This window comes from Pezoporus occidentalis, unplaced genomic scaffold, assembly GCF_034315485.1.
Source record: "Pezoporus occidentalis ecotype Australia unplaced genomic scaffold, CSIRO_AGI_Poc_V1 ctg45, whole genome shotgun sequence".
Lineage (NCBI taxonomy): Eukaryota > Metazoa > Chordata > Aves > Psittaciformes > Psittacidae > Pezoporus > Pezoporus occidentalis.
In genome coordinates this window covers 4,267,407-4,339,495 of record NW_026915780.1, presented here as the reverse complement: position 1 = coordinate 4,339,495, position 72,089 = coordinate 4,267,407, and the positions used below count along the sequence as shown (strand labels likewise).

The 72,089-nt window shown below is 42.0% G+C and overlaps 1 protein-coding gene across 4 annotated transcripts; it reads right to left on the bottom strand.

Moving 5' to 3' along the window:
• Positions 1-21,392: 21,392 nt before the first annotated feature.
• Positions 21,393-69,731, bottom strand: CHST15 (carbohydrate sulfotransferase 15). Of its 4 annotated transcripts, none has more exons than XM_062635207.1 (9): positions 66,125-66,236; positions 59,174-59,350; positions 40,502-41,593; positions 39,409-39,748; positions 35,253-35,399; positions 30,513-30,669; positions 26,389-26,545; positions 23,281-23,428; positions 21,393-22,018 (listed from the first exon to the last, which is right to left on the bottom strand). In XM_062635207.1, exons 3-9 carry the CDS (start codon positions 41,087-41,089, stop codon positions 21,828-21,830), a joined length of 1,728 nt encoding a protein of 575 aa, XP_062491191.1. In that variant the 5' UTR covers positions 41,090-41,593; positions 59,174-59,350; positions 66,125-66,236; the 3' UTR covers positions 21,393-21,827. The 4 variants fall into 4 exon arrangements, with proteins under 4 accessions (XP_062491191.1, XP_062491190.1, XP_062491192.1 ...); XM_062635206.1 differs by lacking the exon at positions 59,174-59,350 and adding an exon at positions 50,233-50,301; XM_062635208.1 differs by lacking the exons at positions 59,174-59,350; positions 66,125-66,236 and adding an exon at positions 69,712-69,731.
• Positions 69,732-72,089: the final 2,358 nt, after the last annotated feature.

Below are 72,089 nucleotides of genomic sequence, written 5' to 3'. Positions count from 1 at the left end.
AGTATTTTTCATTGGGAAAGAGAGATCAATTCAGATTTTAGATCTGAGTTTTTGTTTGAAATATATATATATCAATCACTTATTGCTCAAGTATTACCATGGAAATCAATGGAATTGGCCCTATATTCAACAGGAACGCAACTCCTCTTTCTGTGCTTGTTTTCAGATGTAAAATGCCAGCTCTGCAAAGAGAACAGGTCTACAGAAAAGGGTCTTGACAAAGAGTTCAGCCACGAATCAGGTTGAACCAAGAAACAGGAGATTTCGGGATGATGTGTTGAAATGTCGTTTCTTCCAGTCTTTCTTTTCTTTTTTTTCGTATTTGTACTCTGCCTTTAGTTTTTTAACCAAATGTCTTACTTTATTCCTTTTGTTCTTCACGTAAATCAAGGTTTAGAAATTTACATGGCGTGTTATATAGAAACATATATGGATATGTATATGGTGAGATGGTATGTACCAGTACAAAACCAAACATACGCATAATGTAACTGATTATGGAGAACAGTGTCAGAAGGGGAGGGGAAGGTACACCAAAAGTTTGGGATAATAAGGAAATGTGGGAGGAAAGGCGAAAGGAAAGAGCACAACGAGCTGCATTATTTTCTTAAGATATGAGAACTTCCCTCAGCTTTGATCTCTAGGTGCCATAAATCTGTGGATGTACATTGATACTAGCTCCACAGAGATAATTATTTGTCTCTCAGACTCTCAGTAAGTCACTCACCAGCTCTGCCATCCATCAGGAAGTTGCCTTAAGGGACTAGGAATAGATCTGTGACAACAGCAAGGGGTGATAAAAGTTAAGGTTTGAGATATGATGGATTTAAGCTCTCTGGCCAATGCTGAGAAAGCACTTTGCAAGCCTTCATTTTGATAATCTGGGGCATTGGAAAGTTAAATTTAACTGAAGAAAATCCATTCTATCATTCCAGGATGGCATCCTACAGTCACCTTTGCAGCCTAGAGAAAGTTACCCCATTGAGAGCCACAATTACAACACAGAGAGTTTTTTCCCTAAGGACATCAGAGACCAGCTGCAGGCTCTGTACCTGTCCTGGGTTGTGGCAGACCCTGAGCAGCAGTAAAGTCGTTTGATTTGTGTATTTGTTCCACTTTCTCTATCAATGGTGTCCAGCACAACTTGATGGCAAGTGGAATTTCTCTTCACCTGTAGAACTAGTATTCAACTACTAGTTTACAAAACTTGTACCTCTTTCCTTCTAAGCTATCAGGATCAGCCTCATTCTGCTTCCTTAAACTTAGCAGAAGTGAAAAAGCTCTTGGAATTATGTGCCAAAACAATATCATACTTTACAGTTCCAGTCCTGCCATCCACAAAATGATAGCGTTATGTAACTGGCAGGACTTTTTGTTAGGAACTGTAATAAATGTATTAAATGGAAACATGTGATGCTAATTGGTTCAAGGCCTGCTCTATTTTCTTGTGTTGGCAATTTATCCTTTAGCTGAGAATAGATTTGGTATTTCCTAAGAGTCTCAGCTATTAGGACAAAGAATGTATTTTTATTTATATAGTGTTTGTTGTGGTAAAAGCATAGTAAGGCATAGTTTTAAGGCCAAAAGTATAAGCAGAATCTCTTGTGAAAATAGGTTAATGCAAATACTTTAAGCAACACTACTTGTCAAGTGACCAACTCACCTGCAACAGTAACGAGGCCAGTCCATGGAGTTGTGTTCATTGCATAGGCTTTCAACATTTGCCACCTAAGAGCAATGCACACCGAATACTGGAAGAAGCCAGCCCATGAAGAACAACACTGCATCTACCACGGAGCTGATGAAAGATTTTATTACATGTGGCTTGCTAATGAATATTTTCTTTAGATGTCCATCAGCTGAACTTACTTAATATGTAAGAGTCTCAATTTCCTTTTAAATTTCTAGCCCACATGGCTGGGAAGGCAAACATGAAAATGAAATAAGAAACCTGTGGATAACAGGGAAACACAAGCTTCAGAAAAAGCCCAAATGTTTTACTTTAATCAATCTCACATTTTATGAGATTGGACTCATGTTTTTCAATACATGGGATTAGCAGCAGTTCACATGCAATATATGTAGTTTTTTTTTCATTTAATTAAACCTGGGTTAACAGAAAGTATAGGATTTCTTACATGATCAACTGTTTTTTAGAGACTTCCTGTTTTCTTGCATATATACCATGGCCCAAGAGTGGAGATCCCTAACCTTATCCAGGAGTACTCAGTAAAACTGACATCTGTCAGAGGTCTGGAGCAGTACCTTTACAGAATGACATGTCCTACTGATGCTTTGGCTGAAACACATCTTTTGTACAAATTAAGATGCTTTCCTGAATATTCATACACAAACCCAGGTGCTTTGTATGATAGCAAAGACTGCTAGGAGCTGAGGATTATAAACATTAGCCTTGTACTTGATAATGTCAATAAGATCCAGTAGTTTGGATGGCTTATTAGAATCAGTCTGGTATCAGCAGCCCCAAGTCAACTTTCAAAGACATTTTTCATTTGGACCTGTGTGCAGTCCACTTGGAAACAGCAAAATAATTCCCATTTGCTTCATCTACTTAAAATTCTAATTGGGTATTCTTCCACAAGCAATGGGTTTCCTATCAATCACTTAGCATAGAGATATAGTATGATTGCCCTTGAAAATAAAAGTACAATGGTGAGGCGTCCCTGCCCATGCAAGGGGATAGGAACTGGATGGTATTAAGTTTCTTTCCAACCCAAACTATTCTATGATTCTGTTTGGTTGGAAGTAGATGATCTTAAGGTCCTTTCCAACCCTAACTATTCTCTGATTCTATAATGGTAATACTACCTAAGAAAAGAACAGATGCAGAACTTGACTCTTTCTTAGCTGAAAATGCACAACATTCAGTAGATGAAAAAGACGATTATTAGAGGAGAAAGTTGAACTGGTAAATATCTCAAGATGTAGAACATGCACAGTTGTGGTGGGAGCTCTCTCCACATTCACACTGGGAACACCCAGAAGTTGGCATGGTGCTTTCAGCCAGGGTGCACATAGATGTGACTTGCAGACCTATTGCTGTTGCAGTAAATACTTGTTTGGTAGAATAATGAGGCATAACTCCCCAGTGACTGGTACATTGAGGATGAGAGGCATAATAATGAAAATGATATTTGGAAATGGTATCAAACAGTACTCAAAAACAAATAAGGTAAAAACATGGTGGGTCTCAGATAACCTGTGGAGACTCCGGAGTTGAACAGAAACAAGAGAAACTCTATAGATACACTGACCTGGAAAACGTGCTTCCTCATAAAAAGCAAAAGAAAAGCTGGCTGTTCTGCTTATAAAGACAGAGACTGTGACAACTTTCTCTACACGGTAAGATTTTAGTAGGAATGTATCCCTTGGCTTGAAAGTTTGCCCAGTTCTAAACAAATGGTCCATTTTTAGCTTTAGCACAATACTTTGCATAGTAGTTACTTTTAGTAGCTAGTTAGCATAACAGTTTGAAGCAAAAAAAAAGAACATCTTACAAACAGACTGAGAAACGGAGTTTAAATTTAGTAGACAAAATGCCAGAAATAAGTGGTGAGGAACTGGTGGAAAACAAACTTCCAGTGTGACTGAAACAAATATTGGCTTCAAACACTTTTAGCCAGCAAGCCAACAAATTCAGTGAAGCGGTTGGAAAACATTTGGGTGCTCATTCTCTCAGATATTTCTGACACTTTAAGAAGAGAAGGGGGGATTTTAGTGACTGAAAACATAACTCAGAATTTAGGGCTGTGATATGAGTAAAAAAGAGGAATCATTATGACCATGCCATGAAAATTATGCCGTTCATATTGCTACTAAGTGGAGGAAGTACTTGATATGTTGGTACACAGTGCTCTAAGTCTACAAGAGAAAATCACCAGCACAAAAGTGATTCAACTCAATCATTTTTTATCTATTTTTTAAAAAGGGGGCAGGTGAGGCTTTAGTTATCCTCATCTTTCAACCCTAAGGTGCTGACACCTCCAGCTGTGGTATACCCATGTCAGCTGAGCTATATTGCAGAACCAGGAAACAGGGGGATGATGACTTTGTTTGCCATGATTATAAGTGCCACCCAAATGACCAAGCTCATGCTACCATGGGCATGCTGCCAAGGTGTGGAAGTCCCAACAAGAAATGTAATAGAATTGTCCAGTAATATCAGGCCAAGAAAAGGGCAGGTATTTTTTTATTCCCTCATCTCTGTTGGCCAATTCAGAATATTTTGGATCTTGAGAAAGCCTTTGGCCACAGATACTCATGGCTGATAGTTTCCTCTCTTAAGACATTTTACATTTGGGTGGTGACGTTGCCATAAAACACTTTTTGACTATTGGAAGTGCTCTGATCTCCATGCTGCCTGTGTAGTTTATCTCACACACCAAGAGGAAGCATTGATAGACTATGGGAAGGGGAAGGATGCCACAGGGCATCTTGGCCTCCTCAGGGCATCACTTGTGCTCTGGCTGTACCCTGCAGAGGGAAAGGCCCAGGAAAGATCATAATACATCTGTCCTGTGGCTGTCTGTTTCTGTCTCCTTATCCTCCAGACGAAGCTCACCCAGGCTGCCTGGCGGGAGCTATGTTCAGTAGAGAGTCTGAAGTGCTCCACACCTGCCATCAGAAAGCTCTTTTTACTTCCTGTTGCATCTGTTCCACTCCACCCACAGGAAACACAGTTCTATATTCTGCTTGAGACCTCTTGGAAGTCCTCCCCAGCACTTACATGTCTTTGAAAATCATAGTCAAAGACTCAGAGTAGAAATATATCTTTTTTTAACAATGGGCCTTGGGCTTCTCAATCACAAATACCTGTGGCTTCCTGATGAGCCAGCCTGACCCAGCACTTCCTTAATCTCTTCTCACTCTTTACTATATCCCTAGAAAACTGAAGGGCTTAGATTACCAAGGGATGCAGACAGTGACTGGCACTGAGCAAACCCAACCTGCACACAAGGCAATGGGTATCCAATGCACACAAATCTCATTCTCATAAGACATTTTATTCCCGTTGACTTAAATGATGTTGGGTTAATGGCATCCCTGCCCATAGCAGGGGGTTTGGAACTGGATGATGTTAAGGTCCTTTCCAACTCAAACCATTCTGTGACTTTATGAAGTCCTGTCAAGGTGCTAAGGATTGACTAACACTCCCTCCACTCATGCTATGTAAAACAGTCTTCTGTAAAGAAACCAGAGACTGGGGCTGGCCACCAGGCATCCTCAGGGTAAAATTAACACATCGATCTTTCTACTGCATGGGTATGGCAACACAGCCCGCTGTCAGCAGAGGTATCCCACTGCCTGCTTTTGATCTCCAGTATCCTAACAGAGGTGACCAGAAGGGTGCCACAACTCAGGCTCAAGTGCTGAACCAAAATGGATCCATTCTCAGAGCCAGTGACCTCACAAGGATCCACTCCGAGTCTGTAAATGCCGTTCATCACAGCTGCCTAAGCAGCAAGCATGTATTTGGCAGCCACCCTCTGGCTTTTGTTAGAGAGGTGAGGTCAATTTTTAGCAGATGGTTTTATTTATTTACATCTCAGCAGCCCTTTCTCAGCTTTATTTGTATTTATTGCAGGGGTTCTGTTTCTGGCTCTGGGGTTGCACCGGAGGTGTGGTGGTGCATTATAACCAGTGCTGACCATTCTGCAGGTTGAACAAATGACAACTGGCAGCCTTTGCGGTGTTTCCATTTCATAAGCACTTACTGCTGTGTCTCTCTGTGATAAAACACGTCAGCTCCCAGGGTGTAGGACGACCTGGAGCACATTAGCGTCAGAGATCCAACAACCTGATCAGAGTGTTTTCAAATGACAAGTGGCCTGTGGAGAAAGCAGGACATGGGAACCTCACCCAGCCTTTCCAAGCAAGCACGCTTCCAGGCGTTTCCCTGATCTTTAGCTCTCTATAACTTCCAGGTTCACTAAGCAGCTCTGTGGGATGCCACACATCAGAGGCTCTGAAAATTGCCAGATCTTCAATATTGCTGCCAGAAGAGTGATTGTACCTGTTAAATACTAAGAAAGGTGAGACAAGGGGAAATAGCCTCTCACCAATGGGTGCCGGGAGAGGCTTATTCAAAAGAGAGAGGGATCATGTTCTTCTACAAGGAAGACATTTCCTCCCAGAACTTGCAGTGTTCGTTTGATCCGAATCTTTATATGACTGCCTGCCAAAGATAATATGGCTATAGCATACCAAAACCATACAGAAATAACACTGTGATTAAAAAGTCTCAGGAAAAGCCAGCATCAGCCTGTGTGTCTGTGTGTATGGGGGTGTGTGAGTGGGTGGAGGACGTGGGACAACCTAAGCTGGGGCTGCCACTGCCACTCTGTGTTAGCACAACAAGCACTGCAGGGCCTTACTCCTCCTTTAGCATCCCTCACAATGGATAATTGCCATACAAGATAGAAAAAGGAGTCTGAATCATTACAAGGATATTGGGGAAGGATGGAAAAGTTTGCACAGGAATTAATGCAGTGTTGTAAAGACCTTAGAGTACTTTAGCAATACCAGCCCAAAGATCTCTTATTCGTTCCTTAAAGACTTGAAACACGTTTTGCAGTTTTAGGAAATGACTTTTTGTAGAGTTGGGCTTGAAAAAGCTCAGCACAAATAGCAAGTTTTGCTTTGCTTTTGATGTAAAGGAAAAAATGTTATTTTTACTAGGAAGGCAGATAATAAGTACAAAGGCATCAAACCTTTTTTTTAGCATTACGGTATAATGAATGATATGCAGTATTATGACTGATTATTATTTTCTTTACTATATGAGAGCTTCCTCATGGCAACTGAAAAGAGCCTTAGAATAACAAACATTTTTTCCACTGGTTTTCTTTAATGGGAAGCTGGAAGGGACCACTTGAGTTATCAAGTCCCCTCCCATGTAACACAAGGTAGCCATATAAATCGTAGAATCGTAGAATAGTTAGGGTTCGAAAAGACCTTAAGATCATCAAGTTCCACCCCCCCTGACATGGATAATTAGTTCAGAAGGCTCCCTTAAAACCCCATCTGAGGTGACCTACACCCCACAGACTGCACCACCTATCCCAGCAACACATTCAGGACCTCAATTCAAAGGTCATGTTATAAAGCACCCCGGGGAGAAAGAAGGAATGACGTAGGAAATTACCAGTTACTCTAATTCCCTGCAAGAGCAACGGCATTGCTGTTGACTAAAACTCCCAAATGTCTATATAAATTTCCGTATATATTCAGTAAATCCCTGAGTTTTTCTTTCTTCCTGTACTTTTTTTCCCCTGGAAGAAGCAGTTTGTGCTATTCCAGTCTTTTCTCACTTATGCATTAGAAATGCTTTGTTTATAAACCACCGAGATCCAAAGGGCATATAAAATTTTAATGAGACATGTTCTCCCAAGGATGAGAAGACTCAACGTTTCACCTGAGAGTGCCTCTTCTATTAAAAGTAGGCCACTTCAGCCTATCAACTCACATGGCTGAGACAGCATCCCACGCTTTCTGTTTGGGTTTTTCTGGCTGGTAAGAACAAGTTTCTACTGTGAGAAATGCCCCTCCAGCAGCAGCCAAGCATCTTCCCACTCCACAGATGGCTCCCAGCAGATGTGTTGGATGCACCTCTATTTGCCTAGGACCTGCTGAGCTGTGACCTTCCCTTGGCACGTGATGGGACCACCACTGGGCAAACACCTCCCACAGCTGGGATCTCCTGCTCCTGCAAAGCACCAGGACCTCACAGACAGAGGGAGCAGGCTCTGTGCCATCCCACCCTCACACATCGGGAGAGAAGAAAGGAAGTTTCTTTTCACCAAAGGAAATAACCAGAGTCAGGACTTTGGAGAGGTTCCCAGGAGCTTCTGTTGTTCTCTCCATTAGAGATGACTTTGGCACTGCCCCACCTTCTCCTGCTGAGCCTATAAAGCCACGTTAGATACCCCGTTGTGCACACCTGGGGCTTATGTCCAGAGGGGATGCTCATGCTGGTGAGAAACAGCACAGCGGCACTGTTTCCTACCCAACATGGGACTTGTGCATATGTAACACCCAGGCTGGCAATCACAGAGGAGCTCCTTCTGGTTCTGCTGTTGGGTTTTACTGACCTGTGCTCAGTAGGAACAGAGGAAGGTTTTATACCTTCCAGTGGATTGCCAGTAGAATTATTTCCTAAGCAATAGTTACAGGCTTAAGAAGATAAATCTCCACAAAGAGCATCTCAGCATGCATAAATGCATCAGAGGGCAGAGAAAGGCTCTAGAGATCCCAGAACTTCACTACTGCTTATGTCTATAGGTAGCATATAGAGGAAACATTTTTTTACTTATTTTACTGTGACTGTATTGCATCTCTTTATTTTTCATTGCAATGTCTGCAATGTTACTTCATGTAGCCTTTGTTTTCAGAGTAAAACCCCAAGTGATTGCAGTCAAAATACTGTCTTGTGATGTTGATTCAATTTCTGTTTAGTCCTTAGCCAGTAAGAAATCCTTTGAAGCAGCAGAACTGTGCTTGGACACACAGGAATCAGAGACAGACAGCAGGCAAATGCACCAGAGCAGAAATCACAGATTTGCTGCTAGGTCCCTGGCAGCTCCAGATACACCACAGAATCCTGGAATGGTTTGTGTTGGAAGAGACCTTTAAGCTCATCCAGCTCCAACCCCTGCCCTGGGCAGGGACACCTTCCACTAGAGCAGCTTGCTCCAAGCCCCTGTGTCCAACCTGGCCTTGAACACTGCCAGGGATGGGGCAGCCACAGCTTCTCTGGGCACCCTGTGCCAGCACCTCAGCACCCTCACAGGGAAGAGTTTCTGCCCAAGAGCTCATCTCAGTCTCCCCTCTGGCAGGTTAAAGCCATTCCCCTTGGCCTGTCCCTACAGGCCCTTGTAAAAAGCTCCTCTCCCCTGAGCTAAACCAACTCTGCTTCAGTTTTGCTTGCTCCAAAGAGAGGCATAACAGAGAGAGGACCTTGCTCCATTAAGTCCCCCCACTACTGGCCTTAGACCAAGCAACAAAATCCTCACTACAGGGGCTCCCAACCAGCCAAGTCAGTGCTTGTCTGCACAGCACCCTACTCCAAAGCATTTCCACAGCTCACTGCTGCTGGAAACCTTCCTGATACCCCCCCTCCCTCTACAGCAGAGCCCCAGGCTGTGACCACCAGCGCAAGAACCAGCACACATTTAGGTTAGGGAGGGGACAGTCAATAGGGAACCCCTCAAACCCATTACAGGCCTTACTATTCCCAAGTCTCACTTCTCTCTCCATCAGTGGAACTGATGGGTGCTAAGTATTTAACTGGAGCAGCATGTGGAAATGGAGAGGAAATAATCAGCCTCAGGTGCATGTCTCAGCTGTGGCTGCAGCTAATGTGTTTATGACCTAAGATGGGATCAACCAGTGGTATGTGCTGTATCTGCTGCCTCTCAGAAGAGTGCTTTGAGATTCAACTGCCTGTTACACAAGCGCCATATGGCCTGAAAATGCTTAGGGATGGTCCTTTGAGGAAATGATGTCAGATAAATGGATTTCCCCTTTACTGAGAATAAACTTGCGGCAAAGGAACTGTTTGGGTTAGAGGAGCAGCCTGAAAGTACCGCCTCTTCTCTCCTTTCCATCCCTTGCTGAGGTGCATGGCACTCATCACACAGAAGATGCAAGGTGGGTTTGTTCTTCCCTTCATCTTCCTCACACACTTTAACAAGGTGACATTTCCCATATGAAAACCAGGTTGCTGCAAAGCAGAGGGAAGTGCAGGGCTGGGTTTCATCTGATTTTCATGCTGGAGCAACTTGAAAACAATTCTTTTCCCAAATACATTCAATAAATTATAAAAACAAGGTAGTAGATGCTTGAAATAAGTGTTGCTGCCCCTTACAGTCCTATTCAAATTGACTTTAAGCATGTGAAATGATTTTTAAACTGCAATCAACATAACTGCATGCACATTTTAGGTATCTAAGTTTACTGTTGTGACTCACTCAGAGAGGTTTTTGTTGTGTAATATTCTCTGGGTTCAGTTTGTACATTTTCCTTTTCCTAAACATGGAATGTTTGAAAGACTGTAATTCAGGGAAACAATATTTATACTGTAATATTCTTCCTGACGTGTTATGCAGTGCAGGAAAAGACTTTGGCATCAACATGTGCTTCAGGTCCTTATCCAGGCATCCAGCCTGGCCCTCTAACAGACATGCTGGCACTGTCAGAACTGTTCCCATTCACCTGTGGGCTCAATAACCATCTGTTTAAAGACAATTTACACTTTATTTAGGGGATATTCATTATAATGAAGATTTCTTCAAGTGGCGTCTTGAAGAAAGACATGGACTTAAACAGGGGAAGTTTAGATTGGATATAAGGAGGAAATTCTTTCCTGTGAGGGTGGTGAGGCACTGGAATGGGTTGCCCAGGGAGGTTGTGAATGCTCCATCCCCGGCGGTGTTCAAGGCCAGGTTGGACAGAGCCTTGGGTGCCATGGTTTAGTGTGAGGTGTCCCTGCCCATGGCAGGGGGTTGGAACTGGATGATCTTAAGGTCCTTTCCAACTCTAACTATTCTATGATTCTAAGGTGCAAGTACCTTTATCTGCCTAACCTGCAAACCTGAGCCCATGTTATTTGTGTTACTAATGTGCATTAAAGCCAGGCTAGGGTGAAAATATTTCGAGCACAATCAGGAACCAGCTCAGTTTATTCTAGGGACCTGTGTGAGCTGCAGAGCAGAAAATCTGCAGCGTGTGTCTAGAAATGAGTCTCTCTGGTGACAAATGTTACGAGAACTGGGCCTGAATGGGATTAAATAAAAATGTGGTATTTCTCATGGTGAAACTGCTGATATATTACAAATTCCTCTCATAAATTTAAGAGTTTTTTCTTCTCAAGCACATGGTAGATATCATAACATCATGTCAGTTGGGAGGCCTCCTAAAAGACTGCATAGGGGGCCTATAGGGATGCTGGGGAGGGACTCTTCATTAGGGACTGTAGTGATAGGACAAGGGGTAACGGGTTCAAACTGAAACAGGGGAAGTTTAGATTGGATCTAAGGAGGAAATTCTTTCCTGTGGTGAGGCACTGGAATGGGTTGCCCAGGGAGGTTGTGAATGCTCCATCCCTGGCAGTGTTCAAGGCCAGGTTGGATGAAGCGTTGGTGACATGGTTTAGTGTGAGGTGTCCCTGGCCACGGCAGGGGGGGTGGAACTGGATGATCTTAAGGTCCTTTCCAGCCCTAACTGTTCTATGATTCTATTCTATAATGCAAAGCTGAAAGCTCCTGCATCTGTGTTAATGCTGCAGAGTGTTGATATTAACATTGCAGAGATGTCACAGAGAAGACTGAAGGTGTTGCACTGGGAACAGATGTGGTTAATCACAGCATTAAGTATGCTTTCTAAAAGCCTAGACCTCAGTATTTGCTGTGGAAATGGAAATTGTCTCAGAACTTTGCATTCTTTGTATGTTTCTGGTGTCCTGCAGTACTAACACAGAAAATTCACCTCTTTTTGGCATTGACCCAGTGCTATAGGAGACATTTAATTTTCAAATACAATGAGGATTTAGTTTAACTAATAGGTCATAGGAAGAAGAGGGGAGGGAATGGCTATAGAGGAGAAGCACGCAAAATGACGCTTCCTGAACAATGTGCAAGTTTCCAAGCATAGATAAGGATATATCTAGTATAGTATAATATATATATTATTAGAAAATAATAAAAAAAACCAATATTTTCTTGGTTCTTGGATTTAGGAACAGCCAGGTTCCGGCTACCTTCACAAAGCTTTGTAAGGAGCTCCACGTATTAAAACATCTCAGGATATTGCTCAAGCTAGTTACTCTAATCAGTTGCATTGTCCTTTTGAAGCAACCAATCAGGCAAATATCAGGCTGGTTCCTTACAGAAGAGGGATTTCTGTCCATGCCTATACAGAAGCCCTGCCAAGCTCTCTAGACTATCCTTCACTCTTCCCACCTGGAGCTATGTGTGGACTCCTGCCCATGCACAGGCTGGGTTTCTTAAGTAGCCTCTTTCTGTCCCATTGACAAGTTATCCTGTAAGACTTCGGATGATCCTATACTCTTAGGTGGAATATTAGTTTAGGTGTAATGCCTAAACATGGCTGATTTGCCTCCTTGATGCTCACCAGCCTCAAGGGCAGGAAGGTCCTAGGTCTGCCTTCTGAGAGGCTTCCTTGAGATCTGATGGGGGTCTGGGTATCATTAAAACATCATTAAAATCTTCTGAGTCCCAAGGAAGTACGTTGGCTACAGGATCCTCTTACTTTCCTTTAGCTTTGATGACTACAACCATGAGCTGGGTGTTATACTGCCTGCTGCAAATCCTCGATGCAGCATTCTTGAAAGTAAAGAAAATGTGAACAGAGAACATGCACCTCCTAACAAAAGTAGTCCTAAGAGCAATAACAGATTTGTATTTAATGCTCAGGGCACTTCAGATTTTAAAGATTTACAGTCTAAAATGCTGTAGATGCCTGCCAAGACAACAGTGAACACTGAACATGTGTCACTGGTTGGTTCCCTTTGCAGTTGGAAGACTGCACTTGGACGCTTTCATCTCTCTCTGACCTGGCTTCTTCAGGTCTCCAACACTTCTGTTGCTGAGCTTCTGTTCTGCAAGCAGTTAAATTCAGCAAATGCTGCTTCACGTGGTGCTGGACACCTACAGCTTCTGCCTCCTGAGGGTTTTACCACACTCATGCTAGTACGCTTGCACTGGTCCAAGTGCTTTACATCTTCTGGCTTCAGAAGCTGAGGATTTTGATTGCTTGCCCAATTGTTCTGTTTCAAATCCCTGTCTCAGTTCATGCTGTGCTGCCTTCAGCTCCCCAGTCTTTAATTACACAGCAATGAGTACCCACCGGGGTGTTCATTAAGTAATATACACTTCTGTAGCAAATACAGAAGAAAGGAGCTATTGAAAAGCAGCTTAATATGAATGTATAAACCCAGTACTTCTCAAATACAGTATTACAAAAGCTCAGCCACAGTTAGAAGTATGGGACTGCTCGGCAGCACCATCTGCTGAAATGAAATACACTTGGTAATCCAGTTTCAGCAAAGCACATATTAACTGTTGAATCAGGCCAGACATCATGCACTCTCGGCTTTGGAGTAGGAACAAACGGTCCAGGATTCACCCTGGGCCATATGACACAGCGCTGTCAAAGACCAGCTCATATGTGCCTCTTTGGAAGGTGGTATTTAGATGTAGAGGGCTTACTTTTTCAGTCTAAGCTTGTTGTTATGTGTTCACAGTATTACTGAAGCAAAAGATGCTTCAGCAACACTCAGTTTGGTAATGTCACTGTGAGGCAACAGAGCACTTAAATACTGTTTAATGATTCAATAAATACTGACTTGACTGCTTAGTGTGCAACCATCACAGAAGGATTTTTCACTGGGCATAAATTGTTTAGATGTCCTTTTCCTGATATATCATGCTCCAGGATAACTAAATAATGCACTGCAATTAACAGACTCCTAGAGTTTGGGCTTATGTTTGCCAGTCACAATAAGGAAGTGGTATTTTTATTTGCTACCTTCAAAATCCATATTAGTTGCACTGAGGTTTGAAAAGGGATTTGTATTCAGCAGCACAGATCAGAGTGAATTAGAAGGTGTGGGGCTACCCCAGACCTGGTGGGCTCATGCAGGAGAGAGGAGAAGGATCCCAATACCAGTGCCTCTACATGAATAGCATCAATGCTGTACGGTTGGACTCAATGATCTATAAGGTGTTTTCCAATCTAAATGATTACAGCAGTGCATGTAAATTGTACTGCTGTGCATGTTTCAGTCCTTTTGCCTGATTCTCCCAGAGCTCTTTGTGTTATGTATGAGTTATGTTATGTGTGAGTTGTATTGAGTTATGCTGAGTTATGTGGGAGTTATATTGAGTTATGTTGAGTTATGTACAAGTTAGATTGAGTTATGTTGCTGTGTAAGGGATATATTGAGTTATGTATGCGTTTGTGTTATGCGCCATGAGAAACGCTTTCGCTTCAACACTTGGTGTGATTCTGAGACAGCCTCTGTTAAAAGCTTTTTGTGAGTGAATCTCTCACCAGGATTTGCCCACCTGGCTGCAGTCACCATTAGACATGTCCCTTCTTTTTCCCCGGGTTTCTTTTGCTACCTCCTGGATGCCGTTTGCAGAGGAGCGCATCTGGGTCTGCCCATTGCACACCAGTGTTTCCAGCTGCAGCTGAATATCCAGAGATGCCCTGCCCTCTTGTGGTGTGCTGCTGGCCTAATCGCATCTCATCTGATTTTACACCCCGGGGAAATAAACGCCTGGAGACCCCTCAAAGCTGCAGCTGAGGGGATGGGGTGTCAGTGTGTGAACACGCTGCAGGCAGATGGGTTTTGGCAAGTACTGTGCTGCTCCTGCCACACATTGCCTCTGTCAGCAGCATCACATCCCACCACCCAAAATTGCCAGCATGGTTTCCCACAGAGACTAAAATGAAAGGCTTATGCAATTCTTGCCATCTCTTACACACCCTCTGGACCACAGTCCTTCCCTTGGATGGTCCTCCCATCCAGGTGTGCATGCAGGGACACTGAGACATCCCCCAGTCACAGAATCCTGGAATGATTTGTGTTGGAAGGGACCTTAAAGCTCACCCAGTTCCAGCCCCTGCCATGGGCAGGGACACCTTCCACTAGAGCAGCTTGCTCCAAGCCCCTGTGTCCAACCTGGCCTTGAACACTGCCAGGGATGGGGCAGCCACAGCTTCTCTGGGTACAACATCCACAACTCCTCTGGTTGGCACTGTCAGCACTTTTCTTAGCTATAAATGCAGCATTTAGCCTCTTTCAGTCTCTCAATCCAGTCTAGTAGCTCCCGTTCTTATTTTAGCCCTTCTCCTTCAATAGTTGCTCTGTTCCCTTTAACAGAGTTTACTCCTTCCCAAGCCTAAATGAGGCACTGGCTTCTGTTGTATGAGCTGAGCAAAGGGGGGTTAGGAACACATGTTTCTGCAGATCCCATTCCATCCCTGCTCCTCCCGACTCTGAGGTTTGACCTCCCAGTGCAACATGCAACAATAGACAAGTCTGTGGTGGGCTCAGCTGACACCTTTCCAGTCAAGCCAACATAGCTTCCCCAGGTTATATCATTATATCCTTTACCTAAGCCTTTTCAGATGGTCAAAATAATCCATCTTTTCTTTTCCTCTGACAGCCCTACATCTCTTCCTGGTTATTTCTCTGTCTGATTTATTCTGTTTTTTGGCTACCTTGCTAGGATTTACTTTCTTCTGTGCAGTTTTGCCCTATTGATTTCTCTCACCTCTTCAGGATTTCATCTGACTCAACTGCAGGATTTCTTTCTTCTTTTCCCCCTTCCTCCATCCCTTTCTGTAGCTGTTGTATCACAGCCTTTGCCTCCTTACCCTGCCCTGTGTGCCCTGCTCATATCAATGGACAGCAGTTTTCTATCTCTGATTTCAACATACTAGAGGAAGAGTTAAGATGTTTAAACTTAATTAACCACCCAGGTAATTGAGGCCACCCAGGCAGACAGCACAGGGGGCAGTGCTTGGCTCCTTCCAGGCCTGGGATAGCTTGGTTGGAGATATCCAAGTCTATTTCTGCTTTAATGCCTATTTAATGGCAGTATGACTGTCCCCTGAGTAGAAAGTTGGCAATTGCTCTTCTACTAGAAGACCTGAGAAAGCAACGGTCACTTAAACTAAGTCAGTTCAGGCCGGGAATATGCATAAATAAATATATACAGGCTGTGTGTCACCACGAGGGCTGAGCTGGGAAGACAGAAAAGCTGGGAATGACCTAATTCTTATGTTGCACACTCATCTGACTTGCGGATGTGCTCAACAAGCTTATAAACCAAGAAAAACAAACACTGACATTTTAAACACAATTGGGTTTTCTACAAACCCTTTTCTCAATATATCCCTGTGGGAGAAGACCCAGCTTGGCTGGATAAACAGCGAGCAGCCACTGATGGATGATGTCTCACTACACGTACATGTGTGAAGTAGACAGCATCTTTGGTCTCTGAGAAACCCAGCATGTTAAACAATCAGGATTAAGCTTCCTCAAAAGCTAAGCCCCAAGTTATTTGCCATTCACCTATGGCTTATGCCTCTGTAGCCTAAAACAGAGCTTTGGGAGCTCCTCTGAGGCTGTTCTTCCACTGCAATGCTCTGAGTATCAGCACCTTCTCTTTTCTCATTCCCATTCATTAGTAGATGAAGGGATCATTTTGTGAGACATACCTAGACTGAGGAAAGAACTGTGAAGTATTCTGTCCCTCTTTTAACACTAAGTGACAGTGCTTGCCTGAGGTTTCCTTGGGAAGATGCCCTGTGTAGCAGCTTTGCAGTGCTACCACTACCTTGCAGTAAGTTGTTACTGCAGCAACTGCTACTTCAGTAACTAAACAGCAATTGTAAAGCTCTTAAGGTTGCATTTTCAGCATTTTCCTCTAGATCTTGGCTGTGACATGCAGCTAAAGGAGAGTGAGCACCTGGGTAGGTGGGAAACAGGGAGTGTTGCAGTGGGTAGGATCCTGCCACTGAGCTGGGAATCCAAACTGAAGAGAAAAGGCATCTGAGGGTAGGGAGGCAGGTATTAGGTGCACTCCCAACCCTCACTGGGACTTGTTTCTCCAGGACTGGAGGTGATGAACCAGTCACATCATGGGCTTGGGGCTACTCACCCCAGCAGAGCATCAGATGAGTCAAAAGATACAGACATGATACAGATGTGCACAGAAATCTTACCCCCTCTTCCTGAAGCCATCATTGGAGAGAAGTACATTTGGTGGGTGATAGGAGGAGAAGACAGGTGGACACATACAGAGCCCGGTATTCCAGTGCTCCCCTGCTCTGGCACAGCCCAAGGGTGGGAACAGCCCCTTCCACTGCTGTGGAGACACCAGCACACCTAGACCTGCTCAAAGGGGCAGCTTTTCCACCTAGCAAATGCATGCTCAGAGACGATGAGGGCGAGGGATGGGATGTGTGTGTTTCCTCTGACGTGAATGTGCTGATCACTATTTGAGTGTCTTCTAAATCTTATTTTTCTGTTAATTGTGACTTAATACGTACCCAGCAGGCCTCTAATTTTCAACGGCAGCTTTCTGCCTGGCAGCCCATTAAGCCCCTGCCATGCTGGCAATCATTTTAAGGGCCGTTCCATTGATTGAGGTAGCACAGAGAGCTGGCAGAGTTTTCACAGGAGCTGTGACTTAGAAGCAAGGGTCCCCAGGAGGACAGTGCTGGAATCAGTGGAGGTGAGCATCTCCCCAGCCTCAGCCTCTGACGTATGTCCCCTGATGCAGGCAGAGAAGCACGGACAGAAGTGTGGACCAAAGGCTCTAACAGCATCTCTGCAAACTGTGTTTCCCAGGCCACAGCCTGACAGCAGTTTGGCAGCCGCTCTGCTATTAACAACTAGAAGTATCACTGCAATAACATGACCTAATAAATCCCCTCTGTGCAGAGGTAAGTGCTGCATAATGGTCAGCATTGGTGCTGCCAGATCCCAATGGGAAACTGCAGCACATGCAGGACCCTGAAGCAACTCCCCAACAGGGATTGCAAGGATGAGGTTGTAGCGAGAGTTGGATCTCTTTTCCCAAGTATCAGGTGATGGGACAAGAGGAAACAACCTCAAGTTGTGCCAGGGGAAGTTTAGACTGGATATTAGAAAGCGTGTCTTCACCAAAAGGGTTGTGAGGCACTGGAACAGGCTGCCCAGGGAAGTGGTGAAGCCACCATCCCTGGAAGTAGTTAAAAGATGTGTAGATGTGGCATTGAGAGCAATGGTTTGGTGGTGGTCTGGGCAGTGCTGGGTTAACGGTTGGACTCAATGATCTTGAAGGTCTTTTCCAACCTAAACGATTCTGTGATTCTGCAAAGCTGGGGATATGTGGAGTCAGCGCCCCTCCACCGGGTCCCCAGCTCCTGGGCTGCACGGGAAGTTTTATTCCTGTGGCATTGGAAAAGAAGTGGAAATCATTTTTTCCCTTTTTTGCACCTGCCTTTTTTTCAATATAGGAAGAGAAAACCCAAACCGCGCCCGCGGCACAAAGTGTTGCCCGCTTTGACCACACGATGGTGCTGCAACACAAGCGTTTGTTGGGAAAATACAGCTGCTCACGACATCCTGGAACCATGGAATCTTAGAACGGTTTGTGTTGGAAAGGACCTTAAAGCTCATCCAGTTCCAACCCCTGCCACGGGCAGGGACACCTTCCACTAGAGCAGCTTGCTCCAAGCCCCTGTGTCCAACCTGCCCTTGAACACTGCCAGGGATGGAGCATCATTTCATGTGCCTGTGTTAGGGATATCTATCAGGAGTAACTTCCTGTGGCATTGTTGTGCCTTGTCTTTAACAAAAGAGCATTTGGCTTAGTTGGAAGATGGATTAAATTCTTGGCAGAAGGATGTATTCAGAACTGTGGCAGCTTCACCATTGATCTTCAGTTTATTAAGCTGAAGCATACAACCCTGAGCACTGGACTCAACAGATACTAACATTTTCCATGTAAACCAGTGCCTGTTTTTCTTAGCCGGAGATCCTTTGTTTTTACTGCGCTTCTTTCAGCCAGCCAAGCTGCTTGGCCCAAACATGCGAGGTCTTACAGAAAACACATTTCACATTCTTCTGCAGTAGCAGGGAGAATATTTGGAAACAACCCTTCCCTCAGTGCCTTTGCACTCAGCAAAGCTGCATCTTTGCCTGATTACTTCTGTTCAGCAGGGATAAGAGTGAGAACGCAGTATGAGACAACACATTTTCGGAGGTCTCTGCAAAGAGCCGCTGCTACGCTTTGGCAAACATGAAAATCTATTGTGTTGATAGCTAGTCCAATTCCTTAGCAAATTACTGCTCTGGGGATGGAGGTCAGCTCAGTGCTGCAGCAAATAACAGTAATATTGAGTTCTTTCACAGCTAGAATTGTCAACAGAAAGGTGAAGGGAATTGGAAGAAATTGGCATGAGCTTTATCCAATATAGAGATCTGCTGTGAGGCTGGAGTGAAGTCACTGAATGGCAGCAATACACTGCTCTGAGGCTGACAGAGAGGGGCACTGACACCCAGCACTGTCACATCATTCAAGAAAATCAAATGCTTTTTTACTTTAAGGTCACCAGATCAATATTATTTTTACAGTATGGACTAGAGAGCAATATCCTTACTTCCAAGATACCCTTTTGACAGCTAATTTCCTACTTTTTGATACTTAGTCGTGCCCCAACCCAACAGTATAAGGTTGCAATGTGTTAAAGTGAGAGACCATAATTTGGAGCTCATGAAAAAGATGAAGACCTAAAAGCAGCTTCAACCACAACACAGCCTCATTGGAGACTTCGCTTTCAGATCACATATAGCTTATAGCCCCTTCCCTATGTGTTGCAGTGCTCTCCACAGCACAATGACTCTCAGTGCACTGCCTGCTCCCACCCTTGGGCACATCCAGACACCACTGTTCAGCATCATACAGGGAACCTCCAGTCTTTCCCTTACTCTGAGTCAGAACTAGGCAAGACCTCAATCTAGGAGGGTGATGGGTATGATTCAGCCTTAAAAAAAGCAGAAATTATGACCATGAAGCATGTTTTGATTTAGTTTATATACTTAGGCAAAAGGCAGAGAGAATTTCCCCAACCACTAATGGACTGCATGAGTCTGCTGGCAGAAATTAGAGTTCAGCACCATACATCAGTGTGACACAAACTACTGTGTCATTTGTTCATGGCATTATCCCTCACACTAAATGATAATAGCAGAAACATTCATTAGCTTTTAGGGCCGGTAAGATAACATCATGAACTCGTGGTTGTAATGGAAATATTTGACCATGGCAGATCAGGTTAGCAAACATTGTGTATAGCATTATCCTGACCACACAGTGTTGACTCTAATTCAGAGCACAGGTAGCAGAAATCTTTTAATGTCAATAAACTGTTGACTGAAAATTTTACATTTGCAAACAGCGGTGAATTTATTCTGATTTTCTGATTAATTCTGCCATGGTATTTTTTTGTACTGCTAAAATAATCCATCCTCAGTCCTCAAACCATTTTTGGTCTTTAAGCATTCCTGAACTAGAACTAATCTGTTCTGGTTGTCTAGAACTACTTCCCTCATTTACTTATTTTAGTCTTTCCAAACACCAGACTGAACCCTTTTTAGACAGCACATTAACAGTTGGCAAAGTACCTAGAAATATACTTCTGTTACAAAAAATCTCACAGCATCAGTCATATTCACGTGTGAAATGTTCACGATTCATGTAAGTTTTCAGCATTAATTCTCAGTTTAGGAACACAGGAGGTAAATAACTTGTCCCTGTGGAGGAAGATGGTGAATAGTTACCCATAGTATTTGAAATCTATTTGTGAATCCATCAGGAAGCTGGATTGTGGGGCCCTACGTAAAGGTTGAAAGGACACATAATGCCAATTAGAAATGATTCTTTGGGTTTTTGATACCTGGTAGCTAAAGACCAGCTTCATTTGGTCCACTCAACATGCATTCAGGGAAGAAACAATCCATTTTGGCCTTAAAATGAAGTCATCTACAGGCAGCATTTTCATGTGTCCATGCCGGCCAGTTCCATCTTCATCTGTAGCTATCAGTGACCCTGACCAGGTGTGTTTGAAATCAAATATTGAATTACTGCACATTTATAGACAAATTTGGACATTTTGGTCAAAGAAAAACTTTCAGATAGTCCAAAATTTCTCCATAATTGATAAAACTTTTTTTTTTAATCAATTCTGCATATCTCAACCTTCTTAACTAGATGTAGACATCTTTCCTGAAGAAGGAAACACACAACATGCAACCAATTAATTAGGTAACACCCCCTCTCTATGAGGACACAAGATACTGTGCATCCTGTCCATTTATGCATTTAATAACAAGATTTCATATTGATCTTAAAATGCATATTTCTTTGTAATGGAGAAGAGTAATTGTGTAGAACCTAACAGAAAACTCCATAAAAGCTCTCCATGGCCAGTAATGGACTTTACACCGAGCCTGTTAGTGGTTTCCTGGGTAAATGTGTGAATAATATGAATAAATGATACGCATTTGTATTTACATGAACAATCTATGGTAGACAATGGATTTGTATATTAGACACTAAATGTGGCTTGTTGTTTGTATTTCAGTCATCCATTCTTACCTGGAATAGAAAATGTTCTTTCACAAGATCTGTGGCTAAGAAAGTCCATTTATCTTGAAGGTATAAATTAGACTTGCAAATTTATGCAAATGCAATTATCCTTTATCTTTGTTTCAGAATTAAGGAAACATAAAAACCTTACTGAGAGTGAAGACCATTTGTGAGTATGCTGACAAAAAGAAACCAAATTTTAGGTTGAATTCAATTAAAAATTTTAATGACTAAATGACATTGATAGTTTGAAAAAATGAATGAATAACATATACTGAAAATGAGATTATAAGTGTAATTGTAGGAAACTGATGCTAGTGCTGTGTTGCAGCATCTTAAAGAAGGTTAAACTTCACCATCCCCATGGAGAGAGTAAGACATCATCTTTGTACTAATGCTTTTCCACTCTTTTCCAGGGGTAAAAGAAGTTGCAATAAACTGATAAACAAGATGCTTTACATTCTCACAAGGAAAATGTGGTATAGCTGTCGTGAAGTGTGCTGACTGAAGGTGAGAGTCTCAGCTCATCAATCGGCTTCTCTTTGGAATGGGAAAAATGTAAATATCCACGCACAAAAATAGAATTTAAAAAAATAAAAACTCCTTTAAGCGCTGTATTTGTGGCACCAAATTTACATATTATGTCCTCTTCCATAAAAAAGCATCATCAAAAAGAACTTGTGCCAGTTTCGTATTAAAAGGCCTATAGAAATCTCTTAAAATTGCCTTTGTTGTTGGTAGCATAGGTCCTAGACTTCTGTCTTCAGGTCGTCTAGTGTTTGATGCAGGACTCTTTGTAATCAGAGCTTCTTGTTTCTCACTTAGAGGTCCTGTGGAAAACCAGAAGGTTATCTTGGCATATTTCACTAAAAATGCCCATGCTAAAGACAGCAAATGACTAAATCAGGTTTGCCGGGGGAAGACGAATGGAATTTGCGTTAGCAGCAGTGATGTTTCAGAATACTTAATACAGGCTTAGACTAGTGAAATAAATCACTGTTAGTAAATATGGAAATAATATGTTTTCCTTCCATATTAATTAATCATTGCTACAACAAGCAGCATAAATCATTCCTGGAGGAAAAAAGAGTGTTTTCAGAAGACAGCTATGACATTGTGGAAGGTGGCCTTGCCCATGGAAGGGAGTTGGAACTAAATGATCTTCAAGGTCCCTTCCAACCCAATCCATTCTGTGACTGTAACTTTCCATCCATTTTGGATTTGCAATTATTTGCTAGTGTCACTTCATTTTATGATGTGAGTTGTCTAATATCTGACAGCAACTCTCTGGGTTTCACTCATGTAAGCCCTCTTTATTTGTTTTAGAGGCTGTCAGTGGGATCAAAGTGGTCCACGGGTATAGCAATGCCCCTATTCCAGGAACAAAAGTAAGCCCTTGACAGTGTGTTTCAGCAAGATAAAAAACCCACAGACTTTTCCAGTGTAAACCATATTCAGGAAGGAGATGCCAAACACTTCATCTGTTCAATCTGCTACATTCAAACTTTCTCATCATCTAGACCAGTGTTTGGACCAGCCAGACTATTTTGCAGCCACATTCTCATCCTCTTGCTACTGTCAAATCAACATTGGGCAACATTTTGTCTGCCAGCGTTTCTCTGAGGATTAGCAGCAGATGTCTCAATCAACACAGCAAAAACACAATTTCCCCCTTTTCCCAAGGCTAGAAGCTCAACCTTTCATCATACTCAGATTTAGATCCTGGATTGGTGGATGCTGGCAACAGCAGGCACACTTCAATTTGTTTAAATTGCATGGGATTGCTCTTGCACCTATGTAAGCCCATGTCAAACAAGCCCTGACTGCCTTCAGAAGAAGGACTGGCTTCCATATGATAAGATTTATCAGATATATCCCTACATTCTGAATGATTTTGAGTTTTTTCCTTGACATAATCTTATTAACATCTTCCAACACCAGCTTTTCTATGGGAATTTGAGAGCTTTAATTTTGCTCGACTCCAGGCAACAAGTTTAATGCATACTTCAAGCCAGATTCCCATGCTCCTATTTTGTCTCCTAATAAGCAGAAATTACCTAGAAGAAGGATAAATCAGCCAGAAGACACATACCCAGATCCAGAAACCGGAACACCATGTGCATGGTGTACTTCACATTTGATGCATGGTCCTCCAAACGAAGAACAAGTATCTGATCTTTGTTAAAAACTGTCAGCCAGTCCAAAAGATACACGACATAGAGCCCAACCTGTAACCTTACCTGTAAGCACAAAAAAAATCCAAAGCAAATAAAGATTAATTCATCTTAGAACACTTGTAGCAGTAAGAAACCAAAGCTCAGCTCTGCCTTTTGGGCAAAATTCCCACACACGTGCTTCTGAGGAACCATAAAAAAGACAATATCTGAACATGGAACATTTGTTTAATCTTCCTTTTGTTTTCAGTGCAGCTTAAGGAAATCTTTGTAAATGGCCTTTCTATTGGTTGGAGATACCATTTTACTAAGGGCTTGGTTATGTACCTGCTGCACCAGGCACAGGTCTGCATAAAAGCACTGCACAGAAACAACTATATGAAGAAGGATGCTTGGCCATCTCACCTCCATGCTCCTCTGTGCTTGGGATGACCCAGGCTTCACTGTGAGTAGTACAAATACTCCAAATTGGTGTCAAGAATTAGATTTGGATGTATTTGCTTGTATCCTCTCATTGCAATAATTAGATTTAGATCTAAGCTGAAGCAGCAGTGGCTGCTAGACAGTGTTAATGGCACGTTGTCTGAGTACGCGATGAGAGTGCCAGACTATGTTAGACCAGGCATGTGAAAAGGCAGTTTTTCAGCCTATCCTGATCTAATCTCTGTTTTTCTTCCCTCCTCAATTTTACATAACAAGCTGAAACATAAAAAGGGTAGTCTGGAGTTCTTAAAAGTCCAACCTCCAACTGTGCCTATAAATACTTTTCTAAATCCCTTCAGGCTCAGAAGAGAGAATCACGAATCCCAAGTCATAAGCATCTTTCATAAAAAAGACTTAACATCTTTAAGTCGCATTACTGCAGAACAAATGAATTCAGATAACAATTGTGTCTTTCACTTCTTACACTGACTTGTGGCCTACACTGATACCTAAATTCCAGTAAAATAAGCCCTCTTTTGAATTATTGCTAGTCATTATTATCATAATGTATGATTCTGATGCAAGACTTTGGCTGTTTATAACAGTAAGCATCTATATTTAGCAGACTTCTTTGTATACATGCTACACAAGAATTTGAAACATTTAATTAAAACATCAGCCTAACATGTAATAATAATGACACATATACTAATAATAGCTCTCCAGCCCTCAGTCAGTGCCCCATTTCACGGAATACTGGGTCAAACATGTCCTCAGTGATGGGTTTTGCTTTTCTTTCTCCTGGGAGATGGAGGTGAGCAAAGGGCAAGCATGAGCTGCATGATATACTTTGGGATTGCAGTGCTTTCCCACACAGGTTTAGAAACCTTTTTAAAGTTTTCCACCAGAAAGCAGAATTTTAAGCTCATGTCCCCATAATTTTAACTAATATGATCCTATAATTTTCAGTTTTCTTGGAATCAGCAAGAATCTTATTCACTAGACAGTGTGTTGTACTGACTTCTTTTCCATCGCTGTTCTTCTGAACCAGATCATCTCCTTCCATAAAGCTCCAAAGCTTCTCCTCTATACATCGAAGGCATCAGTAGAGTTTCCCAAGCCCTTCTCCCTTCCATAATAGCTATTCTTTCAGTTTGTTCACCCTGGCTTTGCATGCCTTTCTCTGGGTAATATGCTTTTCACTGATTCTAAGGATAAGCTGCCAAACACCCCTTTCTTTACAGGTTAGCAGGTATCAGCAGCAACACAGCAACAACGTCTATGACACCTCTTTTGTTTCAGGAATATATTAACAAATAACAACATAAAAGTCTTCTGGCATAGTCACACAGTTAGCAATCTAATGAGCTCACCAGGGAAAATAATCCTTACTTTTTCAACGTGTAGCAAACTGTACACATAACAAACAGACTTTAGCAACTTGAATGAAGCAGCCGCTAAAAAAGCCCATTGAGGAGCACAGTTAGCATTTGTGTTTTATTACGAATAGCATTTGTGTTTTATTACAAACACCTGCTTGTGGCTCTTTGGGAAGAGGCATCCTCTGTTCACTTGCAGAAGTATCTTCTTCAGAGGGCTGCCTAAGACAACAAATGAAGATTGGTTCTGTACCCCGAGGATGAAGAGAGGAGGAAACTCTTTCCTTCTGGTTCCCTCTCTGCCTTTCTCTCTCCACAATGGAAGAAATGCATTTGTACAAGCAGATGGCTGGAAAATGCTGTGATATTGCCCAGCAGCAGCTCGTGTCTGTGGAGGTCCTGGAGGCTATCAATAAGGATGAGCAGCTCCAGTCTACCTGCCAAGGTAAGTAAGAGGAATGTCCTCTGCTGTGGGGCTCAAGCTGTGCAATACACTCTTTTATGGCAATTTTATTGAGTGGAGGAGGGCAATAATTTCCTCCTGGAGACAAAGAGGGGAAGTATTCCCTCTAAGTCCTCAATAGCCTGAGCAAATAAAATAAGATTGAATGGCAAATTGGCCAGAAGTGATACTTCAAGTCAATCTGTTCCATATTATTCTCCCCCCTCAAGCAAAGTTTGAAGTCATTACTACACTGAAAATGTGAATTTTGGAATATTGAGCCTGTGATACTCATCCATTCTCCTGCCAGCACTTTCTGTATTTCCTGTTATCATTTTCTGATGTGCGCAACTGAAAAAGAAAGTTTTTTTTATCTAGTTATTGGTAGCCTTTTCTGGAGAAAGAATACATCATTTCTTCCGATTTTGAGGCAATTTCACACCAGAAAGATCCTTGCCAGAACTACTTTTTGGAGACATCTGCAAAAAAAGCTTACACATTAAAGTGTAATCTTCACTAAATGTGCTCTCCATACGCTTGCACAATGGAAAGACTGTATTATTACTGTTGGCATTCATCAGGGAACAGACTGAGGAGACAGCTGAGCCAGTACATCAGCTTTTATATGTTTACATATATATTTATGTCATCCCCTTTACAAATGAAAACGGAGAAAGTTTTATTTCCTGATGCTTATTTGCTCAGCATTTTGGTGTTTTAATAACCTTGACACAACGCACCATCCCACAAGCAAGGAATCAAACGTTCTTGGAAATACATACGGGCATGGCATTGTTGAGGGTGTTGTTGTAGACACAGGCCCTCAGGGAATAATCCAGCATGCAATTTTCAAACAGCTGCAGTGATTCTGCCACTTTTTCATGAAAATCTTCCACAGATTTATTAGCACTTGCAAAGTACAGATAATCGGAGTACAATCTGTGAATGAGAGATGCGTAAATGATAGAGGGAATGAAAGCAGACTTATTTACATGAGAATGGCAACCAGTTAAGTGCATCAAGGGAAAGGGTACATGTGTGTAACATTGCCCCATAGGCAGCCTGGTCGGGCAGGGATACATTTTCTATTCATTTTGATGGGGTTTGGCTCAGAGTAGCACTCATTACAGGGAGCTGCTAAACATCATCTCTCCTTTCAAGGTCAGCACCACTCAAGAACCTGACCCTAGTAATTGTGCAAGCCAGTATTTTCTCCTGAAAACAAGTTTTACAAGTGTATGTGCTTTTATTTTGTGTTATCTACCACTAATGGAACTGTTCTCAGCTGACATTGGGTGCCCCTCTATATCTGGTGCTCCACACTGCCATGGATAGAAACAGTCCCCATCCCAAAAGCTCAATGCTGATTTCAAAACCAACAGAGAATGGGACAGGTTATAAGGAGCGATTTGTATATGATTACCAAGCTGGCCAACATCAAGAGCAGGAAAGAGTATAGATTTCATAGCTTTTTTCAGAAAGCTCCCCCTCCAACCCTATATTGGCTTTCCATCAAAACCTTCCAATTTACAGCATTCCATCTCTTGGTTTTTTCAAGCTGAAATACTCCAGCTAGGTGAATGGTTCACATTTGTGCTACAGTGTCTAGTGCCGTACTCCCTAAGCAGTCCCACCTCTGCTCAGAGGACAGCAGGACATGAGCCCATGCATTTTTGGAGCTTGTAGGCAAGCAGAGCCCCTGCAACAGCTGCTGCTGTGAGCAAAAGCCACCAGCAACAGGAATTTCTCTAAAGTTACAGCAAAGGAATATCCCTTTATTGCACATTTTTAGCCCAAGTTTTACAGTTGCTTAATATCACTTTTAAAAGATTATCTACATTCAAATCCCTCTGGAGGGGGGTGGTGGTGAAACAACCCAAAACCTCCAGGCAAGTGAAACACCTGTTTTAGCATTAATCCCTCAAACCCTGATTAAACTTTTCCAAGGTAAATGTGGCTCAAAGAGACAGAGGAAATGCCCTGACACAGAGTAAATATTAGATCTGCTTTCTTCCAAATTTAGGCTTAGAAACTATGACCAGAACCAGTACTGTAGGTATTGTTTGATATGCTGTTATTGAGAAGGAGTCATTTCTCCAAGTGTATTTGCAGCACAAATATTGTGCCTCCATAGCACCGACCTCTCACAAATCCTAGATATCTCTCACCCTCTTCCAAAAAACACAGGTGTCTAAGGAAAAAACTAATAAAATCCATTTATTTCGGTCTTATTTTATTGCTGCAGTAACCTTTTGTACTGCACTTTATTTATTTTTTAACTTCCCTTGGTGTCCACAGGTACTTAAAAATTCATCATTTCATTTAGAAAGTTTAGGCCCTAATCCAGCAAAGCACTTAAGCACAGGAATAGCCCCTCTACACTCATTATTTATTTTAGCGTTTTGCAAGAGCATGATTTTAATTCCCATATGAAACAAACAGAGGCTCTCTGTTAGTTTTAAAAGGAAGGGTTGCATTTGTTGCAGGATGCTTCCCATTCAACTTTTACCCATGTTCTAAAAGAAGACTCATAGCAAACTATAGAAGATGAGGCAGAGACACCCAATACTATGTATAGGAGTGACCAACTAGGAAAAAGACTCTTTTTATCCAGTTCTTCCAGTCTGGCAAATATGCTTCAGACAGCTTTCTTTAAATGAAAACACTCCACCTCAGAGCAGAGGGATGGTACTAGGTTTGGACCAGGCTGGTTGAGCAGCCTATTTCAAAGTGATGCCCACCAGTCTTTGAGGACCACAACCATGGCACCATGAGTGTCTCCTCTGCAATGGCAGACCTTGGTTCCTTCACACTGTACCCACCAAAGAGCCACCCCATCAGTACAGGGTATGAGAGGGAGAAGCTACGGACAAAGCCAGCTGACTTCAACTAAATCAGGCACACAACAGCATCTCCTGCTTGCAGAGAAGTGTGTACATCAACAAGATCTGAGCTTGCCCGGCTTGTGCCAGGGATGACAGGACCGACTGCTCCTGGCAGACAAGATGAAAAGCTTCTTGCTAAGGGAAATCAGCCAGCAGACATCATGTACAGCGCGGGCCTGGCTGCAATTTCATTTGCAATGTTTAATATGACTGCTTAGAATTTCTATTCATCCATTAAAATAAATGCATCATTTTAAAGACTTGCTGACATCTGATGGAAAACTACATTCTTCAAGACAAGCTCCATCTCTACAGGGCAGTCGAGATTTTCTATGTTTCTTTCCATCTGTTTTTAATTCTGGGGACATCTGCCTGGAAATAAAACCTTTGCTGATTAGGATTTCAGCTGTTCCAGCTACTTGAAGTCCTTAACCTCAATCACCATCCATTACAATGAAATAATGCTGACACTGACACCCACCATCGCAAATCTTGATGTCCTCCAAATATCCCCCACTGGGGGATAGACCAGACCCTGTGCAGGTTAGATCAGACCCTGGCCCAGACACTCCTGATTTTCTCCTGGCTACTGCATTATTGATGGAGTTGCCTGGGCTTCCCATTCTGCCAAAGCTGCTTTTGCTCCTGAAGCTCAGATGAGCTATCAACAGCAAAGGCATAGGGAATCACAAACAAAAAGCCACCAATTTATCATCAATAGAGCAAGTGAGATGAAGCTGACTTTTTATCTCACCCTTATTAAAGCTGGCAAAGAACTACACCTGTATTACAAAGGATGGTTAAAGCAATCAGGGAATTTGTTGGTAGTTTACATGAGGAAGCCACTTCAGCCAGCTCTCTAGCAGAAAATTGCCATCTGTTAAATCCTGAGGTCAGGAGATGCCATTAGAAGTTGAGAGCTCTATTTCCTGACAAAGGAGATGAGAAGCACAGCTCTGCCTTTCCTCAGTAGCCGTGTCCTACCATCAGGGAAACCCTCCAAGGAGCACCCTTCTCTTCCCGCTGCCTCCAAGAGCATCCCAATCCTGCTCTTCTCCCAGTGCTTGAGCTCACACCAGAGCCTGGTCCCACCATCATCTGCAGCCCCTTCTCCTTCTCAGTCATTTCTGGGGTTTTGCCCCTGAGCACTGACCTAAATATCCTGGATATCCCTACGGAGCTACAGAGAGAAGGAATTCACACCCGCTTGGTCTGATACTTTTCAACTCCTTCCTCATGCCCTCCACCTTCCCTGTTGTCCTCATCATTATCATCATCTTTCAGACAACACAGTGGGAAGAAATGCCTCAGAAATCTGGAGGAAGACTAGAAGAAAAAGTGAAATCCAAGTGGAAAAAAGGGCATTCCTGGCTAACCCAATGGAGAACAATTTAATAACAGCCTGCACCTTTGCAAAAGCAGAGCTTTTTCGCTGCAAACGAAGTCAGGAAGACCAAGAATGAACTCCTATTGGCTGAACAAGCTAAAATTGCCCAGTAAAGCTTTATATGACTGTTGCACCAAGCATTTTTAACTTAAAAGAAGTTTGTATCATTTGCTAACTCTGGAGCTATCTGCAATCTTTGAATCAATTTGAACAGTATACCCCTTGAAGATATAAACCTTATTATTTAACCTGAACTGAGGCATGTATAGGACCACACATGCAGGGACCTATAAATACAAGTGCCATGCTCAGTCAAGTGAGCCCTGCTGAGAACCAGGGCATATTAGCTCAGGTGATGGAGTTATATTGCATTTGGCAAGGTACATATTCATTTCTTTTCAGGTGTCCACGTGTGGCACTCACTGTAGCATTTACACTCACATGTCCCTCTTTAAAACACTATCACAATGCCAAAATACACAGAATAAAACCCCTTGGCAGCTCTTAGCACAAACCATGCAACTCCATCAAATACCACGTGAATATTTATTTGCATCCAAGAGAGTGAAAGCAAATAAAATCATCATAGTAAGAAATTGTTATTGCATACTTTAGCAATGTGTTCATTGCTCACCTTTCAACAGGGTCTCTCAGCATGATGATCAGTTTGGCGTTCGGTTGGAAGGCATGGATAAAATCCTGGATTAAGAAGGGAGGTTCTCCTTCAGTGCTGTTGTCATAAAAGAAAATCCAAGCGTTGTTATCCCACATCGTTGAGGCGCTGGCCTCCCCTGGAAATTAAAAGCATCTCTGCTAGTAACTCATTTAATTTCTTGTATTGGAGTGGAAATGGCTGAATTTGGAAGTGGTGCAGATTGACTAAAATTGACGCTATTAATTTCAACATACCTTCGTTCTTGTAAATTGATCTAGCTAATGCTCCCCCCAGGGCCAGAACAATCACTCAGCCTTATACCTGTGTGAATGTAGTGATGGGTAAGGCAGGTTTCATGTAATTCCACCTGAAATATTACTGTCCACTAACCACACTGCTTCCTTTTAGTGGTTAACACATGGAAATGTATTTGCTCTGGGCTGGAATGGACTGCTTCGGGTTTTGGCACGTCCTCCAGTGAGGAGCTGCTGAAGACCTGCCAAGCTCTTTGTAGCACTCAAAGGGTTGGTTTTAATGCTCCTGGTCTCGAGAAGTAACTGCTAACAAACAGCACAATTTGACACAAACTAAAGAAAGAAGCAGAAACCACCACACTGGTGGATCAATAGTGTTTAGAACATAAACAGGAGAGCTGGTGAGCACATGGGAAATGTTAAAATACAATGCACTAAGCAGCTGAATTGAGTCATTGTGGTTTGAAATATCCCTTCTTGAGAATATTCCATTATCAGAGTTTTTTTATAGAACTACAATTATTCATGTAGGTGAAGTCAAATATAACTATTCCCTCCCCAACCATTAGACAAAAGGTCTATAGACTAAAGAACACATTGGTTAAATGCCAGATTCTGACATCCTTGGTTTCTGAAGAAGCTCACTCTGAATGTAATGCTACAAGGAGAAACACAACCAGTAACGCCTGAGCCAGCACAAGGTACATGATGCTTCAGCTGCTAAATAAATGATCTGAAAAGATGTTTTGACTTGTGTAATCTTCCCTGTCTTTTTAAGTAATACTGGCATTTATGTGGCATGCTGCCACTTAATAAAACATATAAAGAAGCTTTTTGGAAACTTCTACTCTTTGACAGTCTAAAGAGAGTTAATTCTTGTTAATGAGGTTTTTCAAATCAAAAGGAATAAGATGAGACAACATGATTTCACAGACTTGCACATGACCTTGGACATGATTTCCCCGCTCCTTTTATCTGTTTCTTTCTTGGGAAAGTCCCATAAAGATCTTAAAAGATGGCAAAAAACACAGCATGAAAAATATACTGGCTCCAAACTTCAGCTTAACATAATGTGATTCATTAATAAAGTCTGGAAGTTGTTGGAAAACACATTAATCTTCTGTCGTGTTCATTCTGTCCCTTTTCAGAAGGAGGAGATCAGGTCCATTGGCTAAAGCTGGGTGTCCACAGCTTTTCCATTCTAAATTAATTAGCCAAAGTACTGCCTAATTCTCAGTGGGCTTTGACTTGTCAATTAAAACTCATTAGCCCAGCTCCCATGCTGGGTGCAGCAGAAACACAAAAGACTAAATATAGGACAAGAGCTGAAATAGCAGTACCACAAAAACATCGTGCAGCTATTTCTGTGCTATCAGAAGATGGTATCATGCAAACGGGTATGAGCACTTGTGTACATGGATTTATGGAATAGTGCACTCCAGGGATGAGGGTGACCTTGGAAAGTCACTGCTGTATCTCCGTGACTGGAATGGCTTGACTTAACTGCTCCCTCAAACATGTTTACCTAAATCATGCCAAAGAGTGAAGCACACAACCTCCTCAGGCCATTTATTCGGCTCTAGAATAGTCTGATCTTCCTTCCTGCTCCTCTGCGCTGTAATCTCTGATCATATCTGATGTTCTGTTGGATTTATTCCAATTAGCTCCTATATAGTGACCAAATCTAGGAACATCTGCTTACACGTGTGTTATCTGAACTAAGTAGAATCAGTGCATTTACACACAAATGGGCAGATTCTCTTAACATCACAGATCAGACCGCTCCGTAGCTGCCACCATCAAAGCTCTGCAGGCAGCACACACAGAAAGGAAGACCACAGGCACATAGGCCAGTCATGCTAAAGCATTAACAGAGACTCAAGGTGATGCTCTAATGCAGTTGATCCAGGACAGCTTGGATTCAAGAGGACAAATCTTCCCAAAACAAGCTGACTGTCAAGAATTAAGGGGAGGGAATAATAATAATTAGGAAAACAAACAGCATTCTGGTCTATGCTGGCTCTTATAACTGTAATTTCCTGAAGCAGCCAAAAATAATCCTAACAGTGCTTGTTTCTGCTTTATAATGTAGATTTAATATCTGCAAAAACAACAAACCATAATAAACATGAGATAAATTAATCACTGGAGCAATTATGTCAAATTACTGCAGTATTTTCTCTTATGGACTTAATGAACATATGAATTAGTAAATTGCCTAAAGAGTGGATGTCTAACCTCTTTATTCAGTCACTAATGGATTAACATCATATTGTGTTTTCACAAGACATTCCTCTGAATTTATTATATTAATGATCACAAATAAATAAGTCCTGCTCAGAATGCCCCCGGCTAGATCAGTGCTGTCCTCTTTGGTGCATCTCTGAGCAGATGCTGGGCTTTTGCAGGGGGAAATGCAATTATTACCCACTAAGTATACTATCCAAAGAAGCTGAACTTTATGTAACATGACAAACTACTTAAAGGTTTATAGTTTAATCATTTGTTTTTCTTTCTAGTCATCTGAAATAAGAAGACAGAAACCTGATATACAAACATACCCATTTTAGACCACCTCTCTGTGTTTTACCAAGGTCATAAAAGACTGACTTAATGAGTATGATCATTCAGGACTTTTCCTGTAAACTTAATAAGAAAAGCGAACAGAACCTTAATGAAACAAGAAATGGGACTACAGGAAAACGAAACACAAAGTGAACTCTAGAAAAAGCCGTAACAGGAGGTAAGTAATCAAAGATGTATGCTGCCAATTAGATTAGTGAATTCAATTAGTATAAGCACTTCACCCATGAAAGGACAGGAGATACTGTGAGGAGGAGGAAAATCTGCAGATGTCCTTGATGGCAACATTCTTAAGACCCCATCTTGTGAATATTTAATAAAGCGAATGACAGACTTAAATGGAGGCCAAGGAAGCATTGAGCAAATGTGATTCCAGCCAAGTCTCTGGTTTAAACAAGGTAAGACAGTCACCATTTCAACGTGCCAACAATGTTAAACTTTTTTGGTTAGAATAAGACAAAATCAAGAAGATTCTGAGGGCAAGCAGCAAAATCCATCTCTGTTTCCCACAGAATAGTGACTTCAGGCCTATTTGAAAAGTCTCCTTTCAACAGGGAACTGTTCTGGTGTTAGCAGACAGCAAAAGCAGAATTTAGAAACTCCTCCTGATTTTCCCCATGGGCACTGTGAACTGATGGTAGCATTGACCGCAGTGGATGACCACTCTGTGCCATAGAAAGCAATCCAGGGAGCCCTCCCTAGAGCCCAGTTCTAACCATGGGCTTCCATAAGGTACAATATAACAGCATTTCTAAACCACTTTTAATGCTAATCAGGTAAACTGAAACTGTAAGATTATCTTAAAATAGTATCCTGTGCGTCTAGGTTCCACATCTGGAAAGAAATACCATGCAAGATAGCTCCAGCTTGACTCTATGTTCCTGCTCTTGAAACTTGCATTATCTTTGCTGTTAACAAAGCAATTCAGGGTTTCAATTATTTTTATTTTAGTCCACCACAGGCTACACAGACTGATGACTCAAAAAATAGGGTTCTTTCTTCCCATGTCTGTCTTATGTAGGAGCTTGAGAAAAGCTGCTTGGAGCTATAACTATCTCCATTCAGCTACAGGGTTTCTACAGCAACCACTGTATGTCATAAAATCACAATTAGTGCGTTATACCAGATGCATTGTTACAGCATTTGAACCTGATGCTACAACCCCATGACTACAGGCAAATCCCGTAATGAAACAAAAACAGCGTTTGAAGGAGCCACCAAGATCATTCTTACTCTTTTTTTGTTTGGTTGGGTTTTCTTTTTAAGACTTAATTAAATGATGACGTTCATCAGACATTCACTGCTTACTCAGGCATCTTCTAAGGATAATCACAGTTTTAACAAAGCAAGAAACAACCCTCAAGAAAAAGCCAAAAATCCCAGCCTGGTTTGTGTTGGAAGGGACCTTAAAGCTCATCCAGTTCTAACCCCTGCCATGGGCAGGGACACCTTCCACTAGAGCAGCTTGCTCCAAGCCCCTGTGTCCAACCTGGCCTTGAACTCTGCCAGGGATGGGGCAGCCACAGCTTCTCTGGGCACCCTGTGCCAGCGCCTCAGCACCCTCCCAGGGAAGAGCTTCTGCCTAAGAGCTCATCTCAGTCTCCCCTCGGGCAGGTTAAAGCCATTCCCCTTGGCCTGTCCCTACAGGCCCTTGTCCAAAGCCCCTCTTCAGGTTTCCTGCAGCCCCTTTAGGCACTGGAGCTGCTCTGAGGTCTCCCTGGAGCCTTCTCCAAGATGAACAAAACAATAACTTCTGCACTAATGTCAGGAGCTCTGTGCTGAGAACCATTCACAAGTTGGACAATTCCCCTCTCATGCCACAGCTGCAAATGCTGCCAGCCTGGATCTACAGAGTCGTATTCCAGAGTGTTATTTCCCTTACCAATTACGATGTTGTTCATCTTGCCATGTTCTTTTGCTGCTTCACTCTGCAGCACACCCTGAATCTGGTGCGCTGCTAAGTCAAACAGATCAAGGTAATCTTCCACTGGGTAGCGATCATGAAATCCATCCCTCAGACGAATGATTCCTAAAAACAGTGAAAAGAGAGAAGTTTAAGGAAGGGCAAGATTAACCACTGGTGTGAACCAAGATGGCTTCACTGACATGGCTGACACTGAGACAGTTAACATCAGCCCAGAATTAGACTGATGAAGTGTAACACTCAGATAAATGTGCCAATAATGAAGTAGCTGAGATTGGAGATACGATACGATTAAGCCATAAATTCACAGAGATAGGAAATATCTGAAGTGTTCTGGTTTATAGTTCCTGCATGAATAGCTTGCATTTATGTTCTTCTAAATTTAGCTTTTGGAATGAATATAAAAGACCAGATTCCACTTTCATGTGCACCAATATAAATTGAAGTAATATTAATATTGGACTCCCACTAGATTTACTGTACTGAGAATGAGAACAGGCTCTGGTGCCAAATATGCAAATCAATATGCACTTATCAAAATCAGAAAGCTGTGTAATCATTCATGGTTTTGTCTTCCATAAGTATGAAAACAAAGCTCCACAATAGTGTTTTATTTCCGTCCTCTCCTCCCCTACACTCCAGGGTGTGTTCAGTATCACCTGCTCCCTGCATTCCTCAGCATCTTGAGCTACATCTGTGATTTTTATACTTTTTTTCCCGCTCTTCTATCCAAATCTAGTCTCACTTTTCTATATTCTGTACATACTGCCCACGCCTATCTTTGCTTTCTTGCTTCTTAACACACCATAAGAGAGTTTCTTAAGTGGGCAATGGTCAAGGACAATACTGGGAAGGCGACAGGGTAGGAGGAAACCTAAGAGTATAGAGCAGGAATTCTCATCTCTCTCTTTCTTCTTCCTGCAAGGCCACTAATTATCAACTATGTGAGAGGAAACCTCAGCAAGGGAGTTATTTTCCCCTTTAGAAGAGTGGGATTTAATGAGGGTAGAAGAAAGCTCAGCAGTGAATTATGACTTGTTTTGAGGGAAGGAAATAAAAGTACACTCGTGGTGCTACAGAGTGTCTTGGTCTGTTGCCACTCCACTCATGAGAATAGAAATGGTGGCTACGAGCCAGGAAAGAGAGACAGTCAAGCTGGGACAAAGTCCTGTGGAGCATCAGCCATCCCAGCGGAATGGGAAAGTGGTGATTTGCGAAACAGGGCTTCCCAAGGAGGGCTGGTTAGCTCCAGCTGGAATTAGGCAGTCTCATAAAGATCCACTGAATCAGAGGATGCCACAGAACAAAGAGATTTTCTCATCCAGATAAGTGTTACAAACTAAATCAAATTAGTAGCCAGGAGCATTAGAGTCATATTCATTATCTGGCTCATAAATGAGGTTGTCTCAGTTTCACTTGTTATTCTATTTGTCATATTCTCTTCTTTTTTCTTATTGTATTTTTTCAATAGTAACTATTAGCTAATGCGCTGTTGAGGCAGAATGAAAGGACAAGACACCAGAGGCTAACTTAATCTTTCATTCTCGATGGCAGACAGCCCTAGATGGTCGGAAGGTCAGCTCTACAGATCTTCCTCCCATGAGATCACGAGTTCTGCATTCCTTCCTCATTCTTCAGCTTTATAAAGTCACTTCAGAAAATGTAATATGTAAAGAATGCTCTCTTCAAGGACCTGCACTTGTCCCCAGTGGCTGACCACAAGACCATGCAAGTGGAGAGTTTGTGAATGCCAACACAGAGATAGGAATTTATCCTTGTTATGAAACTATATGCACTTCAGCAGGATTCCTTACACTCTTCTGCCTGTTTGGTAGGTCCAGTTCTGAGCTTTAGCGGGCCCAGTCTTGCTTTGGTGAGGTTGGAAAACACTATCTCCTCCAACGTTAACTCCAAACTTTTAAGTTGAGGCTAGTGTAGGTGTAGAGAACTATTCAGTGTAAAGGATTTCAGCTTAATGTATCAGTTCAGCTCACCCTTTCCTGCCAGTACTCTCATGGAAGACAAAATCTTCCAAGCAGCTTTTGCTGACAGTCCCTGCATCTATACACAGCATTTGCACTGGAAAGTGTCCAAGCCTAAAATCCCTTTTCTTCACTGAACTGACTTACCCCCTTCAGGTCAGGAGGTAATCCTTATCATTTATCTTCAGTCAGCCTCTGACTGTGATGAATGAGTGTTTTCTAATGGGGCTTCAGGGGGCACCACGATGCTTCTCTTGTTTGACTTTGACTCCTCAATTCCCACTACTGCTGTCTCTAGTGCCTCCTAAACTGGGATAAATTATCTCAAAGCTGCATGTTCATCACACTGCTGTAACTTTTAGTTTATAACAAACATTTAGAAAATGTCTAAACCACTTATTTTAGCCATTTTCTTATGGCATTCACAAGGGAAGAAAACACAAACTCTATGAACACAGGACAAACATGAAATCCTGGCTCTGTGGCTGAGCTCTCCTCCTCACTGAGCAATGAGGAACAAAGCCCCATCTGCAGGAGCTCAGAGACTCTTCTGGGCTCCAGGATACAGGGAAGTGAGGTGGAAACGGCAACACCACATGTAGGAGAAAGAAAGAATTGAAGGTATGACCCCAAAACAGAGAACAGAAGCAGCACTGCAGGTGCCCCAGTCCCTCAGACAGTGTCTGTCCTTGCCTTTAGCCACAGCACTTCATCAGAAGAGAGAGTTTCTCATTTCAAAGCTTAGAAAAGCACCAAAGGAAAGCAGTGATGCAAAGTCATCAATTGTCTATCCCACAGAGCTAGGTTTTAACTTGTTCCAAAGGCAGTGTCTTCAGTAAAGCATCAGCAAATGAGAAATAGAAGTGACAATGTCACTGTAAAATAACTAGGATCTTTCCCTTGGAAATAGTAATATCACTGAAAAGCCTGTGATCTTTGATACCAAAGTCATACAAAGTGAGGGCATAATTGCACTTAACAGCTAAACCAGACAGTGGGAAAATCCAAAGCCTGGGTGGAATACAGCAAGAATTATACGGATCTGTATTTAGAGGAAGGCACTAAGCACATAGAAGTCAGGAATTGAAAATGGGTGTTCTGCATCTTGTCTGGTCTCTGACCACAAGACTGACCTTCCTTGGCACCCAGGGAGGAGAGAACAAGGACATACACCCTTCAGCTGGATAAAACGATGCTCTCACCCCACTGCCCTCAGACACCCTTAGAAGGTGCAATCATGAGGGGTGCATGAGTTTTGCTCCAGCAGGCCGTAACCTCAGCTATTCCAGTCTGCCTTCAGAAACGAAAGGTCACTTCATGAAATATGGATGTTACCCGGGAAAAGAGCATCAAAAATACATGCAGGTTCCTCGGTGTGAGGCAGCTTTCTCATGCAGAGCACCTTTGCTCTTCAGTGCTTGACTAGAGCTGCAATGCTAATGAAGCTCCTACCACAAAGCACAGTTGTATTATTTACTGAACCGTAAGGACTGAAGCCACCTACATTTCAAATACTGGCCCATCATTTATGCATGTCAGAAGGGCTTTACAGGATTCTGCAATGCAAAACTATCACTGCTCTTCCTTAAATCTCCCATCACAATTGAGTTGCTCTTCTTTCCTGCTTTTACAAGTTCACAGGGTTGGTTTTAGCCAATGGTTTTATTTTTTCCTTAGGCTTTCCAAATGAAAGTGCATCACCTCAAAAAACCAGGCTGAAGCATACTGAGAATTCGTCACCTGGATTTTTCAAAACTGTTCATAGAATCATAGAATGGTTTGAGTTGGAAAGGACCTTAACAGCATTTACTTCCAACCCCTACCACGGGCAGAGACACTTCCACTAGAGCAGCTTGCTCCAAGCCCCTGTGTCCAACCTGGCCTTGAGCACTGCCAGGGATGGGGCAGCCACAGCTTCTCTGGGCACCCTGTGCCAGCGCCTCAGCACCCTCACAGGGAAGAACTTTTTCCTTATATCTAAGCTAAATCTCCCCTGTCTGAGTTTTAACTCTAGTGACTTCAAGGGAAGACAATACAGAGAAAATCCATAAACATCATCCCAAATATATACAAGAAATATCAAAGTTTAATAGAAACAACTCATCTGGATGCCAGAGGACACATTTACTCACCAAACCGTTTTCTTGTCCACCAGTGTGGCTCTTTGATTGCTGAGAACCGAACATCAGGGTGCAGCCTGAGCCGGTCATACAGGTCGGTTGTCCCACACTTGGGCTGGCCAATGATGTAGAAATGGGGGAGACAGCGTAGGCGGTAGTGCTTGTCCTTATAATGGTACAAGTGGTTCCAAAATACCTTCCTGAGGTAATCAAATATGGTTCGAAAGCGCTTTGAATACAGTGCATAAGAGTTTGTTGCATAAGGATCTGTGGTTGTGTTTCCTCTGTACTCTTCATACCAACAAGGATTCTTGCTATTTGGAAGGAATTTATTAGGAATTACTGAAAACATCTGCAACATAAAGAACAACAATTTCAGTCAAGGCAGCAAAAAAGTTGACAGTTATACTTTTCTAACTTAGCACAGTAAGAGGACACAATAAAATCACTATATGGCCATTTTTAACCCTTATTTTGTTAACTACAAAGCCAACCTGTTTCTTCTGATGACACCAGAACCAAATCCTTTGCAAACAGTTGGATTAGGAGACAAGAATAGTCGGAAATCCTTTGCTTTTAAGGCCAGAAAGGACCTCAGTAATCCCCCAACTCCCCTGTAACCCTAGGATTTAATTTTTAAAGTCAACCACATAATACTCAAATCAAATTAACTCACAGCTTTTACCTTTAAAGTACAAGGTCTGCAATGACTGGATTTTCAGGGAGGCACACAGGTAGCCAGTTATTAGAAAGGCTCTTTTCTTATTTATCATTTAGGTTGACAGGCAAATTTAAGTCAGAATGATTTTGCGTGAGACAAGGTGAAAATTCAACGAGATTGTACAGCTGTTGGAGAGCTGCCTGGTTGTTGTTTTAGGTGTCAAAGCCATTTACATAACCCACCTATTTTGCCCATGACTCAGAAAGATGTGATCTACATCATCATCTTTTCAGCTGTTGTTAACCAGGAGGCTCTAGATGGTTTAAATCACCATATGAACATCTGAGTGGTCTCACTTTTTTTTATCTGATTTGAAGATGGACCCAAAAGTCTTGAAATAAGCAAGTATAGAGCAATCAAAGACACACTTCAATTCATACTTACATGTGGCTCTTGTTTCCTCAGTTCTTCTGAATCAGGGCGCTGTCTCGTTATAAACTCTATCTTTGAAGTAATAGTGTCAATAATTAATTTAATGCTTGGATAATCCTTTACGTATGAAATATTCATTTTAGAAGGCTGGTAATGGTCTTTCATGTCACTAAGGCTTTCATTGTCCATTAAGCTTGGATTGCTAGTAAAAGCTCCATAATGGAAGGGAGATGGTATTAACAAGAGGCCGTGTTTGGCTCCAGTCAGTATGTAGGATGCCATCACTAGAGTCATTATAATCAACCCAAATATCAAGCTGCATAGCTTCCCCTTCCTCAAACAGAAAACTCCATTCCAGCTTTCACTGTGATCAGTCCTTACTTCCAAAACTGCAAGCAACTTCATCTGCTTGCTATCGGTGTACAAAGGGATCTTACTTTCTTCTTTGCAAACAGGACACTTCTGGTTATTATGATTAGGTCCACGGCATCTGAAACACTGTCTGTGCAAGTCATTTGGCAATAAATGTATGCAGCAATTAATGCAATACCTCATATTACTACTGCTAAACTCCTGTATTAATGAGCCAAGCAAAGCCATGAAAAGGTTTCTGAAGCAGATGAGTCATCTTCTGTAAGTCTGAAGTTACTTAATTCCTTGAGTTTACAGTTATTAGTTCCTGATTACAACTAATCAGCAATGCAAAAAGACAGGCTCAAACCAGAATAGGTAAAAGCACTCAAAAAAGTGACATATGTCCCATAAAGAAAAAAAAACCAAACCAACAACCCCCCCACAAAAATAGACGTAGTGTAGTTGTGGTTTCCAAGAATTTGGCTCAGCAAGAGGAATGTGGTGAAGGAAGAATCAGCTACAACAACCAGCTCAAGTTTTTCCCATCGAACAAAAGGAGAAGAAAGAAAAATTGTTCCGCGGTATGAAAATATGCAAACCGTAAAAATAACTCATTGTCTTCTGATTTACGCTGGAATGGGCAAGTATGGGTAGAAATTCCCAGGTAGACTTAAAGCAAGTGGGCTCCAAACTGGAGTGCTGCTCCTGGAAGCTTCATCTTCCCAGAGACAAAGATTTGCATCATACAACCTAAAAAGGCAAAAATACATATATACATACACACAGAACAGCAGACAGAATATCTACATTCAGCTTCATTCAAAGCCACAGCAAAGTACCAATCTACCTCCAGTAATTTCCCAACTGTATTTGAAAGATGACTTCTATTTGCCAAGTATATTAATTACAGCACTCACGATATTAAACCCAGGAAACGTTTGGCTTCAAGTTCAACAGTGAGCTGCCCTTTCTTTTCAATCACCCATCTGCTCACTTCAACAAAGAGCTGCTACCACAGGTAACAGTACAGAAACTCCCTCAGCTGCTCATTAACCTATCCAGCGGATCTCAGTCTGCTTCTTAAATATGGAAGTATTCAGTAATATTGGTTCAAATATTTACATTCTATCTGTACCTGGGGACCTCAAGTTAACTGTCTTGAAATGGAGTAGAACCCTAGTTAAGAGCACAGAGGATAAGGTTACAGTCTTCTTTCAAGTGTGTAAGATAAAAAGCTGAACAAAACCCCCCAAAGTTACAAGTAAAATTGAAGGGATTGAATAATAGACACGGGCAAAGGCTCACGAGAGGATCTCTGGTTTCTGGACCAAATGTTTCTGGGATGGGAGTAACTGCACACTGCAGTCACCAAGGTACTTTCAGCGCTACTGGCCAAATACGTTTTGAAAACATAGTACTTGATAAAAATGGCAAATGGTGTTACTTAAATGAAATGTACCAACACTGCTGCAGCTTTAAGGCAAGACCCTGGATCCAGCAAATCCTCTTAATGGCGTGCACTTTAGTACCCGAGAGGTGGTGCAGAAAACATAGGAAGTGATGTCCCCTTGCTACAAGGCAGGCACCATGGGCAGGGACTTGAGCACTTGTGGGTCCCATGAAGATGTCCACATCCATATAGACCAGGGGCTAAAGCAACCTGTGCACAGGGTTTGTGCCACCCTCACATAAATACTTCAACACCATGGTGTCTTACAGCCAAAAAGTAACCAGAGCTCTTTAAAGTATTTATGGCCTTGGTTTGAGCACATCCATGCTTGGGTTTCCAGGCAACATTCAGAGCAGAGATACTTGAAAATCACAAACAAGTTATCAGCTTAAGGATGGTCTCATTAAAGCATTTTTATGCATAGTTCCTCTAGAATATCTTTTTCATGGCTTATAAACACCTTGCTGGTACAACCCACATTTTAAGGTCAAAATCAGCTTCTCTGCTTTGAGAAGCTAGATTATCAAACACAAAAGTTCACAGATAATGTTATCTTCTTCCATATATTAGAAAATACTCTGATTTTCTAAAATTACTTTTCTGGGGTAATTAGACAGGAAATGTTTTAAAATAATCGTGAATAATCAGAAGCAAACCAATAAACTGGCATAGGGTGAAGAGAAAAAATATGGGGAAAACCTAAGGACAGTAGCAATGCTCTGACAGGTAAATCCTTCTTTGGTTTTTGTCCCTGATAAAGACAGAACTTCCCTTAAGCCACCGGGAATGAAGACACCTTAAGGCTCCAGTGCTGTGATGCTCCTTGTCCATTCCAATGTGGATGCTAGTGAAAGCAGCTATCCAGATCCCCTCTCAGCACCTCCATTTCCTCAGCATAACCCAGGACTTGCTTTGCTACAACCCAGTATTAACATGAGTAATTACCCTGAAGGTTCAATGCACACAGTTTTAACCATATGCTGATTAAGAGTCTCAATATTGCTTCTGAAGAACAGAAGGACTGCACCTTCTACATAAAATATAACACCTTATTGAAGATAAAAGCAGCAGCTGAAGGACTTGGAAGAATTTGCCTGAACAAACAGTATCTTTTGCCCAGAAGACTAAGGATGATTAAATATGAATTATGTAGAATTATGTGTTAGATTAAGTTAATCCATGTTATAATTAACTTTGCTAGACCAGAGAACCAGCTCACTGCTGTATGGGATATCTAAAGGTCCAACATTCACTTTTAATACTTAAATGAAAATACATTTTCCAAGTCACTTTAATCGAAATATGAAATAAAAAAGAGATTTGACAATTCACACTTAGAAAAATCAGTGTGCTATCACAGTAACATCAAAACATCCACACCATTATGATTCTCATGTGAGTACATTTGTCCTATTTTAAATACACCTCAGTAACCATGTACAGATTTTCTTTTCATTACTTTTTGCCAGTGGCTCCCTCCTCTGGACCCACAATAGTTGCTCCTTCCCTACAAAAGTCCATCTTTCTTTTTAAGGCTCAGAAACAGTTTTCTTCTGCATTGTTTCCAGACATCTTTCTGTTTTCCCTCTCCTACAGTGCTCTTCGTTCCACCCAAAACAATCTAACTTGGCTCATGCATTTGCACACTTACGTCTTCAGCAGAATTCTTCCTATCTGACTTCATCCCTTGGTTCCTGAAAAAAAGGCTTACTTCTGAAGTGCACATTTGTGTAATGTCCAAGACACTAATAACAAAAATAATTTCTCCTGGCAATACAGAGTATACAGAAAGGGTCCTCTGAGTACTCCTACAAGACATCAAATCATAGAATCATAGAATAGTTAGGGTTGGAAAGGACCTTAAGACCATCCATTTCCAACCCCCCTGCCATGGGCAGGGACACGTCACACTAAACCACGTCACCCAAATCATAGAAGTACAATCATTAGAATCATAGAATAGTTTGGGTTGGAAAGGACAACCCCCATGTAATGGGACTCATCATCACTAATGATGACTGCTAATGATAAGTCCCAGAATTTGGCAATTTTGCCTTTAGCTCTCTCAACACTTACTTTGAATTCTTAAGAAACATTGCTATAATCCCAGATAATAAGTCCTCATTCATTTGCACTAAAGTGTCCAGATCAAACGAGGCCGTCACTTCAGATCCTGCATTAATCATCATTATTCTAGTGTGGTTTTTGCATGAGACAAAGTGCTTTTGTACAATTATTTGTATTCTTGATGTTTTTCCCACCTAACACTGTCACTGTTGGAGCATTTCTGCAATCAGAGCAAGCACGCTGTGTCTCAAGGACTCAAGAGTCATTATTTAGATAAATACTTTATAAAAGTATTTGCCAAATATCTTCCTACGAAAAAATAAAGGCTCATTTCCTTAATGAGTTCATTCTACAGTCAGATGAAGCAGACAGAAATCATTGCTGAACCATTACTCTGTTTTAAACCAAAGTGAAAGAAATCAGTGTAAGACTTCTTAAATAAGCTAGTCTTAAAAACTTCTCTAAAGAAATAGGCCTGAGATTATTTTGACAGAAGTTTGAATGACTGGAGAGACAAACTTGGGTTCATATTGTGCAATATTAAACCCAGAGATTTTATGCTTCCATACGCGTAAAACAAAGCCCCTCCTCATAAAAACGTCCAAAACAAAAACTCTGGAAGGAAGCCAAGGTTTAAAGCAGGAAAGAACCCGGCAGTTGTCCAAACAGCAGTGATGGTCCTAATGGCTGGAGAGGAGGACAAGAAAGGGAGGTCCTGAAGAGAAGCGAAAAGTTTACAGTTTTCAAGGGAACATTTGGGCCAACAGTAAGACACCTGAGCAAAGATTTTAAAAGAGGAAATAAAGGAGGCAGGAGACAAGTATTGCCAGGACAGATTTGGACATCATGCACAGAGGTAATAGAGGAAAACACAAAAGCAGAGATAGTTCCCAAAAAAGACTATTGAAAAGGGGGGGATAGAGATAACAAAAAAATAAAGAAAGGGAGATGAAAAAAGGACTTCTTAACAATGCATAAAGAGACTGCAGGTTACAGTGGCAACTATATAAAGATCTGGTAACCAGAAGGTGCTCTATAGCATCACTTCAACTAAATTTATCCTGTGCTACATGTTTGTTTTCATGTAATCCTTCCACCCTGAACTCCTCCGCTTTGACACCCGGTGAGTATCTCAGTGCTCTCCCAGCTCCTTGCAGTTTATTTTCAGTTACCATGCACAGTCTGTTTAGAAAAAAATATAAATCCAATTTATTTCCAGTCCTCTTCTAACTGGGATCTGAAATTGTCTCAGTGACACTGATTGAAGAGGTTTATCTGACATAGCCTCACAGAATCAATCCAAGCCCTGTGTATTTGACATTAATTCTCAAACTTTTAAAAAGAGCCATCAAAGATACATTAATGAATTCAGAGCACAAGATTTTAGCAAAACCACAGAAAATTCACTGTCCTAGCTCATGTCCATTTTTATGTTAATAAAATGAGCTGGAATTTATTGAACCTTTCCCAGTTGCCGACGCCTCTCATGAAACTCCCTTGCAAATATGACAAACTCAAGGAAAAACATGTTAACTACATCTTTGACACCTGAGGAAAATGCTTTATTGGGAAGCTGATATAAGGGGAAAACAATACGGTTAGGCTACAGTAAAACAGAGAACTTCATCACACCAGCCCTGAGGGGAAATTTAAAGTTCCCCCAGCAACTATAACTGCCAACTTATGCAGACACACTACAACAGGCTGCTTAATTAGATGATCAGTTTGATGATCTACCACAGTACGATATGACATAGTACTCAGCTAACGGAGACATCAATTTTATTGTTTTTTAGTTGCAGACATACCATTTTACATGATTTTCCACAGTCATGTTCATGTAATAAAATACCCAATTGTAATAAACGCATAAAAGTCAGGACATGGTTCTCTACTGCCACTGTTTTCCTTTTAGCAAGAAGGTTTGAATACATTCCCTAAGTTTTCTCTATGGAAAAAAGGGTGCTCACAAGAAGGCCAGGATCTTTCCCCAGCTTAAGCAGCCCTCATTTTCCTCATCCACCCCAAGAAATCAATGTATCTATAGTATCTTTTTTGCTTGTTTTTCCATTCCACACTTCCAGCAGTCACAACCACAGCCACAGATATCCTTCACCTTTCTTGTACTTCAGTACTGAAAGCAGAAGGATGTGAATTGCAGGCAGCAGAAAGGTTATGAGATTTGAGTTGGTAATAAACCATTTATGTCTTTTTATATTTTAGTTGCAAAACTGCTGTCTGTTCCCTGCCAGAATATTGCTCTCTACACAACAAGAAGCGTCTTTGTATATTGTTGAATAATGTAGCAAGTAATTTCCTCTTGTTGAAGAGAATGGTGAATTATTTATGATCATGTCTATACTATATGGTATTTGTCTGTTGTACATAACTGTAGACCAGCTTTAACCACAAAGCAGAAATCAATGTAAATCTTTTCAAGCTCCTGGGTCAAAAGCAGCCCTCCCTATAAAAATGAGGATTTTTGGGAATGCCTAAGTAGGAAACATGGGTATAAGAGATGGCACAGAGTGAAATGGGAAAAAATTATGAGCTACCGTGTATTTCAAGATACTCCTACTGAAGCTAATGGGACCTGCATCACTTTTTCAAATTGAAGCAGATTCAAGTTAGCAAATGTATTTATATGCAACAAAGAACTTAATAGCAAAGAGGTGAAGCCTTTATTTGATAGTTTCCTTGTGCAATGCCTTCATTATATAGGAGGAGGAAGCGTTGGGTGCCCCACGTGTCGGAGAGAAAGCTGGCAGGTAACACTTGCAGGTACCACAAAAGTGAATAGCAGGATCTTACAATTAACTACTGAAAATGCAGTATCAACCATGTCCTACCAATTGTCATATGAGAAGCTAAATAAAGTAAAAAAATTCCACCAATAATAAAGCATGCAAGGTTTTCCAGCATTCACTTATTTTTATTCCCTATATAGAAAATATTTAAAATTCTACTTTATTTCTATTAAATAAACATTTCACAAAATTCCTCCCCTTTCTCTTCAAAGATTGTAAGGGAAGACTATAATCAAAATGGATATAGAAGCATACAACCATTTAGGTTGGAAAAGACCTTTAGGATCATCAGTGCAACTGTTGGTCCAGTATGGCCAAGTCACCACTAAACCACATCCCTAAGTGCCACATCTACGTGTCTGTTAAATACCTCCAGGGATGCTGACTCTAACACTTCCCTGGGCAGCCTGTTCCAGTGCTTGACAACCCTTTTGGTGAAGACATGCTCCCTAATATCCAATCTAAACCTGCCTTGGTGCAACTTGGGGCTATTTCCTCTTGTCCTATTGCTTGTTACTTGGGGGAAAAGACTGACAGGCTATAAAGAGAAATTAGTTTCACATGTTCAGCCATACAACTAAAATTCTCCTTTACAAATAGGATAAAACACATGGAACAAATTTTATCTGCACACACATCTTCTGGACATCTAAGCGTACCACCTAGTTTTCAGGTCACCAGCCCTAATATTTCATGTGCTTTAGTTTGTAAGTCTTTAAAATGAAGACAAAACAAACTTTTGCTAGTAATCTTGAGGCTAAATTTTATACTAGCCTTGTTACTTTTAATCATATTCAGCTTTTCCTACTAGCACATGAAAGAGTGGCATGCTGTTAACCTATTATAAACACACTTCAAGTACACCAGTAACAATTCTCAGCTGGATGTAGAACAGTTTGTCTGGTTTATGTCCATGGAGCTACAGCACTTTATTTCCTTTCTTCACACAGGATAATTAAAATGTGGAAAACATTGAGGCCAAAAGATGAATGCATTTGAAAGACAGTAGACAATTAATGGAGAATGAATCTATCAGCAGTTGCTACCCTCAATTCCCAGAAGCTAGAAAAGGATGGGGATTGGAGAAATCTATTAATACCTGTTCTAACACTCTTTCATTAAGCCTTTGTTACTGGCTATAGCCATGGCCAGAGGCAGGAGAGAGGAACAGAGGTATCTGTGCCAGGTGATAATTTGAGCTAAAATTGTCTTGTTGGGCAGGTTACAGCCTAAAATAGGGATGCCTAAGACAGAAAATAACCCAACAACTGTCAGGTTAGATGAGACAAAGCCCAGTCAAAGCATGCCCCACAGCTACAGCTCCCACAGGCAGGCTTTGCAGTCTCACAAAATACATCGCTCTTCTTTCTGTCCATTTGCCTATTGCCACTCCTGCCATACATCACACTGAGGATTTGTGTGTTAATGCACTTGTTAGAGCTGAGAAAAAGGAGCACTTTTTCCCAAGGAATCTTATTACTTCTAAGCAAAAATGAAAATATGGAACTATTAATATGTGGCAACACAAGAGCGCTTCATGCTCTTGCTCTGTTGCTTCCTTGTTACGGGTAGACTTTCAGCTGCTATGATGTCTGTTATTTCTCCATATGATGAGAAGTTGCACCGCAAGAAGATACTTCAGCTGAAGCATCCCCCAAAGCAGACATGTAGAACACATCCCCTGCAGCAGTTAGCTTTTTGCCCCCCTTCTTTTTTAAATGAAAACCACAGCTCCTATAAAAATAAGGATAAGCACCTTTAGCAAAAAATCAATCAAAAAGGATTAGGCAAAAGAAAATACTGCTGGAGCTCCTTTGGTCAGTAACTTCTTTAAACTGACCCAGAGTACATTTAGATTACATATTAGGCAAAAGCTCTTCCCTGTGAGGGTGCTGAGGCGCTGGCACAGGGTGCCCAGAGAAGCTGTGGCTGCCCCATCCCTGGCAGTGTCCAAGGCCAGGTTGGACACAGGGGCTTGGAGCAAGCTGCTCTAGTGGAAGGTGTCCCTGCCCGTGGCAGGGGTTGGAACTGGGTGAGCTTTAAGGTCTCTTCCAACACAAACCAGGTTGGGATTCTAGGATTCTGAAGGAGCACACAGCTTCTAATTTAATAATATCTGATCACATTGTCTGAGTAACAGCTGTGTTGTTTTATTCATATTCTCCTGTTTTCACTAATCTGGATAAATAATCTTACTGCCTAAGTGCCTTCCATGACAGATTTGTCTAATTCAGGTTCTCAGTTTGCACTGTTAATGTTTTCTGAAATCTCAGAGCAAAGCTGATCCTCCACCCTCCATGAACACTCCAGAAATGAACTTCCCTTTGGTAACATTTCTCTATCAAGAGCTCCTATGAAGATGGAGCTGTTACTAGTCACAGAAAGATGTAGGTCGCTCAGTAAAATGCTGCCCACAACCATTTCATACCAAACTTTCCATGACTCACATGAAGAGGAATGGAAACATGAAAGGGCAGAGTGATGCTGGTGGAGTAAAACCTTCATCACATTTTCACATGACAAAAGATAAGCAATATTTAGCAGCAGTGCAGCACAACCACTTAATTCCTCTTCCATCCCTCCATCACCCACTGCAACAGGGCCCATGGCAGCAGGGACCACCTTTGTCCCTGTACATCAGCAATTCTTCAACCCATACAGAAGTTTATGACCTCTGGACACAAAAAAACCTGCAAACTTTACCATTATGGATACATTTTAGCTACCAAGCTTACTGGAAATGATAGCAGTTGAACCAGACTACAGGCTGTACAACAGTTTTGCTCTCAGACATGGCCTTTTCACAGCAAACCGAAGTGTTTTTACAAGTGTAGCGAGGTATTTGTACAGTGTGAGGAAGTTCGTCCTGTCAGTGGGCAGGTTGTACCATAACAGTAAAACTAAAACAGAGCAAGTAATAAAAACCTTAGCTAAGAAAAATGAAAATGAGGTCGGAATAGGAGAAGAATAATTGTACATTCTCTCTGTTCCGTTTATTGCACATGTTTGGCTCCTCGAGTTAACATTTTGGGAAATAAACTTTGCTTGAACTCACAGTTATTTACCTCAGAGAAATCAACGAGCTGCCACAAAGAAGATATGTCAATAAAATGAGAACCATGAATCACTGACCTCTGCAAGAGAATAAAACAAAAAGCAATGGCAGTGGTTTAGAAAAGCCGCAGGACTCATGGCACAGCTCAGAAGTCTCCTGCAGACTGATGTAAAGCTCCTTTCTTTGCTTAAAAACACTAATTAAAAACACTCCCAAACTAATAAATGTATCTTCCAAGAAATTATATGAACCCACTGCAAATATTTTTGAAGGCAATCACTTAAAAACAGCTACTTGTAAAAGCCCAGAGATGTGGTCATCCCCCATGATTACAGATTCGACCTGTCCAACAACTGCTGAACGCTTGTTCAAGCTTAACATATTCTTTAAAGAAGCCTTTTAAAGCCAAAGAAAAGCTTCTGAATCACCACTGAATCAGCAATCTCACCCAAATAACAAGTGTGGCTTATTCCATAACCCAGCTGCTTTCTTTCTCAAGATCCAAAGAGGCTCTGCCTCCTTCCTCATCAATAAACTTCCACAGAAAATGTGAGAATGGAATAAATGACACCCTCCATTTGCAAAATAATCAGCAAACTCCCCTAAAATCAGTGTAATGGTAGCTGTTTCAATCAAATAAGGACCCACTCCTATTATTTGTGCTGCAGTGCTCAGGAAATAGCTACTGAGCTTGAATCACCACTCAATTAGGACATAAACAGTGCCTGAATAAACAGGTTATTGGAAGCAAGGGAAAAGAGGGGGATGTGGGAAGGGAAGCAGGAGACTGTTCTGCATCAGCATGGTCATGCCTTCCCCCAGAAATCTGTTATTACATCTGAAGTCATGTGCGGGTTCCTAGAAATTACCAAGGTCCAGCTTCTTGCATTCCTAACATGCCACATCTGCACGTTCGGATGTGTTATTGTTTGGTTTGCCTTAAAAATGTAAAAATGAGAATTAAGCTTGATATCACCCAGTTTTAATTTAAACTATCTGTCAGCAGGAAAAATATCACTACAGATTTCATGACTTCCCTTTGGCTTTTTCTTTTGATTTCACTTGATTCCAGTCAGTTTAGAATCAGAGCCACCATTTGTTTTTTGGCTGCTTGAAGAAGTCCAGATAGGAAAATAAAGCAGAACCAAAACCAGCCAATGTCCAGCCTACTGATAACTCCAAACTATATCACGATCTCCCAGTTAGATCTAAGTAGCATAAGGATTTAGACTATAATGGACTGGTTCTTCTACATTTAAGACAGGAATGAGATCTCGCCAATTCTTCCACAGCAACACCTGCCTCAGACCCACAAAAGTCATTTTCCAAGAGCTATTCCCATGCAAGATATCTACCGAAGGCTTTATGAGAGCTGAAGAGCTCTGTAGGGATTTGGGGCATCAGCACTGTAACCACTTCTCCAGAAATGTGATTCCAAGAGCCCTGGGAGAATAAAAGCACCACTGCCAGCCACCCAACCACGCACACGGCCCCTGCACCATTAATCCCTCACCATGCGTCAGGGTAGAGCTCACACTAATGGACTTAAGTCCTTCCCCTTGTACAAGCACGGAGCAAAATTCTCTTCTCATGTATTTGGGGTTTGAACTTGTTGATCTTAAGGTCCTTTCCGAGCCTAACTATTCTATGATTCTATTTCTAAGGATGCTCAGAGCAGATTTTTGCCTACAGTACACACTGGCTTCTCGATTCTTGATTAAAGCACTGCCTACGATGTGCAACTTCTCCAGCAATTCATCTTTTCACTTCACTTAGTTTCTATTCATCTCACATGCTGTCTTGCTACAGAAGCACTGACAGATTTATATTGAATATGAAAAAGAATGCATACTGTAGAAAAACTTTGTCTTTACATGAATTACTCCAGTCCACGTCTCTCACAGAAAAGCTATTTTAAGAAATGCATGGTGGAAGTTCAGTATTTTTTCTCCAGGCTGAATTTGCCATATTTGTTTTCTTTTGTTATGTAGAAAAAGGAAAATAACCAAAGAGCTCACAGGAAAAGTAAAATGATCACCTGAAATACAACTTCAGGTGCAGGCAGTGGACGTCATTACCAATAAGATCAAATAATCAAACGTCAAACAGCCATTGAAGGCTTATTCCCAACACATTACTCCACAATTATAGAAATTCACATGCTCTTTCAAGGAACAAATCACACTATCATCCCTCAAATCAGCAAGATTCCTGTTATACATATTATATTCTTGGTCCTATATATAGTGCTAGCACAACAGGGAAACATGAAGCATGAAGGTGAATCTATTATGAAGCTTGTTTATCAAACAAATTCATGGGGCTTGGGGATTGGCAGGGGGGAAAAAATATCCTATCTAAATACAGCTCCATACACCCTGCAGTCAGGTGTAATCAAAAATAGATAAGTACTTATCTCCAGAAAACTCCAGAGGCAAAAATTGGTCTGGTATTGACAGAGTTCACTTATCAAAAGGACACTTTTTGTTCTGCATCTCATCTGCCCATCCTGCTGTATTTTCAGGCTTCCAAGTCTGCCTCATTGTTTGAGTCTCTGGACAGATACTGCTGTAATTTGCTCAAATAGCTCTTCTGGAGCAACTTGCTCAATAGAGACACAGGGTTTCTCTTCACGCAAAGCTCAGTTAGGTGAGGACAACGCGCTCATTGTCATAACCTTATCTGAACACAAGCAAATTGCTCTGGACAGCCAATTTCTCTGTGTCAGCTACAATGCAATGCTCAAGTGACTGCCTCAGATTTAGGCTTCTGCCATCCACACCTCTAAGGTCAGACGAGATGAACACCAAAGCCTCATTGTGCTAAAGAAGAATAAATGCTCACATTCAGAGTGGCAGCTGATTTATTTGAGGGAGAGATGGAGAGCTAGTGTAGCACAGTTGAATTTGCAGGAAGAGATCTCTCAGTGCTCAAGAGTTATTTTAAGCCTGGGCCTTTGTCTCTTGCATTGATTACTGGTCCAGAACCAGGACGTGGGAGAAAAATGTTCAGAGAGTATTTCCAACAGTCCTGCCAAGCATTTTCAGCCTCGACATGCTGCAAAATAGTGGGTATTCACAGCTATGTTACTCTGATTACCATCTTGTTCTTTTTACACGTTTGATTTTACTTGATTTTAGCAGCTGCTACCTCAAGCTGATTTAAAGTGAGAACCATATTCTTTCCACCATCTGAAATGTAATACTTGCTGCCACTCTACAAATGGTACGAATCGCTAAATCTTGTGGGTTGTGAGAGATCAGCTGCTAATTTAAGGCTGCTTTTGAGGGATGAGTAACATTATATGGAATAAATAGAACATGCATAAGGTAATGCCTTCAGTGCCTGTTTGTCTCATGGTGTGGCAAAATGTTTTTGCATGCAATAATGCAACCAAATGGTATCTACTAGAATTCATTTGATATACCTTCACACTTCATAAATAAGCAGTCTTTCTGAAGGGGGATCAGTCTATGTGATACTTAACATTGCTTTAAACACAATATTGTTGTGACAATTCGAGAGCAATGTACATGCTAACAGCTGCTCATTTGATTTTTAGTGACTGAGAAGGGATTTTCCTCCACCTCCAAACTGAATTTTCTCCATAAACTTTACTATCTTAATGCAGTCATCTGAAATTTGTTGGTATGACTCATCTATGGTACCTTCTCCATGAGACAGACATTAAAATGGATGGAAAAACATATCTCATCTGTATATAAGTACCCTGAAAGTGCTTTTTCATGAATAAGGCATTTCATCTTTCATCTAGCGCTGAGTGGGTGAAAGGAAACATACACAGCTGCATCCTGAAAAGACAAACTCAGTGTTAGAGTCTGTCATTAAAGTTTCTTGTAAATTCAAACAAAAATTAGTCAACAAAAACTATTCACTGATGCCAAATCACAACTGCGGCTTTGTTTCAATACTTTAAAAAGTGTTCCCAGCTTAGTAGTAACTTTTATAAATGTCCAACAACTTTAACGCTTTAAGCAACAACACAGCAGATAAATCTCAGCCCATTAACCAAAAGCCATACACTTGATCCAAAGTGAAGTAGATCAGATGAAATTCCTGCAGGTAACTTCTGGCTACAGATAATTAAGCAAAGCTTTTCTGATATAACAGATGAAATTGCTTTCAACATCCTGGAAAAGTGTTTATTCTGCATAAGTCAAGCAACATTTACTCCTATAGTCTCCTACTGCTATTCATAAGTGCTTCATCAAAGGCTTAGACTCCATCATTCATCTGTATTATGTGCTCTTTAGCTACACAAAGGGAAATAATTCTTTACTAACCATCTTACAAGATACAATCATTCTGAAGATGTTTCTGCATGTATATACCCTGTTTTCTGTTGCTTAGAACATTTTATCTTCACAGGCAGAGCATGTAACTGATGTGGAACCTAATCTACTCGTTAATGGATTAAAAATTGATTATTGTCCTTTCATATCTTTAGCAACAGAACAACGCTTTTATTACAGACTTCAAAGAAACTCACATATCTTCATTTACTGTCCATTCTTTCATCAGCCTCTCAAAATATCACAGCTCTCAATACGATATCCATTACACGGTAAACTCTAGCTCAGAAATCTTGAAACTGCACGAATACCCCTGTTTACAACAGTAGTAATACAAAAAAAGCCATGCTATGTATGGGACCTGGTAAGTAACTACTGTAAAATTCAGAGCAATAAGATAAATCTGATCTTCAGCCACTGGGTCGCTGCCTCCTCTTGACTCAACTGTGTATTCCTGCAGGTTTTGCCCATGTTTGGCTTCAGCCCACTTGTTTTCCACTTGGAAAGAACACAACCACAAATACCTTTTCATGCTTTGCACTGCACTTTGCTGGGCTGCAGATTGTAAACAAACAAGATAAATATCTGAGAACTTTCCTTACTGAATTTCCATGGGAAGAAACCAGGAAAAAGACGTAAACCAAATCCCAACCCTGCGTACTTATGAACGCACCACAGAAAATGTGGCATGCATTGCCTCACACCCTGCCACTTCTGCAGCGTATTCTGCAACATAAAGCCAACATTTAGCCTAGCAAACTAGATGGTCTTTATTTGTGGTGCAGAGGTAATCTGAGGCAAGCTCTCTCTCTAAAAGGCTTTTTCTTCCAATGAAGATGTTAAGTAATTAATTTTTGTTGCAGGGAGACTTTATCAAATTAATCTTCCACTCTCCCCTGCTGACACTGCGGAGAGGTCAAAATTCACTCAGTGAAGCCTTTCATTGAAAGGTTGAAAGAAGAAAACCCACCCTCGACAACTCATAGATGGCACAAGTGCATAATTCACACGGTGGTCCTCACTGAGCCTCCCTGAACATCATGTGGGCGCTGTACAGGGATGCATAGGGCCAGGATGCTCATCCCACATGCTTTGTTGGACAGACCATCTCTTGAGATGGCCCAGAGGATCCCAGACTGGTTTGTGCTGGAGGGGACCTTAAAGCTCATCCAGTTCCAGCCCCTGCCACAGACAGGGACACCTTCCACTAGAGCAGCTTGCTCCAAGCCCCTGTGTCCAACCTGGCCTTGAACACTGCCAGGGATGGGGCAGCCACAGCTTCTCTGGGCACCCTGTGCCAGCGCCTCAGCACCCTCCCAGGAAAGAGCTTCTGCCTAAGAGCTCATCTCAGTCTCCCCTCTGGCAGGTTAAAGCCATTCTCCTTGGCCTGTCCCTACAGGCCCTTGTCCCAAGCCCCTCTCCAGGTTTCCTGCAGCCCCTTCAGGCACTGGAGCTGCTCTCAGGTCTCCCCTTCAGGAGCCTTCTCTTCTCCAGGCTGACCCAGCCCAGCTCTCTCAGCCTGGCTCCAGAGCAGAGCTGCTCCAGCCCTCGCAGCATCTCTGTGGCCTCCTCTGGACTCGCTCCAACAGCTTAAGGATGCAGCTTTAAGGAGAAAGGAAGAAAAACTGTTCCCAGATGCTCTGTTCCAGCCGGGAAGCTCTCGGTCCGATGAAAACTCCCCATGTCCCTGGGGTAGGAGGGCACAACTCAGAAGTGAAAAGTGGGAGGTAAAAGGAGGTTTTATTTTTAAACAGCAGTTCTTGTTGATATATTTGGTTCTATACAAATAAAGAGGGACACAGAGTCGCTGTAGGACATTGCAGCTGAAATCAGTTCAACACAAGTTCTGGAGCTCAGGTTCCACTTCTTGAAATAAACCATTTACTGAAGCAATTCACAGAAGAACTCTGAAGTGACAGAAATTCCATCAGCTGTAGTTGGCAGCCAGCTTTTCAAGAACAGATGCATGACTGTTAATGATAACCCAAAAAGCTTCATTTCTAATGCAGAAAAACTGAGCATTAACATTATAAAACTCTGCAGAGAACCAGAAGCAGAATATACACCACAAAATATTCTTCAAAGACTTATAAAAACCCAACTTTAGCAGAAGTAACACATCTAGCCAAAAAACATCCCCAGTAAAAATACCTCCCAAGTTTGGAAATGTATTTCCATCTGTTAAACTTCCCTATTGCAAATAGTGTTTACTTGGAGCTGCAGACACAAATCTTTGATTTCATGAGATTAATGTAATAAGTTGGGTTAGGCTGTTAATGCATTCAAAGCTTTCAGACACACAGGAGACTAAGATGGCATCGGGAGCATACAGATGCATTTGGAGGGGGTATTTTTTATGTGGAATAAGCTAGAAATTCCTTAATAGGTGTCTGCAGCAGGAACTACACTGAAATAAAAGCTTAGTATGGTGTCTTAGGCTAGAAGAGATGGCTTCCAAGCCCATTTACGGTTTCTAAGCACTACTATATAATATCAATAATAACACCAAGGAAAACCCCTGACACCCCATCAAATAAGTGGCAACACAAGCATTCTATGAAAGCAGCATTCATATAGTGAGATGCAGCCACTACAACACAATAATAAATAAAATATGTACATTTTATGCAGACAATGGTATAGAAATATGCTGTATCTATCAGCAAAAGAGCTCAGTTCAGCTGATGAACCAAACTGCAGCTCCAGAAACAGGGGGTTTTAGTGCCTCAGATCAAGAGAAACATGAAAAAATGGGTCTATATTGAGCTGTTCTATCAATAGCACTATTGAGTTACTCTATTTTTTTAGTAGTCACCCAAAGGAGCTGCATGGTTTCAGAAATAAGGCACTGCAGAAGCTGGCCCATGCTCAGTTTCCTTTAATGCCTTCCACCCTCGAGAATGGTGTTAACAAAACAGAGCAGCTGCTGCAAAAAGCCATATCAATCATTGTGTTCTACAAAGATCACTCCACTCCCCCATCTAAAAACAGCAACGTGCAAGAAAGTGCCACAAAATACCACGTCTTCCATCAGAGCTTCAGGAATGCAACTCAACCACCAGCAGGAGCAGTTTCAGACACTTCAACCTCTCCACCCTGTGTTGTCATAGGATTATAGAATCCCAGACTGGTTTGTGTTGGAAGGGACCTTAAAGCTCACCCAGTCCCAACCCCCTGTCACAGGCAGGGACACCTTCCAATAGAGCAGCTTGCTCCAAGCCCCTGTGTCCAACCTGCCCTTGAACACTGCCAGGGATGGGGCAGCCACAGCTGGGGGGCTGGAACTGGGTGATCTTCAAGGTCCCTTCCAACCCAAACTACTCTGTGATTCTGTGAATTAGGCATGCTAGAAAACCATCCATCCGAGGTGCGTAAGAGACGAGATAGCCTCACCACTGACCATTTCATTTAGAATTTTCTTTCGTGCTTAAATCCTGCAAAAAAGCCTTCAGCATCCAAAACATTATAAACAAAGTAAGTGACTTCAGAAGTTCAGACTGATCTATAAACTCAGAAAATGTCACAGTTCCTCATTAAGTGAAAAAATAAATTATACGCCAATAACATACCTGAGTTTCTTTACTGCATGGCACAGTGTTATAAATTAGACTTTGGTAATAGTAACAAATTGGAATAAAACCTTACAATGACATGCTTTTTTCTTCCTTTACCTGTGAAAAGTTGACTTTGAAGTTATTCTTACTTTCCTCCTAAAGGCTCCTTGTACAGGGCTAAGCTACACCAGCAAAACTTATCTGGAACAACCAAAGATGTATCCTCCAAACACAACCATTTTAATACAATATATGCACTATTTTATTAATAGAAGCTTCTGTCCAGGCTGAAAAACTATTTAAATGAGTACAGGTGGTACTTTCATTGCAAACGTTTATGCCATACACAGAAGGCTCAGGGGATGCTGGAGTGCACTAAATGCATCTCAGACTTTGGTTAATGTCCATGTGCATCGGACCCTTGGGGCATGGACAGTATTCACTTTTGTGGAGTAACTCTCAACAGCAGGTGTCAGAGTGCTTTTCAGAGGTGCTTTTCAATCTGCAGCTGACAAGATGACAGAGTACTGACATGCGCTACCTATGCTACCATATGGCATAATATGGGAGAAGTCCAAGGGAAAAAAATCAGGCTCTCCTAACTCACCATCCAGAATCCCATTACATGGGGATTGAGGGGCTTTGAACAAAATACAGATATGCATTATACAAGACAGAAAGTCATTGGCAATCCAATTTCTACATAAAACATCTAAGACAGCACTCAGCCTGAATTCCCCCAGTAACCATATTAAATGGGGTGAATTTCAGTCTTTCCAGAAGCTTGAAAGACAGAGAAGGCATTTTTCCGGCCTTCCCAAGCTGCAGTCCAGCGCCCCATCCCAGAGCCACATCGGGATGCTGCTGCAGAGCAGTAGCAGGGAGCACTTTTCAGTGCTGGCAGGTGGCATTTTCAGGAGTGATGGTGCAAGACCTCCAGCTAGGAAGTGAAACCCTCAGTCTCATAACCAACTCTCAGTTAAGAGCTGGAGCTCATTAATAGAATTGTTTTCATACTAGCTGCTAAAGCACTAATTCACTGCATTTTGAAGTCAACACCATAGTCATGGAGGGCTTTGCTCACCTCTAGATTTGCTCAAGCACAGAAGGAAAGGTGGGGAATAAATGCCTGTGTCATTTTTCAGGTGAAAAATGAAGGCAGGCAGTCTTTCAAAACAGCTGCTCCTGAGGACTCCAAAGGAAAATAATCTGGAAAGCAGTCCTCACATCACTCACTCGGAGCAATGGATTTATGTCCAACCTGCACGAGATGCGCAGAGGGAGTACGACTCCATCCCAAACTGATACCTGAGGTAGAATACACATTTAAGTTCCAGAAGCAAACAGTGCTATCACTGAGAGAAGGAAAAAAAAATCCCAAACACTAATAATTGCCCCTTGGGAAATCATTCCATTTTCAGGCTTTCTGCTTCAAGTCCAGAAAATTAAATTTCCCCTTTCTAATGGTGCTGCCTTAGAGTACAGATCAGAAAATATAAACAAGCATTATGCTTATGTGACCATGAAGCAGGAAGGATACCTGCGCATGTCGGTTTAGCATCTCTAATAATGGGAGGAATAAACTGCTGCTGAACACCATGACCCAGACCACCAGCCCTTTGCTCCATCTCACTGATGAGCAATCAGGCATCTCGCCCTGCTCATGCTCACTCAGGTCAGGTAAAGCAGTTTTGCACTGAGTATTACATGTTCCTTTTCCACTTTACAGATATATCCCCATCCATCTAGCTTTATTTACACCTTTCTTTGAAGCCTTTAAACCCTGAGGGTGAATTGCATCCTTCTGTAAGTGGATGCTGTGCTCTGATTTTAGTGCCTGCACGTACTTCCACCCTGCTTTCAGTCCTGCAGGACTTGAAGGCTCATCTCCCTGCTTTTAACTTGGCTGAAGATGAATACACATTTAAGCCACTGGTTAAAGTGTCTTTAATGATAGTAGAGTTCATAGTAATAAAACTGTCCATTCCATCAGATTTACTTTCATCCTTCTGAAAACTTAGTGAGTCTATTCATTATTTTCTTAAAGACTGAGTTTCAAAATGTCACTGCTGACATTTAAGGTTCATTAAAAACGCAAGTCTGTCTTACCTGTGAGAAACGGGTCTATACGATCTATTTTAAGATGAAAATATTTCTCGAGCAAAACAGTAGCCAATTATGAATACAAACAGTAACAAAGCCACTTAGAGCAAGTTCTCTTTCTCTTGAATCTTTTATATACCCAGGACATGTTTCTCCCCAGCACAAAATAAGTGACATCTGGTGGCTACACGCTGTAATGTAATAAGACAACTCATTTCAATGCTGTTAACCGACTCAGGTTTTAAGTTTACTGCTTCTTAGCAAAGCTTTTTAGATGTTTTATTTATTTATTTTGACACAGAGACTTCTGAGGCTCCCAGGCATCACAGTCCCCATGCACGGTGACAACTGCTGTTATCTAATTAAAGTGGGATTGTCATATTCACACCGGGAAAAACACGATTCCAAAAAGGAATTAGCAAGGCATAGCGAAACAGCACAAAGATTTAGCTGGGCAACACCAGTGAGAGCCACGCAGAGGCAGGCTGTGAGGAAAGGCTGCACTGAATTCCGCAAAGGAAATCCTTCAAGTGCCTGAAGTCCTTAATATCAACTCAGGTTGCTCCCAGTTGTTTTTCATTCAATTTTAATTAAACCATGGAGGAACAGCTCCAGTTTTCATTCTGAGCTTCGAAGCATCCCGGTGACTGAAACTTTTACAGATCTGAAGCAGCCTTTCCACTTTCCATACCTTATCGATCCTCAGCCGTGGTCACATCTAATCCAGCCAAGCCTTCTGCTCCTAAACCTGTGTTCCAGACATAAAGCAATTACAGTTCCTTTTCTAACTCCTACAGCCCAGGAATGAAGTTCTCTTTTTGAATGCTCTAAGCCTCTCTTGGATAATTAATAAATACTCCGTCAGTCAGCCACAGTTAAAACAACAGAACTGCTGGCACTGCAATTTCAAGGCTTGTAATACCCATTTCTGCAGTAATAAGTATTTATGGGGAAAAAAAATCTAAGAGAAATGAGATGAAATCTAAACAGACTCTAAATATTTATCAGCAGAGGAAGTTCAAAAATATCCCTGCAAAAATAAGGCGGATGGCAGGCTAAATCCAGAGCCATTGAGTGTTCTTCGAAGGATGTGCTAGGAGGAACTTCATTTTCAGTCTGACATCACTAAATCAAATTAATTCCTTCCTCCTATTCAACTGCTGCATAAAAATCCTTGATGCCAAAAGGACAAAGCTAAAAATGTCCCTAAAACCATGCCTGAAAGCTGCACTTGATGGAAATGACTGCCTAGACTCCTACCGACACAATGCAGTAGCAGTATACTTGAAATAAAGAGTTAGACTTTGGGGCTTTCCATCACTTTTAAGGCCTAAATATCTTCAACAGGAATGTTAACCTGCACAGTCAGCATCCCTTAGCACAGAGACGAGGACACGTCTGCAGTATCCCAATAAAAGGGGACCTCTGGGACAACATAACCACTGATAGATTATTCCAAAGAGAAATAGTATATCCTTTTCACATACTCTCATCCCCACCAGACAGTATCTTCACCTTAAGACTGCTTGGCTGAACTAAAGAACATATGCAGAGAAAGGAGCATCTGAATGACTTTAACTCAGGTCAATCCCTAAGAATAAAACTTCTTGAGATCCCATTTCAATTTACTTTGTTTTTCAATCCTGGCACGCTGAAGTCAGCAGGAAGACATTTCATTGACTTTAATGAAGCCAGAGGTTCATCCTGCAAATTGCTGTTTGGAACGAACGCAGCATTTATATGACCTCATTTGAAACCCTCCATTTTTTTTCCTGAAGTGCAACTTAATGGTATTTGCTATTTCAGAATTATTTGCTATCTTTAAAAATATACAGAGAAGGTTATTAAAACACTGCAGTGTAAATTTCTAGTGGTTAGCATGGGGATAATCTTGTTTCAGTAACAGGCAAGTATTTTTAATGCAGGAATATACATTGTCATAAATTTTCAGCTCATTTTCTAATACCCAAAAGCCTTCGAATGTAAGAATTGTAATAGTCCAACAAAAAATCACTGTTGATATTTACATACTTACCTGTATTTTCACAGTACATCTAATCCTATGTACTAGTACAGCAAGATAAAAAAAATGGAAAACTGAATAGATTACTACACCCACTTGATGGGTACCATTAAAAGAAAAAGCTATCAGGACACAGCAGAGGCTTTTATGCATTCCCCTGTATTACAGCAGAATGATGTATGGCATCATTACAACTCTGATATCAAACAACAAGAATATTGTTTATAAAGCTGCATGCAGAAATAAGCAACAGGTCATTTGAAGCCATCTAATAAGGATATTTTACCCAAAGAGTTTCTGAAATCTACATCTTTTTAAAGGTTTCTTTTCTAACTAGTGGGGACTTCAGCTAAAAGCTACTCACTATCAAGTACTAGACTGTTACAGCAGACTGGTGCTTAGGTTCACCAGGGTTATCATTATAGCCACACACCTTGTCAAGCAGAAGACTCTGGACTTCTCCAAACCAACCAGAAAACATTTTCAGTGCCCAACAGTTTGGAGAAGCCACATTCTGGTCCCTCTTACAGGAGTGAAAACCAAGAGCGGAATTACTCTTGATCTACTCTAATGCAAGAGAAATCCACATGGGATTTCCATGGCTACCAACAAATATTCCATTTTACTATTTTTAACTTTGCTGATCTCCTCAGCAATGTTCAAAAATCTTCTCTGAAGACTTAAAACACTTCAGGGTTCAAAATAGCCTGATGTTAGAGAAATTCATTTTCTCTCTTTCCTATGAAGAGCAGGATAAGCTTAAGTTCCACTGTTCCCTTCTATTCACCTCTCACATTTCTTGCTGAAACTGTTGTAAAGCTGGTATAAATAGCTCTCTGAAGTAATTCTAATACTAAATGTCAAGAGCGATAGTGGTTTCATTCTGATTTATCCTTAGCTGTTCCTCAGGCAAGTTGATCCTAAATCTGAGATACTGTTTTCATAGCTCTATAATTTATGACATTTTTCATCTAAATTATTCACTTCATGAATGGTTCTGATGAGTTACTCAAGGCATAAAGCTGCACTACTCTGTGCTGAAGTGCTCAAGAACACGTTTTTGTCTTTTTAAATGAAGAGACCACCACTATATCTCATGTTGTAATTCCTATTGGTAGCTTTTAATGCACAGCAATGTTGTTACCTGACCTCTGCACTTGCAATAAATGCATTTACAACCACGCATCACAGTGTTATCTCAGGCTAGAGCTCCAGGGAGCCAGAAAACAAGCAAAACTCTCTAATCCTGAACCCATATTCCTTCAGGGAGCTCTGCATGGGCTCAAAACCTGATGGACACATGCAACCTGCTCCTCTTCCACTTCAACACAGCAGCATCCAAAATCCCTTCCAGAAATGGCCTCAGGGAATTGCCTCGGGCTTTAGCAACCAAGGCAGAAGTTGGAACTAGATGGTCTTAAAGTCCTTTCCAACCCAAACCATTCTATGATTTTGTGAACTGTAAAGCAGCAGCCCTATAAATGCACTAAGTGGTGGATGAAGACAGAAGAGGAGCATGACCACTGACCTAACATGGTGAAATGGATTTAGGGAAAGCTAAGCTTTCAGAGTATTCCTTGAAAAATCTAGATGTTTCAGGTTTATTATCCATTTAACTTGGTTAACATCAACAGGCCATGAAAATTGGGGCTGTTCATCCTGTTTTCCTCTGAAAGTCCTGTGAAGAAGGTCCAGGTTGGACGGGGCTTGGAGAAACCTGCTCTAGTGGAAAGTGGCAGGGGGCTGGAACTGGATGAGCTTTAAGATCCTTTCCACCACAAACCAGTCTATAATTAACAATATCTATTTAGCATTGTCTCTATAATATCTACATAGCTCAGTCAGAAGACAAATTTCTCAATTTATAAGTAGCCAAAACTGATGAGGCTGGAAAGGAATATTGGATAAGGCATTTGATGGACAGGAAAAAACAGTGTTGGTTTTAAGAACCTGTTAAACAGTTTTCAGGAGATGAAACTCCCCTGCAAAGAGCTGGGCCTGCAGGCAATCCCATCTCATTATTTGATATACACACCTAACAATCTACTAAACCATCCTTCTTTATTTCCTCCCATTTCTAGCTTTAGACAGTCAAACCTCCTGGCTGCACCAGTCAAACTGAGTCCTTCTTTGGTTTAATAAATTCTGGCACTCATAAGCCATTATATCCTACCTCAGGCACATCGGGGTTAACACTGAGCTCTTACATTTTCTTCAAATCATGTGCAAAACCTTCCAGAATCCTGATTTCTATGGCTTTTTTTCCTGAGATCTCTGTTATTTATTGGTATCTCACTACTAATTTGGTGCCAGATCTTGAGCACTTTAATTAAGGTGCTTTTTTCCCCTTACTGCTCCGACCTGAACTCTAACTCAGCATATAGAACATATAAGGACATTATCATCTTCAATCATCTGAAACCATCCAATATTGCAAACTCACATCTAATGTGCTGCCCACTTTCATGGCACTCTTTCAACACTACCACCAACCAGGCTTCTTTGATCCCCTAAGGACAAGTGTTGCAGTTAAATCTGTAGTATTTTTGCTATTGATGTTTCAGAAGTTCACATTTTTTTCAACTCAGTCTTCTTTCCTCTGTACATCCTAAAACCTGACATTTATCTTCACTCTTTTTGTATGATCATAGAATGATAGAATGGTTTGGAAGGGACTTTTAAGCTCATCCAGCTCCAATCCCCTGCCATGGGCAGGGACACTTTTCACTAGAGCAGCTTGCTCCAAGCTCTGTCCAACCTGGCTGAAAAATGTGCAGAACAAATATACAGGATAAAAAATAAAAATACAGAAGTCTTTATCAATCTCATCAGTTTTTCTAATTTTATTAGAATAAATAATTCTATTAGAATAATTCTCATTATTCTAATTATAATAATCCTAATAATTATATTAGAATAATTCTAATATTAAAATAAATAATTCAGGGTGCATTCACCCACACTGAATATCAAAGTTTTATACAGGAAACTTATCTCCTTGTGAAACATATTTTTCCTCACTGGAAGGTGTGTAGCAGATGAAAAAAATCAGGTTTAGTATTTTGCTATTTAGGTACAAACCTGCACTTTGTACAGTGAGGAATGACCCACCTTAGATACAGAGTTAGCATAAAGCCCCTCACATTTATAGAATGGTGTGCTTTTTTGATGACTGCAAATGATGACACATTAAGGATTAGAATATAAAGTGTGCTTAGTAGTGCTTGGTATATATATTGTTATATGTCACTTCCCTGTCTCTCCAGCACCACATTTCTTACCAGAGAATCATAGAATCCCGGAATGGTTTCGGTTGGAAGGCACCTTAAAGCTCATCCAGTTCCAACCCTCTGCCGCACACAGGGACACCATCCACTAGAGCAGCTTGCTCCAAGCCCCGTCCCACCTGGTCCTCCTTCACACGACTTTCAGGGGAAAGCCATTACACAGAAGGCAGGCTCCTTAGCAGCCAGGTGCCTTTCACCATCCCTAATGCTGCAGAGGCTTTAGCTGCTTTCTGCAAACCCAAGGAGGAAGACTCAGTGCACCATGAGCTTCACAAGTATTTCTGGAGCTGGGTTAGCCTAAATCTACCACCTCATTTCTGGCAAGTTCATCAGACAAGCAGCAGTCTTGCCACTTCAGAGGCTTGGAAAACAAGCGTTTCAGCCAGCTCAAGCTACTGTGGGAATGTTAAGAAGGTGGATCTGGGAATGAGAAAAGGCACAGCAATGGGTTGGGGTAGGCAAGTCTATGACTTCTGGTGTGCTGCCACAAGGGGAGAAAAGTAGAGCACTGGGACAGAGCCTGCCATGGACCCCTCACTCCTATTCACCTTCACCATCACATATGGTCTAACACCACCACTGCACCTCAATGATGTCATTGCCATCAGGCAATAATACCCACCTGGACATCATGTTTCCTTCTGTTCCTTCTTGCAAGCTATCATGCTCATCTCTTCTTAGACAGGACACCACACACCTTAAAACTAGTGCTTACAAACCGCATTCAACAGCTCCTGGAAACCAAGTGTAACATAAATTAATAAATATTCCATGGAAAAGCCACATTAACTGCTTGCCCTCAAAGTGCTGTTTAGTGGCATGTCAGGCACAGCTGTGTAATCAAAGGATTACAGTGCTCCCATTGCAACATGCCTGCCGCACTCTACCTCTTTGGTAGCTTTCCTGTCTCCCTCGCATGTAAAAACCCAATCGAGTAACCAGGATGGAATTGTAACCATGTCTTTCAACCCGGGAAACACAAATGAACAAGGACAAACAGCCAGTGTGACTGTACAACCCGGTTTCTGTTAGGTACATCGGCAGCCCTATGCATTTTTAAGGCAATGGGTCAACAATGCTGTGCGTAAACAGTTAATTTTAGTGAAACTGCAGTATAAGTGGAGAGGTTGGTGTAATTCAGGCTGCTTTGAGATAAGGACTTGTAGGAGCTTACAGATCCCTTTCCCTCCCGTGAATAGCTGTATTTAGACTCCAAATCTGGCACCGCACTCTGTCACTAAGAAAAACAGTGCACTTCGCTATAAAACATAAATAAATAAGAAATACTAATTTGTGGGGAAATGGTGAAAAAAATAGCTCTCTTATTGGAAATCTACCTTGGTTTTCCATAGCACTTTGAGTTCCCACCATTCTCCTTGGCTGGAGTTATGTTGCTAAGCTGGAAGTATCCAGAGTTATATCCCTCACTGTGCAAGGTACAGAGGAAAATAGGTGGGTTAAGGGAGGAATTGAAGCCTGAAAACAGCAATTGAGAAACCCAGTTCAAACCAGGGTACAGCTCCTGCAAACTCTATAAGCTGTTGGAAACAGGGTGATTCAAATCACTCAAGTATCCAGGGTATCACTGAGTGATTTAATAGCACATTTCCTTGGAGTTTCTGATTGTGGGATATAGAGCCTTGGAAGCCACAGTAACTGTAAGAGTAATTAAGAAAGAGAGGGAGCATATTGGCACCTGTTTAAGTCATGGCTTTCTTCACCTGAGTGATGTATCTGTACCAAAAGAGAAACACAGTTGGATGTTGTAACTCCCTAAATCAATATGTCATTTTGGCAAGATCAGCCCTTGCCACTAGCTTATCTCTAGAGAACACATATCAGAAGGTAATAGTAACACAGTGCTGAGTTACAGCTTCGTAAGAATTTGCTCCCATGAGCACATGAGGAAGCACTCAGTGCAGAAGTTTAATAATGATTCCCTTCCTAATTGGCAGAGGAATTTGATAAGAAATCGCTATTGGGGGGTGGAGGGATTGTAGCATCATGGCTGGTGATACCACATGAACTTTGGAAGAGTTTGCTGCCATCCACCTCACAACTTGATCTTAAATACAAACCAATACTTTGAGAGGTACCTTAGTACTGGGACACAGCCTATAGAAACATGCACAGTAATACTGAAATCACATCACCTTTGCCCACTGAAAGTCCTGGTTCTCACAGAGCTCATGCTGCAGGTGGGTTAAAATACTCTTAAAATATAAGCAATTATCTTATTTGCATCTCTATGATTATGCCTATATAATTCCATCCTTGCTAATGCTGCTAATGGATTACATAACTTCACCCTTCCACTTCAACCTCATGGAATAATTCAAACACAAGAGTCTGCTTCAACCTTCTCATTTATGCAGTTTCCAGATACCTACTTTCTGTTTAGCAACGATAAAATCCATTACTGTCTTCCATTGCATATGGGGAATAAAGTGTTTTGTCATGTAAATCTCCATTGTTTCACTATATTCCTGTTACAGACCACCAAATAAAACACTCTGAATTTGAGATCAGTCTTCCTATTACAAAACCTGAACCTTAAAACTGTTTTCTCATTGATTTCAGAGCTGCATGGTGACTGCACTTACAGACACAGCATCTAAGTAACATCTAGAAAAAACAACAAAACCCAAGGTAGTTTCACTACTAAATCTTCATACAAGTAGTTTCCTCTTTTCTGCATTCAAATTGATTTTCTTTCTTTTGGCATGTGAAGAGACAGATGAATCCTTTGACTCAATGCCCAGGAGTGAAGCAGCAGCAGCAGGGAAGCTCTCAGGGCAAGAGACGTGTGACAACGCTTTAATCACTGACAAACCAAGCTTCAAGACAACCATTCCATTAGTATTTACTGTTTTGTGAGTGAGTGCGTGTGTATATATATATATGTGTGTCTGTATATAAAATACATATACCAATGTATAGAAATAGCATAGATATAAATACATCTGTATAACGATATGTATGTTGTGACCTTTTATTGATGGAAATTTCCCCTTTTGCCAGGGATCAAGTAGTCCCCAGTTACTACCAAGTGCTGTGCTCTTCAATTAGGCTTCTGTTTACACACACGAGTGCATCTGATTTTGAGTTAAGCCTTAAAAATATTTACTGTTCATGAACAGTGCCAGCAAACTTTGAGTTTTAATCTGTAATCATTTCAGCTGACTACCCTGGGGTTTTCTAGTGGCAAAATACACAAGATACATGTTTGTTCTATGGAGATGGTAATGATGTTTTTTGCCTGGCTAACAGTTCAAGAAGTGAAACCATTCTTGCATTACAGACAAGAAAAATCAATAAGCTGATAACTTTCGGCCACAGAACCATATCATAGAAATAAATACATTTCCATATCGGAAAGTTTGGTAGGTGTTTAGATGCACCAGCCTAGGCATACTATCCCCTCTCCTATTCACCTACAAATCTAGCTGAGTCTGGGAAAGTCAATTCACTGCAGAGCACAGCTGTAGTATTACAATGAAACAGCACAGAAAACAGACAAAACCCAAACCTATCTATGACACCACCAAAGTTCAGCTGGTGAATTGTTGCTTAACAGACTCTAACCGTAATAACCCATCGCTGAACCTTGACTGCATTCTCAGCAAAAGCATGCTACGAAGCTATTTTCAACAGCCAACAGATTGCATATAAGAAAAACCCCTCTTCACATAAAAATATTCGTCAGTGAATGGCAACATCATCCTCGGCTTCATTCTAGGTAGGATGCGCTGCCGGAATTCAACGAGTCTTTCAGGGAACGCCGCTTTACAAGTGTCTCCTCGCCCAAACCGCCGTATAAGCACCGCGATGAGCCAAGGAGCAGCTCTCCGGCGGGCAGCAGGGTCTGCCCAGCGCAGGAGATGACAGCAAGCAGCGTTATCTTTGTCATCATTCCACCCTCCCCGGAGCACTAACCTGCTGAGGGGCACGAACTGGGAGAAGTGCCACCCCTCCGCTCACCCTGCCCGGGGGATGCTGCACCCCCAGCCCCGGGAGGAAGAGGAGGAGAGGAGGGGAGAGGAAGGCTCCCGGTTCCCCTTTGCTAGGGAAGCACCCCCCAGGTTTCACCCCAGAGTAACGCAGGAGCAGACAGGGGTAGCTCCGCGCCTCCATAGCGGCTGCAGCAACGGGAGCCCCACAACCCCGGGTCCGCCCCCCCGAGCTCCGCTCCGCTGTACCGAGCCGTACCGAGCCGAGCCGAGCCGCGCTGCCCGGCTGCCTGCCCAACTTCCCGCAAAGTCCCGCCGCTTCCAAACTTGGGGAGCCCCAACATCCCCGTCCCCCCTCGCTCCTACCTCCGCCGTTCTCCCATCCGCGCCCGCCGCCTCCACCGGCTCTGCCCTGCGGGGGGGGTGGAGGAGGAGGAGGAGGAAGAAGAAGGGGGAGGGAGGGAGCAGCCCCGCGCCGCTGGCCGGCCGCGCTGCGCAGCCCGGGAGGCGGAGTGCTGCCGCTCGGCTCGGCCCCCCGGTTCCGCAGGGGCGGGGGGTCCCCAGCGGTGCCCCCTAGGGAGGATGGGGCGGGTAGAGCCGCCCCGGTGCCTGCGGCTCTGCGGGAGAAGGGGAGCGGAGCACCCCCGGTCGGCATCGGGGTCCCGCCGGGCATCGCCCCCCCGCGGGAGCCGCTGGCTCCCGGTAGCGCAGACTGCTGCTGGGCTCGCCGGAAAGCTTCGGGAAGCAGAAGGGCCTCTCCCGAGCGATCCTACAGGAATTCGAGCTGTCCCGAGCAAGCGGCGCGTAGGTGGAAGCAGCATCCCTAACTGTCGCGGGCAGTCAGAGGTCAGCCCGAGGAGACATGTTGCTGCCATCGCTTGAGCCGGGCTTTGATGCTCCGTACCTTGAAGACCGCACGCAGCATGTGCTGCCGTGGTCCAGTTTGAAATGGGAACAGCACAAACACTGGCTAAAAAGCCAAAATCTTCTACTCAGCAAGTGCAAGGTTTATTCTCGGCTGAGAGGATCCTACCTGGAGTACTGTGCTCAGCTCTGAGGCAACACCACAGTGGGACTGCTCCAAAGAGTCTGGAGGCCACAGAGATGCTGCGAGGGCTGGAGCAGCTCTGCTCTGGAGCCAGGCTGAGAGAGCTGGGCTGGGTCAGCCTGGACAAGAGAAGGCTCCTGAAGGGGAGACCTTAGAGCAGCTCCAGTGCCTGAAGGGGCTGCAGGAAAGCTGGAGAGGGGCTTGGGGCAAGGGCCTGTAGGGACGGGCCAAGGGGAATGGCTTTAACCTGCCCGAGGGGAGACTGAGATGAGCTCTTAGGCAGAAGCTCTTCCCTGGGAGGGTGCTGAGGCACTGGCACAGGGTGCCCTGGCAGTGTTCAAGGCCAGGTTGGACACAGGGGCTTGGAGCAAGCTGCTCTAGTGGAAGGTGTCCCTGCCTGTGGCAGGGGCTGGAACTGGATGAGCTTTAAGGTCTCTTTGAACACAAATTAGTCTGGAATTCTATGATTCTAGTTTGTATCCATAAATATACATGTATATGTAAATGTATAGTTTGCTTATGAAATCATCCAGGTGATACATGCACACACCTTCTGTGATATAACACAGGTTCCCATGAAGGTTTAACTCGGCACTTACTAGTGGTGTCAGAAGTCATGTGTCTGTGACTGCATCTGGCCAAGGCTTGTGTGAGTGCACTGGAGAAGGAAAACTCTTCATATTTCTCCCCTTACACTAAATGAACCCACTGTTTGGCTTAGATCCATGTTTAATATTCAGCAACACTATTTCTAAGAAGTTGAGGTGATGAAGCAGGAGCTAAATAGGAAAGAACAATGAATATTTATTTCAGTATTTCTTTTCATGATTACGTCCATCTCTGGTTATAACTTTCAGAAGCACCTGAAACTTACACAAAGTTGTGGGAATCTGGTTTGAAGTGAAACCATATGTAACACAATAGTAAAATGCATGTTACACAGCTACAGTTAGGACCAAACAGATAAAGGATTTCATATGAGTGATTATACACCCCTAAGACCATATATAAGGTACTGAGTTAAAAATCCCACAGGCTTCCTACAGTACAGTGTGTGTATATCAGATTCTCACCTAGTTCTTAGCTTAAAAAAAAACCTCACAGAATAAGACATCTGATGGGGTGAAACCTGTAAATTATGAAATATTCATGCCCAGTCAGTGTTTCTGGTCTGGGTTAAATATGCTGCCTTCACAGGCCTTTTTAGGCCTCCTGGGATGCTCTGGGTAGCAATTAGGCTTAGCCAGATTTCTGCATAATTATACCCCCTTCCTTTTTATGTACGTGAAAAAAAGAACAGATAAGCTGTCATGGAAAGATCTTCATTCCCTGGGGAAGTCTCTGTTCATGCTGCTCCTCACCAAGCATCAGCTGGAGTAAATATCTTGATGGTGGCATCTACACATGGCAGCTCAAACTTCCAGGCACCCCATAAAGGTTGTGTCTATCCATTTCACAGGCTCTTGCAAACTATTTTCAACACTACCTGGTGAGATGGGGCAGAAAAGACAACGTTTTATGGCACAATAAATCACTGTCCAGGAGCTCATTGTATTACCGTGACCAGCAATACTCAGGAGAATAAATAG

Coding starts and splice junctions, on each gene's coding strand:
- CHST15 (XM_062635208.1), bottom strand. CDS start 41,089: ATGGCTTTGCTTGGCTCATTAATACAGGAGTTTAGCAGTAGTAATATG. Junction 35,400..39,408: donor GTGGACAAGAAAACGGTTTG/GTGAGTAAATGT, acceptor CACTGTTTTTAG/GAATCATTCGTCTGAGGGAT. Junction 26,546..30,512: donor CTGAGAGACCCTGTTGAAAG/GTGAGCAATGAA, acceptor TCTCATTCACAG/ATTGTACTCCGATTATCTGT.